This window comes from Nicotiana tabacum, chromosome 5 (genome assembly GCF_000715075.1).
Source record: "Nicotiana tabacum cultivar K326 chromosome 5, ASM71507v2, whole genome shotgun sequence".
NCBI classification, from domain to species: domain Eukaryota; kingdom Viridiplantae; phylum Streptophyta; class Magnoliopsida; order Solanales; family Solanaceae; genus Nicotiana; species Nicotiana tabacum.
This window is the reverse complement of record NC_134084.1, coordinates 112,479,991-112,552,079: the sequence shown is the minus strand read 5'-3', so window position 1 is coordinate 112,552,079 and position 72,089 is coordinate 112,479,991. Positions and strand designations below refer to the sequence as shown.

General features: G+C 36.6%; 3 protein-coding genes across 3 annotated transcripts; 2 read left to right on the top strand and 1 right to left on the bottom strand.

Moving 5' to 3' along the window:
- Positions 1-17,938: 17,938 nt before the first annotated feature.
- Positions 17,939-22,154, top strand: LOC107773830 (14 kDa zinc-binding protein). The gene is given in 6 exon segments (XM_075253962.1): positions 17,939-17,992; positions 17,994-18,100; positions 18,207-18,264; positions 19,482-19,571; positions 21,636-21,756; positions 21,839-22,154. Coding segments are annotated over 6 exon segments (483 nt in total). The 5' UTR covers positions 17,939-17,953; the 3' UTR covers positions 21,907-22,154.
- Positions 22,155-28,413: 6,259 nt separating this feature from the next.
- Positions 28,414-30,633, top strand: LOC107805149 (metacaspase-9). Its single transcript, XM_016629143.2, has 2 exons — positions 28,414-28,831; positions 29,804-30,633. Exons 1-2 carry the CDS (start codon positions 28,495-28,497, stop codon positions 30,406-30,408), a joined length of 942 nt encoding a protein of 313 aa, XP_016484629.1. The 5' UTR covers positions 28,414-28,494; the 3' UTR covers positions 30,409-30,633.
- Positions 30,634-31,744: 1,111 nt separating this feature from the next.
- On the bottom strand, positions 31,745-32,750 carry LOC107805150 (uncharacterized). Its single transcript, XM_016629144.2, has 3 exons — positions 32,511-32,750; positions 32,277-32,417; positions 31,745-32,196 (listed from the first exon to the last, which is right to left on the bottom strand). The coding sequence occupies exons 1-3, from the start codon at positions 32,748-32,750 to the stop codon at positions 32,092-32,094; spliced, it is 486 nt and encodes a 161-aa protein (XP_016484630.1). The 3' UTR covers positions 31,745-32,091.
- Between the last annotated feature and the right edge of the window lie 39,339 nt (positions 32,751-72,089).

Genomic DNA, 72,089 nt, shown 5'->3' with positions numbered 1-72,089 from the left:
TAGGCCCGTCACGGGCTGGTTCCACCCGTTGAGCCCACGAAGCTTGGGACCGTGAGGCCCGGGACCGCCAGAGTTCTAAGTACACGTATGGTTCAAATAATGAAAACAAGGGAAAAGGTTTGAACATATACATAAAGAGAAGTAAATTTGTTTAAAACGTCTAAGAGTTATGGAAAGAGGGGTCCTAGGTGGGTTAGCCTATAGGATCACCCCACACAATGTCCGATAAAAACTCCTCAATGAGGGGCTACACGTGACATTAGTGCGTAGTTGTCATATCCTTACTACCCAATTCCCTCCCCTTGGTCATAAGCCTAAAGCGTTCTAATAGCCTTGAAGATGTTCTATGCATGCACCACCGTCCCTTCATTGTGGCCCTGGAGGTATTTTAGGACCTCCACTTTTGGACAGTTCTAGACCCGCCTAAGTTATTTAAAGGAGAAAAGTCTAAGTGCCAATCAAAACAGTTAGGACTGCATATAAAGAATGAACAAGTAATGTCTCACATTTTTACCTCCACGGGCAAAACAAACAAATGCACGTCTCGAACAATTGTTTCAGGTATTTAACAAAACTTAGAACATGATATCTAGGTGAGCAAGAAGTATACAGCATGAATTAGGACCAAGTGTCAAAGACCTATTAGCTTGCCTACTAATTTTAGACCTGTTAAATCTAAACAGTCTCAAATAACAAAGCACAGTTTTATAGCTGCAGAATTTGAATCGCCCTAGAGGCTTGCCTAAACGCATAAGAGTGACGTCCTAAAAGCATGGTATCTATGTTGATCAGGAATGCAGTAAAACAGTGAACAACTTTTTAAAAAATGGACAACTTGAGATCCTATAGACATGCTTTCTAGCGGCATTAATTTAAGGCAGTGTTTGAAAACTCATTTAAAGAAATGGACAGTTAACTAAACCAATTCAAACATGAATTAAACTGATTTGTTTAACTAAATTGATTTTTTAAGTTCTATAGGCATGGTTTCTATTAGATCTGATTTTAATCCCTATAGGCATGATCTCTAGTTATAAAGCTGACTCTTGAACTTATATGCATGATATCTAAGAAGATGAATGTGAATACATGTTGTAACAAAAACTGGACTTCAATTACTTATACTCTATAGGCATTATATCTAATTATAAGGCTGATTTGAACCATATAGGCATGATATCTAATTATAAGGCTAATTTTAACCCTATAGGCATGATATCCACATATATATAACTACCCACCCTTTTCACTAATCACCCCAATGTTGTTTACAAATAATTATTACAGACCAACTGAATAAATTACATAAACAAATAAAGAAAAGAAGAAGTTAACTATAGGGAGCCTGAAGCAGGCCCAAGTGACTTCCCAAGCCTCCAATAGCCTCAAATGCCAAAGTTCTATAGACAAATTCATGTCTAGGTATGTCAGAGTTCCCTAAGGACCTCAAGGATCTCGGGCAGTGCTCACACCTAGACCCTTTTCTCAAACAATAACTGATTTAGGTGCAGTGTGGAAAGGCCAGCTCTGACATGCCAGAGTTCAGAGAGATCTCAAGGCAGTACACATGTCAAAGGGGCAGAACCTAATATTCTAATAGTAATGTGAGAGTGCATAATGACTTTGAAAGAGTTTGGTAAATAGAGAAAGAAGGTCTTAGTAATAGAAAGAATTTTATGAAAAATCAGAACATAGTTAGAGTAGGAGTAGTTTGAGAAAATAGGAAGAGCATTTTTATAACAATCAGAAAGTAAGTCAGAGAACACACAGTTTCAGAACAGACCCCACACAAGGGAAAGAGGCAGGGGAACACCTAGAATGCCCCTTAGTGATGGCAATCAAATACACAGATTGTAGTTTCAAAGTTAAGTTGAGAACACATAGGTTTGAGACACAAATAGGATCTCATTAGTGAAATAGAACAAACTAGACTAGACAAACATTTCATGAAAACATTCAAAGTTTTAGAAATACTAATTATGTACAGAACATGCAGGATTTGGTCATGCTGGGTGAAATCATAAGCACACAATGCAGTTTGGGACATGCTAGTGAACCAATTATTTAAAGCAGGATTGTCATGTCAACAACATAATAGCTATAATCTTAAACATGCTTTGTGATACAGTAATCTAGGAATGTTGATTGCATATTAAGTACAATGGCACATAGAACTGGAAATCACAAATTGATGAACTACAACAACAAAGAGAACACATAGTTTGGAATGTGAATTGAATCAGAACATACCAATTAAGGGGAGTATACAGAATACAGAGTAGAGATGATGCTAGTAGCCAGCCTTGGCTTACAGCCGGCTAGACTAATAAGAATTGCAAGGAACATAAGATAGTAGAGAGCTTTTGAGAGTATAATAGTGTAGATGAACTAGTGTTCGTTGTTTAGAACTTAAAATAAGAGGGGGTTTATATAGTAATCAAAAGCTTAACAAATAAGGTAAGAGATCAATGAAGTAGCAAATCAGGGAAGTCACATGTAAATCAGCAGGTCCTTCCCTTAATCAAGGGACAACTAAACCAATGATAAAAGCATACGAAGTATTTAAGGAAAGAATCAAGTAAGGTTTAGGTATAGAGTAGGTAATTAGGGGTAAATGAACAAAAGTCTTAATTAAGGAAACAAATCAGTAAGAATCAGCAAAATACAAACAAGGCAAAGGAAAATTAATTAAGGCAATCAATTCAATCAAATCGAGTAGAGAGGTAAGAATCGAAAGTTTAAGGGAAAGTGTTCAAATCAAACAAAGAAATAAGGAGTTCAGAACAATCAAGGAGAAAGTCATGAAAGAGTCAGCATGTTTAACATATAAAATAAGGTAGAACATGAATAGTCAGGATTCCACATAACTTTAACAAAACAAATAGTTAGAACGACACTGATTCAAAGAGAATGTTACAGGTCTTAACATGAATAGTCAGGACGAAGGCAAGAACATAAAATCAGTGAAAGTTCAAACTAAGAAACTCAGTAGAAGCATACTAGGGCAAGAAAATCACGAGAAATCATAAGAACCCAAAGAAAGAACACAATCAGATGTACTAATACTCAAAAACCAAACGAAAAACCCCAAAAATTAGGGCTTTTGGTACAAACGGGCTAAGGTTGTAGTAGACTTACAAAATCAGTCAAAATATATGAGAAGCAGAAGATTAAACATAAATCATCAAACAATTTTTAAAAAGAAATTTCGGAAACCCTAGTTTTAGGAAAAGATGAAAATCACTTGAAAAGCATACGATTCTTGTAAAGAATCTTAAGGTTGTTGTAAAACTCAAATAAAACAAACCTAAATAACCTCAGATCTGTACATATCTAAGAGGTTTAGAAAAAGAAATTAGGGTTTCGAAGAGAACGGTACGAGCTAAAGAAACATACTGAGAAACCCATAGATTGTAGTCAATATAGGACGATCTTACTCGGAATTACACTGGAATAGCCTAAAATGGGGGAAGGAGGAACCATAGATACAAGTCACTAGCCCTGGTCCCTTGAGGGCCCTGGAGATGGCAAGAATAACGTGAGGCCATTGGAGGCCTGGGAAGTGGTGAGAAACCACCAGAGATAGCCATAGATGAGAGTCAGTGAGATTGGATTAGGGTTAGGTTGAGAGCATTTGAGAGCAGAGAGGGGTTTCAGAGCGGCGGGTAGTATAGAAATGATAGGGTTTGGGGGGTCTTTTGGGTTTATGTTAGGAATGGTTGTTTGTGGCTGTTTATCTCTATGATCAATGGCCGAGATTAAAGGGTTTTTGGGGCCGTATCAGGTTAGGCGGATAGGTACTAGGCCTGGGTAGTTTAAATGAAATGGGCTGGTAATTGGGTGAGGTTGGGGGCTGAAATTGAAATAAAATAGGCTAGATTTTAAATAGCTACTTTTAATCCTAATATAATTTATAAAACTAATAAATGATTTATAAAAAATACTTTCATGTACTAAAATGATTTAAAATAGTTTTTTAACATTTTAAAAATATAAAAGATCATTTTATGCATTAATAATATAATTATGCATTAGTAGGGCTATTATTGCAAAGATATGCAATTTAGCCTAAAATGTAAATGCAATTATAAAAAAATGTACTAAAAATATTTAAACAATATTTTGGTATAAATAAAGAATTTAGATGACTAAATCACCATAAAAATAATTTGAAGGATAATTATTGGAAATTTTATAAATAAAAGAGAAGAAATAAGTCAATTAGGGGCTTTTAAAAATTATAGAAAAATTATAAAAATGCTTATGCATTCTTATGACTGCATATGTGCTATTTTGAAAGTATATATATGTATTAAAAATATATAAGGTAAAATTGGGTTTCAACAATATGTTTATGTATCTGTCTCCTACTGTGCAAGTTATTCTATAATTTGGCTTTACATTTAAGTATCAGCTATAGCTAATTACTGATGAGATAACGGGATTCTGTATTCTTTCCTTGCAAGTTACTATTTCATTTTATTTTATATTTCTTTCTGCTTTACTACACATTGTATACAGGTTATATTGTATTTGCCCCGCCGTAGCCTCGTCACTACCTCATCGAGGTTAGGCTCGACACTAACCAGTACATGGGGTCGGTTGTACTGATGAGAGGTCGGTAATTTCATCTAGGAGACCCAAGGTAGTCCTGCTGGCGTCCGCACGCCCTGGCGTCCCCTCCTATATTCTACAATCCTGTTTTTCTTTTCTTTCGAAACAGATGTAATTTCTTTCAGACTAATGCTTGTAGATATTCATAGTATGTTCGTAGATTGTGACACTAGTTTTTGGGTAGTAACAGTTTCGGTATTGTTAATAGTAGATAGATAACTGGTTAATTATGTACTTCCGCATTTATTTCAGCTTGATTTAGCTTTGATAATTTTAATCCATGAAAGGTAAAGGAAAAAGGTGAATAAAACTCTAACGTTGGCTTGTCTAGCGAGTGCGATGTTAGGCGCCATCACAGTCCCAATGGTGGGAATTTCGGGTCGTGATAAGTTGGTATCAAAGCACTAGGTTGCCTAGGTCTCGCAATTCACTGACAAGCTTAGTAGAGTCTGAGGGATCGGTAGGGAGACATTTGTGCTTATCCCCCAGAGGCTACAGAGTTAGGAACAATTTCACTTCTATTATTCTCTGTCGTGCGATTTGACCTCTCAATGCTAATTGAACTCTCTACTCTTGTTCCTTCGTAGATGGCGAGAACACGTACCGCTTCATCAGCTGATCAGCAGCCCGAGCCCCTAGTGGCAGCTCTTACGAGGGGCAGAGGATGAGGTAGGGCTCAGCCTAGAGCTCGAGCAGCAACACCAGCGGCGGAGCCTCGGGTAGAGTTTGATGAGGAGGCTCCGGCCCAGACCGTTCCAGCAGGGCTAGCTCAGGTTCTAGAGGGTTTCATCGCTACCCCGATACTTTAGGATGCTTAGGTTCGTCTAGTGGGCCTTATGAAGAGTATTACTCAGGCTGGCACATTTCTTGTAGCACCAGTCATCTCTCGGGCTGGGGGAGGAGTACAGACTCCTGCTACTCACACTCCGGAGCAGATGGCTCCACAGTTTCAGACTCCAGCAGCTCAGCCAGTTGGGGTAGTTCCGCCGGGTGTTGCAACACAGACCGATGATGGATCAGCTATGTCTTCTGAGGCTTTGTGGAGACTGGATAGGTATACCAAGCTTTTCACCACTAAGTATGGCAGTACATCTATAGAGGATCTCCAAGACTATCTGGACAATTGTCACGAGGTATTACGAAACATGGGGATAGTGGAGACCAATTAGGGTTGACTTTGCTACATTTCGTCTATTAGGTTCCGCCAAGAAATGGTGGAGGGATTTTTGTTTGGCCAGACCAGCTTGGTCGCCAACTCTTACTTGGGACCAGTTCTCTCAGCTATTTCTGGAGAAGTATCTTCCTATCACTCAGAGAAAGGACTATCGGCGGCAGTTTGAGCGCCTTCAGCAGGGTTTTATGACTATCACTTAGTACGAGACTAAGTTTGTTGATTTGGCCCATCATGTTCTTCTTATACTTCCTATCAAGAGATAAAGGGCGAGGAGGTTTATTGAGGGACTCGCTCAGCCTATCAGATTACAGATGGCTAAGAAGACATGGAGTGAGATTTCTTTCCAGGATGCAGCCAATATAAACAGACGAGCTGAGATGGTTCTAGCTCAGGGGAGTGGTCAGGGGTCTCACAAGAGGCCTCGTCACTCCGGTGGATTTAGTGGGTCTTCATCTGGAGGCAGGGTACTTTTGGTAGAGGCCATCCTCCCAAGCCATTTCATTCAGCACTTCAGACATAATAGTGCTTCAGGGGGTCGTGGTCCTTATGTACCTCCTTAAGGGCAGCCAGCTTATAGTACACCACCAGCTCCTATTGTAGCACCTCCTCTTTAGAGTTATTATCACGGTCAGTCGACTCATCAGGGTAAGTCTCATTTTCCTCAGCCGCAATATCAGGATGGGTGTTTCGAGTGTGGTGAGTATGGGTATATCTGGAGGACCTGCCCAAGATTAGTGAGTGTTCAGCCATAGCAGCAGGGCTCCCGTTCCATGATCCAAGCACTTCCCGCTCAGCCAGCTAGAGGTAGGGGTCAGGGAGCCAGAGGTAGAGGTCAGCCCACTAGATGTAGAGGTCAGGCCAAGCCACTAGAGGTGGAGGCCAGCCAGAAGGAGGTCGTCTCAGGGATATGGTTCAGAGTGGTGGGGCCCAGCCCTGATGTTATGCTTTTCCAGCAAAGCCTAAGGCTAATTCCTCCGATGTTGTTATCATAGGTACTATTTCGGTTTACAGTAGAGATATTTCAGTTCTATTTGATCTGGGGTCTATATACTCTTATGTATCTTCTTATTTTGCTTCATATTTGGTTGTGCCTCGTGATTCTTTGAGTGTTCCCGTATATGTGTCCACACCGGCGGGGTATTCTATTGTTATATATCATTTCTATCACTCGTGTGTGGTTATATTTGGGGGTCTTAAGACTAGCGTAGATCTCCTACTTCTTGGTATGGTTGATTTCGATCATTTTGGGAATGGATTGGATGTCACCTTATCATGCTATATTGGACTATCACTCCAAGACAGTGACCTTAGCATCACTGGGGTTGCCTCGATTAGAGTGGAGAGGGACTCCTGGTCCTTCTATCAACGGGTTTATTTCTTATATGAAGGCTCGGCGTATGGTCGAGAAGGGGTATTTGGCTTATTTGGCTTATGTTCTTGATTCTAGTGCAGAGGTTCCTTCCATGGATTCTGTACCAGTTGTTCGGGAGTTCCCAGAGGTTTTTCCTATAGACCTATCGGGGATGCCACCCGACAGGGATATTAACTTTTGCATTGATTTGGCTCCGGGCACTCAGCCTATTTCTATTCTGCCATACCGCATGGCCCCACCAGATTTGAAAGAATTGAAAGAGCAGGTGCAAGATTTGCTTGATAAGGGCTTTATTAGACCTAGTGTCTCACCTTGGGGTGCGCCGACATTTTTTGTAAAGAAGAAGGATGGGTTAATGAGGATGTGTATAGATTATCGGTAGTTGAACAAAGTCATCATCAAGAACAAGTATCCATTGTTGAGGATTGATGACTTATTTGATCAGCTTCAGGGTGCCAAGGTGTTTTCAAAGATTGATTTGAGGTCTGGTTACCATCAGTTGAGGATTAGGGCATCTGATGTCCCTAAGATAGTTTTTCGGACTCGGTATGGGCATTATGAGTTTCTAGTGATGTCATTTGGGTTGACGAATGCCCCAACATCATTTATGGATTTTATGAACCGGGTGTTCAAGCCGTATCTGGATTCCTTCGTGATTGTTTTTATTGATGATATCTTGATCTACTCCCGCCGTCGAGAGGAGCATGAGCAGCATCTTCGGATCGTACTTCAGACCCTAAGGGATAGCCAGTTATATGCTAAGTTTTTGAAATGTGAGTTTTGGTTAAGTTTAGTTGCTTTCTTGGGTCACGTCGTATCAGCAGAAGGTATTTAGGTGGATCATAAGAAGATTGAGGCAGTCAAGGACTGGCCTAGACCTACATCAGCTACAAAGATCCAGAGTTTCTTTGGATTGGTGGGTTATAGGTTTGTAGAGGGTTTTTCATCTATAGCAGCCCCGATGACCAGGTTGACCTAGAAGGGTGCCCCGTTCAAATCGGACAAGTGTGAGGCGAGCTTTCAAAAGCTCTCAAGACAGTCTTGACTACGACGCCGGTGTTGGTGTTTCCCACAGGTTCAAAGCCTTATACAGTATATTGTGACGCATCTCGTATTGGACTTGGTGTGGTATTGATGCAGGGTGGCAAGGTAATTGCATATGCTTCACGGTAGTTGAAGATTTACAAGAAGAATTATCCAGTTCATGACTTGGAGCTAGCAGCCATTATTCACGCGTTGAAGATTTGGAGGCATTTATCTATATGTGTGTCGTGTGAGGTGTTCACGGATCATAAGAGTTTACAGTATTTGTTCAAGCAGAAGGAGCTCAATTTGAGGCAGAGAAGGTGGTTGGAACTATTGAAAGACTATACTATCACCATCTTGTATCATCTCGGGAAGGCCAATGTTGTGGCTGATGCTTTGAGTAGGAAGTCAGCTAGTATGGGTATCCTTGCATATATTCTAGTCGGTGAGAGACCGCTTGCATTATATGTTCAAGCTTTGGCTAATCCGTTCGTGAGGTTGGATGTTTCTGAGCCCAATCGTGTTTTAGCTTGCATAGTCACTTAGTCTTCCTTGTTTGAGTGTATCGAGGAGCGGCAGTATGATGACCCTCATTTACTTATCCTTAGGGACATAGTGCGGCACGGTGATGCCAAGCAGCTTACGGTTAGAGATGATGGAGTTTTGAGGATGCAGGGTTGTGTTTGTGTGCCTATTGTAGATGGGCTTCGTGAGTTGATTCTAGAGGAGGCCCACAATTCCTGATATTCTATTCATCCGGATGCCGCTAAGATGTATCAAGACTTGCGGCAGCATTATTGGTGAAGGAGGATAAAGAAGGATATTGTTGCATATGTAGCTCAGTGTATAAATTGTCAGCAAGTAAAGTACGAGCATCAGAGACCTTGTGGTTTGCTTCAGAAGATAGAGATTCCTAAGTGGAAGTGGGAGCATATCACTATGGATTTTATTGTTGGACTCCCACGGACTAAGAGGAAGTTCGATGCATTTAGGGTTATTGTGGATAGACTGACCAAGTAAGCGCATCTCATTCTTGTGGTAGTTTCCTATTTTTCGGAGTGGTTGGCAGAGATTTAAATCCGTAAGATCGTTCGTCATCATGGTGTGTCTGTGTCTATCATTTTTGATCGAGGTACGCAGTTTAACTCTCATTTCTGGAGGGCAGTACATCGTGAGTTCGGTACGCAAGCCGAGTTAAGCACAATATTTCATCCTCACATGGACAGACAGTCCGAGCGTACCATTCAGATCTTGGAGGATATGCTCCGCGCCTGTGTTATTTACTTTGGAGGTACTTGGGATTAGTTCTTGTCATTAGCGGACTTTGCCTACAACAATAGTTATCAGTCGAGCATCAAGATGGATCCCTATGAGGTTTTGTATAGTAGAAGGAGTCGATCGCCGGTTGGATGGTTTGAGCCGGGGGAGGCTCGGTTATTGGGTACAAATTTAGTGCAGGATGCCTTGGATAAGGTTAAGATCATTCAAGATAGACTTCGTACAGCACCGTCCAGGAAAAAGAGTTATGCCGACCGAAAGATTCGTGATGTGGCATTCATAGTCGGGAAAGAGTGTTGCTTCGAGTGTCGTCCATGAAGGGTGTGATGAGATTTAGGAAGAAGGGCAAGTTAAGCCCTAGGTTCATCGGGCCTTTTGAGATTCTTGATCGAGTGGGAGAGGTGGCTTACAAACTTGCGTTGCCACCAGGTTTATCAGCGGTGCATCCAGTATTTCATATGTCCATGCTTCAGAAGTATCACGGTGATCCATCCCACGTGTTAGATTTCAGTATTGTCCTGTTGGACAATGATTTGACCTACGAGGAGGAGCCGGTGGCTATTCTAGACCGATAGGTTTGTCAGTTGAGATCGAAGAGTTATCCTTTGGTTCGTGTGCAGTGGAGAGGTCAGCTTGTTGAGGTAGCTACCTAGGAGTCCAAGTCCAATATGCGGATCAGATATCCCCATCTTTTCGCCGGCTCAGGTACTTTTCTATGTCCGTTCGAGGACGAACGATTGTTTTAGAGGTGGAGAATGTGATGACCCAAAGGGTAATATTATGTATTAGAACTCGATTCCATGTTCCAAGGTCTTCGAAACCTCATTTTTGTTCTCCTCGATTTACGTGCATAGTCCGGGCGCGTTTTCGGAAAGATTTTATGTGGAAATTTGAGAAAACCTATAATTTTGCCTTTAAAAGATAATTTAGTTGACTTCAGTCAATATTTTGAGTAAACAGACCCGGACTCATATTTTGACAGTCCCGGTGGGTCCGTAGTAAAATATGAGACCTGGACGTATGCTCAGAATCGGATTCGGAGGTCCCTAGCCTGAGTAATGAATTTTTGATGAAAATTGTAAGATTGAAAATCTAATGATTTAAAGAAAATGATTAATGCTTGATCTCATTAGTATCGGGCCCATATTTTGATTCCGACGCCCAATACATGTTTAATATAATATTTAAGTCATGTCTATAAAATTTGGTGAAAAATAGAGTTTATTTGACGTGATTCGGGCATCCGGTTGTGAAAATAGGAATTTCAAAGTGTTCTCGAGAATTTCATGTGATTTGGTGCTAAATTCGTAGTTCTAGGTGTTATATTGGCAATTTGAACTCACGGGCAAGTTCGTATAATGTTTTAAGGCTTGTGTGCATGTTTGGTTTGGAGTCCCGAGGGTTCGGGTGAGTTTCGGATAGGCTACAGGGTGTTTTGGAACTTACAAAAATTTGCTGGTATAGTTGAACTTGTTGCAGGCCTCTGATCTCGCAAATGCGAGATCAGGTATCGCAATTGCGAACCCTGCAGGTTCCGCATTAGCGAGGCTTTCATCGCAATTGCGATTAGAAGCTGGGCCATATAGTCTTCGCAATTGCGAAGTAAAGCTGGGAGGGGCAGTAATCGCAAATGCGATCATTTTGTTGTATTTGCGGTAGTTCATGTTTGTAATTGCGAACATTTCTTTGCAATTGCGAAGGCAGCAGAGGTGTGATGGTTCTCGCATTTGTGATGGTACCTTCACATTTGCGAGTTTCGCAAGCGCGAAGGCAGCAGAGGTATGAGGGTTCTCGCATTTGCGATGGTACCTTCACATTTGTGAGCTTCGCAATTGCGAAGCTCAGGTCGCAAATGCGACATCTGCAGCTGTGTAAAGGGACTTAGACGAGATTTTTGATTCATTTCCCAAATTTTCAAAACCTAAACCTCAAGAGGCGATTTTCCAAAGGCCATTTCTTCCCCAAATCATAGGTAAATAGTTCTTAACTCATTTCTTTCAATCTTTCACTTCTTATAACAAGATTTCAACCTAGAATCTAGGATTTTCATGGTAGAATTGGGAATTTTTGGGTAGAAACTGATTTCGAAATTTGGGGATTTAGACTTCAAATTGAGGTCGGATTCCAAAACCAATTGTATATTCGGGCTCGGGGTGAATGGGTAATCGGGTCCGAATATCGGGTTTTGGTCCGAATATCGGGTTTTGACCAAGTGGACCCGGGGTCGATTTTTGACTTTTTGGGGAAAATGTTGAGAAATTTATGATTATGCATTGGAATTGATTTCTTTAGCGATAATTGATGTTATTAAGTTAATTATGACTAGATACGAGAGGTTTGGAGGTAGAAACTAGAGGAAAAGCGGTAATTAAGCGTTGATTTGGCCGTTGGATCGAAGTAAGTGTTGTGTCTAATTTTGACTTGAGGGATTAGGAATCCCCGACTTAATTGCTATGTGAAAATCCATGTGTGTGGTGTATAGGTGAGGTGACGAGTACCTATGCACCGCCAAATTATCTGTTTAGCCTGTTTCTTTCCCCGTCCTTGATATATAGTCTTCATATCTTAAATTGCTACATGCTTATTGATGTCTCCATGTTTAATTGCTTCTTGCTAGACGTTGTTTCCTTTATTGAAGATATTAACTATTCCGTAGTTTCATTGTATTTCATTATTGGTTTAAGCTGGTTTATCGATGTTTTATGGTATAATTTGGTTGGTCTCGCTGTGTAGAATTAATTGAGTGAAGTTTCATAATTGTATAAGCTTTTGTTTGCTTTGGTTTGAGGCTTAAATATTATGGAGGCTTTGAGTTAAATTGTGAAATTCCTGTTCTTATTTTGTGATTGGTACTGATATGGTGGGATCGGATTGCGTGTTGCAATAGGAGGAATAAGGGTGATATATTGAGGAGGAATAAAGGTGAAATGTTATTGTCTGGTGGGATCGGGTTGCACGGCGCAATAGGAGTAATGAGGGTGGTATGTTGAGGAAAAATAAGGGTGAATTACTATTGTACGGTGGGATCGGGTTGCACGCTGCAACATGAGGAATAAGGGCGGATTGATAAGGAGTAATAAGGGTGAATATCCATATTAATACTGATTATATGGTGGGATCCGGATGCGCGCTGCATCAACTTATGTGTTTATGTATCTGTTTCCTACTGTGCAAGTTATTCTGTAATTTGGCTTTACATTTAAGGATTGGTTATAACTGATTACTGATAAGATACCGAGATTCGGTATTCTTTCCTTGCAAGTTACTATTTCATTTTGTTCTATATTTCTTTCTACTTTACTACACATTGTATACGGGTTATATTGTATCTGCCCCGCCGTAGCCTCGTCACTACCTCGTCAAGGTTAGGCTCGGCACTTACCATTACATGGGGTCGGTTGTACTGATACTGCATTTTCTGTGCAGATTTTGAAGCTAGTTGTGGCTGATCGAGAGGTCGGTTGCAGGAATTTCATCTAGGAGACCCAACCTAGTCATGTTGGAGTCTGCACGCCCTGACATCCCCTCCTATGTTCTACATTCATGTTTTTCTTTTCATTCGAAACAGATATAATTTCCTTCTGACTAATGCTTGTAGATATTCATAGTATGTTCCTGGATTGTGACACCAGTTTCTAGGTAGTAACAGTTTTGGTATTGTTAATAGTATGTAGATAACTAGTTAATTATGTACTTTCGCATTTATTTCAGCTTGATTTAGCTTTGATAATTTTAATCCATGAAAGGTAAAGGAAAAAGGTGAATAAAACACTAACGTTGGCTTGGCTAGCGAGTGCGATATTAGGTGTCATCACGGTCCCGACGGTGGGAATTCCGGGTCGTGACAGAGGAATTGGTGATCAATGGATGATAATGACAAACTGTGTTGGTGTTAGTGCATTTTAATATTAAAATTATAATATTAGTGTGCATTATTTCTTGTGAGATAGTGATTATAAATTGGCAAGAAAGTGATCATTATTTTGGTGTAACTCTTGAAACTATTAATGTCATGATCTACCACTTATTACTTACTAAAGCTTATATTTTGTAACCACCAACTCATGTTCTACAATTTTATTGTCCCACTACTTTGATATTTATTCTATAGAAGAAATTCTACACCTATAAATAATGATGTTTCTTCCTTGTATTGTAGATAAAAAGTATGGTAGTGAGTATGAGAAAAGTGTTATGGTGTACATGAAAAAGGTGTGGTTGGTATTGTGAAAAAGAGAGTTAAGAGAAGGAGAAAATCTAAGTCTCCAACTTATTTTCTAAAAAAAAATAATATTATTTTTGTTGAAGGAAAGTATTCATTTTGGTGGAGCTTTGGACTCAACAACTTGTCCAGAGTTTTTTCGAATCATACGACGTTGCCGGACTGTTGTACCTTGGAGGGGACAAGTCAAGAGTATTACTGCTGGACTGGTGAAGATGCTACCGCAGTCGGCTTGAATCTCCTTAAACAGAGCGAGATATTAGCGCCTCAGCCTCAATAATATTTATTTACAAGTAATTACCGTTGAAAAACAATATGAAGAAAAATAAATAATTACTTGTAATTTCACCAAAATAGATATCTCCTTTATGCAGTTGAAAAAATAGCGGATATCAAGATAGAAGTTCATTCTCTTTAGGAGATTAAAAGTAAAAAAATATATTATATGGTTAACTCAAGCGAAGCAAAGGTAAAAAAAATTACCTTATATTTTTATGAGTATGCGATTATATTATTTAAAATTTCAATTTTCATATTCTAGAAATAGTGGGGGTAAATAATGATAAAAACTTCTTGCATGAAAATTTTGAATATTCATGCATGAGTGAAAATTGATTAAATAAAAAACTTAATATGATGAGTGCATCTAACATAAGTCTTGGAATAATTCACATGTAATTATTTGCCGCTATATTGATGATTAATTAATATTTAGCTTTAACAAGAATGTTATTGGAGAAATTAAAAGAATGCTTAGTAGCCATTTTGATATGAAAGATTAGGGTGAGGCAAATTTCAGTCTTGGAATGAAAATTACTAAAATATGTGATGGAATTTTCCTTGACCAGTCACATTATGTTAGAAAATTTTGAAAAAAATAATTTTATTGATTGCAAGCATGTTGTAACTCCTTTTGATTCAAGTGTTATTTCCTGTACAAAGTGATAATGATGTGATAAATCAAAAGGAATATGCTAGCTTAATTGGAAGCTTGAGAATATGTGACTGATTACACTTGATTTGCGATTGCATACACAGTATAAGTACTTAGCAAGTTTACAAGCAAGTCAGGTAATGAACTCTGGCATGCCATAGCAAGAGTTATGAGGTATTACTTGGTACAAAAATCTATGGCTTATTTTATAAAAAAATATTCTGCTATACTCGAAGGCTTTTCTGATGTAGATTGGAACACTTTATCTGGTGATTCATGTTCTACTACAGGTTATATTTTTACTTTGGGAGGTGGTGCTATTTGTTGGAAATCAAAAAAGCAAATAATAATTGCTAACTCTACCATGAAGGCTGAGCTAATTGCGTTAGCTTCAACTAGTGAGGAAGTGAATTGGTTGAGAGATTTATTATTTCAAATTCCTTATTTTGAAACACCAATTCTTCATATTTTAATTTATTGTGATAGCACCGCTGCTATTGATAGAGTACAAAACCGTTATTACAACGGTAAATCCATACCTATAAGGAGAAAACGCAGTACTGTGAGATCATATTTGACAAGTGGTACCATTAATGTTGATTATGTTAGATCTTGTGATAATCTTACAGATCCAATGACTAAGGCCTTAGCAAGAGAAAGGGTCTGGAGTACATCGAGGGGGATGAGATTGAAACCCATAAACTCATAAGTCATATGTGAGGAAACCCAACCTGGGACTAGAGATCTTATAACCAGGTTCAATGGGAAGAACGAATCATATGATGACTTGGTTTGAAATGCACTATTTTTATTATGTTCCATCCCTATGATGTAAGTGCATTTATCCTGTAATAATTTGCGAGGTTGAGTTTTATTAACTCTTAATGAAAATTTGTAGCTCGTATGAGTGGGGTGCTAGAGTTACAGGAGCGCCCTGACAGATTTCACTTATATGAGTGTGGAAGTAGGCCGCTTCCTATGAGAATTGGGCTTGTTCTCAAAAACACTCATGAAAATCGGGATAACACAAGGCCATAATGTGCTGCTAATAAAGCTCATGTCAACACTTTGATTATTATGTGCAAGCAATGATACTTTATTTCCCTAAAGCAGTCATACTTTAAGTTTGAAACCACTACTGACTCTGGAGTAGAGATTGTTGTTTTACTAAGTGGAGGTTCAATGCAGAGCACACCTTCATTATGCATAATAGTCTCCCTTCAACTGGTAAATTCTCTTATTTTAATATTAAAATGAGTGGGGGAATGTTGGTGCTAGTATATTTTAATATTAAAATTATAATATTAAAGTGCATTATTTCTTGTGAGATAGTGGTTATAAATTGACGAAAGTGGTCATTATTTTGGTGTAACTCTTGAAACCACTAATGCCATGATCTACCACTTATTACCCACTAAAGCTTATATTTTATAACCACTAACCCATGTTCTATAATTTTATTATCCCACTACTTTGATATTTATTCTATAGAAGAAATTCTACACCTATAAATAGTGATGTTTCTTACTTGTGTTGTAAATGAAAAATATGATAGTGAGTATGAGAAAAGTGCTATGGTGTACATGAAAAAGGTGTGGTTGGTGTTGTGAAAAAAAGAGTTAATAAGAGAAGGAGAAAATCTAAGTCTTCAACTTATTCTCTACAAAAGAGAATATTATTTTTGTTGAAGGAAGGTGTTCATTTTGGTGGAGCTTTGGACTCAACAACTTGTCCAGAGTTTGTTCGATTCATACGACGTTGTCGGGTTGTTGTATCTTGGAGGGGACAAGTCAAGAGTATTACTGCTGGACCGGTGAAGATGTTACCGCAGTGAACTTGAATCTCTTTAGAGAGACCGAGATATTTGCATCTCAGCCTGAATAATATTTATTTATTTTTCAACTGTAATTACTTATAATTTCACCAACAAACTGTTTTCACGTTCATGTTCATCATTAGACTTAATTAGATTTTGTTGTGTATCTTAAAGTTATGTCGAGTTTATAATTTTTGTCAGGCAAAAAAGAAAACGAAAGTTTAGCAGCTAAATGTTAAGGCGAACTGGTGTTGTTGTAGCAATTCTTTGTACGTCAGTACGTATTGATGTGTACTATCTTTGTTTTCCTACCCGTGCATTTCTTTGTTGCTAACTTCTCATTATTCTGATTGATATTTTTATTGTTATAGTTCAATTCCATTTAGTTTAAAGTCTCGGTCTTGGAGAAATGCAGCAAAATATAAGTGAAGAAATATTAATGGAGTTTGTGAAAAAGAGAAAGGGAAATGGAAATGGCAGTGCAAAAGAAGGATTAAAAAAGTCGTATGTGTATACGGTCGAAATCGGGTATGTCCGATTTTTTTCGATTCGAGAGGTCGCCTTAAGCCCGAATTCAGGATAGATTGAGTTCGAGCTCGATGGACCAAGCTTGAGCTCGATGATAGAGTACAAGGCTCGAAGAATTAAGTGTTCGGGGAATGTCGGAGCCTAATATGACTGGCCTCAAGATAATGCCGTTATGGATTTGTAATAGAATGAGCAAGATTCCTGCCACGTCTCCAAGATCATGACGTAAATCCCAGAATAATTTTTACGAATACGTACTGGGTGGTTAGACAGCTGTCCCAATAAGATTCTTTACTGTAAATAGAAATGTACCTTATTTAATTTAGGGTTCCGCTATTATATAAAGGGGACCCCAATCATTTGTAAACATCATCGATCATTGGCAAAGAATATACTCTCTTACTTTCTTGCTCGTTATTCATCATAATTGTCCTTTAGTTTTATTATTCTCGCTTTATTGTTTTTAATCCATCTCGAGGTCACTTTGGCTCGAGGTCGAGACTAGCCTACATTCTGGTTTGGTTTTACTTATTCCTTTCATTTATATTTTAGATTTCTTGGTTATTAATTAGTATTGAACTAAATCACATATCTTTAAAATCACAAATCAAATTTAATTGTTACTCGTATTTTCGAGGTAAACAATATGTACTAACATAGATAATAAATCTCCTGATTTCAATGATGCTAGTTTAGTTGATACACAAGTACATTAAAGTAACATATTTTTATTTGGCCTTCTACTCAAAAATAATTACAATCGCTAGTTAAATATATAAAAAATATATAGTAATTATGTAACTTTTATGTAAATTATACGTTAATATGTAAAAAATTATATATATTTGGTGGTTATTATTATGGGAAAGGAAACGTAATTGTAAAAATGAAAACTTGGTATACCTAATCACAATTACGAGAAAACGATAGTGCTGATGTGTTTGACTAATAAAGTTGATATACCCACAAACAAAAAGAAGCTTTACGATATGAGTGAAGAAAACCCCAATAGGAGCCGACTCCAAAATCCAAATATTGACTGCACACTTTACTGCTCACCAGAAGAAGAAGCCTGCTGCCATGGCTTCCGAGAAAGAAGCTGCTCTTCTCGCCGTTCCTTCAGATTCTCCTACCATGTATTCATCTCTCTCTCTATTTTCCTATTTTCTGTTTATTTGGATGGTTAATTAGCTTTTGTGTAAAATAGTTGAGTTTATTTTAATTGATTTTTGTTTTTTTCAGATTTGACAAGATCATTAACAAGGAAATCCCAGCAAACATTGTCTACGAGGATGACAAGGTATATACTGCCACTTGGCTCAGTTTTGTGTGTGTGTGTGTCTGTGCCTCTATGTTTAGCTGTTATTTAGGTATTTGGTGGAATAGTGAAGTATACGCAAGTTAGAGCTGATGCCGCTTGTTATTAGGGAAAAAAGATAATTTTGAAAATATTATGATAGGTATAAAAGTAAGTGAATGGTGATACTACAAGAAGCAACATCGGGTATACGGATGTGTTTTGGTGGGATTTTTGAGTATTAAAGGTTGTTAGCAATGTGTAAGGTGTAGATTGAAGTAAGTGATATGGTGGAAGAGGTGTGATATTTGTAAAAGAAAACGACTGCCGTCAACAAGTGACACAAGTGAATTTCCTCCTTCTGGTAGAAATTATTTTCATTACATACTAGCATTTATCCCAATTTGAAGTGACCAAACACTGGAAATCATTTTCCTTTGTGCCAAAACACATCCATAGTTGAATGCTATATCCTGCTCCAATTATTCGTTTTCCTGAGTTTTTTTATCCTTCCTGTTCTTTGTTGAGTGGAGAAGAAAGGTTAATTGCAGCTCCACTTCCACTAATAAGAGGAGCGGTTGCTAACAGGGAAAATGTAACCTCTTGGACATTCTTGTTTGTCTTGTGCGAGGAAGATACTCTGAGAATATGATTGAGACAGTGTGATATAGTAAAAATATTTCCTGATATAAACTTCTGCAAATCAGCAAATGCATGCAGATGGTCTTGGAATATGTCTAGGGAGTTCGTAAATTCTAGATTCTGAGGAGTGGGTATAGTTTTCCTTAATACCATGAAAGTAGGCCACTTCACTTACACCTGGAGAGATTTTATAAGATGGGCACTAAAATTGTGTTTTTCTAATCCAAATGTCCATGAGATGTGAAGTGTATTTCATTTCTGGGTGATTGTTTTAACTCATCTTTTATATTACATGCGGAACTGAAATGTGCTATTGCTTTTTTAAGCAGCGTCCAACCTTTCTTTGGATGTTGGAAAAGATCGTGTACTTTGCTGCTGACCTCCTGTTATTTTAATAAAAGTTTAAGTTACTTGATGAAGAGTGTTTTGCTTTTTCTACTGCCCTGGCAGTACTCTATCCACCGTATATGGTATGAGTGTTTTGATTTTGTACATCACTATGTGTATTCCTTTAAGCTTTCATGCGGCCTTTTTTGATGTATTGTATTTTATATTTAAGTCAATAATTTTCATGTCAGGTTTTAGCTTTCAGAGACACAAATCCCCAAGCCCCGGTGCACATTTTGCTTATTCCCAAGGTCAGGGATGGCTTGACAGGACTTTCCAAGGTATCTTTCTACTATTGAATGAGTATGAATAAGCTTTCTGTAGGGAGCTCATAGTGTTGAAAAGTTGCACACAAGAAGCACAATAGTACCCTGCATTTGTGCCTCAGAGTATATGAGGTGCAATGCTTGAAGTGAAGTAAAAAATGGTGACACTTTGAGGCGAGCTTCGTTAGTTTATTGGTTTAGAGATTAATGGTGTAGTTTGGTTTATGTGACTGCACTTAACATAATGATCTTTACTATATCTGATCAAATAAAGTTGTAAAAATGGAAAAGAAGAATAAGAATTAGAAACTAGTTTTAGCACATTGCTTCTTGCAGACTCGCAAAATTCCTTGTAGCTACTCTTTTGGGAGAGAATGATCTCCTTGCTTGTTTCTTTCTGTGTTCTTTTTTCTTTCATTAAGTTGTTTCTCTCTATGTTCATCAATTCATTCATTCTTGCTTGTTTCTTGTTCTCTTCCTATCCTTCTTTCTTTCTTTCTTGCTTTCGCACTAAAAAATTTAATTCCACATCCGAGATGCTTATTTTATCATGTGATCTCTGTCACCCTTTTGCTTACCAGTTTGGGGTTTTGTCCCTGAATCATTAGATGGAATTTGGGAAGTTTCTTTTTGTCTAATTAATAGGCACTATATTTTGTATGTTGCTCATAGTTGCTTCACTGAATTTATTGCTTTGAAGGCTAAATATTTACTCTTTTCATGTAGTTATATGATGATCCTTGTTATATCTCATCGAACAAATTATTGGAAACGAGAAAAAGGAGATACAAGATTTAGAAATTATCTTTAGCACTGAGCTGGTTAAGACTCTCAGCATTCCCTGGAGCTGCTATTCGGTGGCTGAGGGGGTTATCTTTGTCCTTTATTTCTTCTTTCTTTTATCTCTTCAGTTTTTGTTTATTTAACGGGAAAAGAGAATATTTCTTTTTATAATGCTTGTCACAAAACTCGAGCATTCATAGAAGCTGTCTATCCGTCTTTTGCTCTCTTTGTCCTTTCTTTCTCTCTAACCTGTATGGGCAGTATGCAGCTAATTCCACACCCAATCAAGTAAGACAGTAAGAGTAACGAATAAAAGGAAAGAGCAGAAGTAAAATTAGATAATATGATATTAAATTACATAAGTTAAGGCAGACAAAATTATTTGATTTAATTAATCATGAGAAACTTACTTTGACTTTAAAAAAAAATCTAATATTGAAGAAGCAAGAGAAGATGCAGGGTCCGCACCACTCGTCTCATGTGGGTCCTACTGATAGAGAGGCTTATGGTACTTTTTTTGAAGTTGGAAGTGATTCAGCACATTTGAGATATTGCCTCTTGTTTCTCGTTTCTTTTTGGTTCACCAATTTATAGAAGATTGAATGTATTGTGTAGAGAACTATATTTTTGTGTAGGCTCTTTACCCTTTAGTATACTTCTTGTGTACGGGAATTTTCCCACAATATCAAATTACTTTATCTTATCAAAAACTAAAAACAATCAAATAGTTCCTTTATCTTTCCCTGGAACTGTATGCTTATTTGCTTAGTTTTTTGGGATGTTTTGAGCCTTAATCAATATATGGAGCTTATATCCTTGTACTTCATTATAGTTTTTATTTTCCACTCTAGCGTGATCTTATTGATCATTGAATTAATTAGTACCTTAGCACCCTGATAATGAGAGTAAAATGGGACCTCAATATGATAAAAATGAGGGGGGAAATTGTATTTGAATTCCAAAGTTGTGTCGACTTGGTCATGTTATGAGCTTGAAGATGTTGGACCAGGAAACTGTAAAACTTTATAGTCGTTTTACATTTGGTTTACCTGAATTAGCAAATGTCTTGGGTACATAGGAGAACGTCTTTAGTCCTTACGCTTCATAGTTGGACCTCTTGAAAGATTTGATTAGTATGGCTCTATGCTGCTTTGTAATATGCAAAAGCCTCTTTCTTTTAATCAATCTAGTTTTGCTTCCATATCTAAAATATTGTCCTCAATTCTTCACAAACGGTTGGTTGGTCCCTGTTTGGTATATTCTCTTTCTTGTTTCATCACCTGTTTTTTTTTTCAGGCTGAAGAAAAGCACTGTGAAATTCTTGGTCAACTTCTTTACACCGCAAAGCTTGTTGCTAAACAGGAAGGTCTGCTCGAGAATGGGTTCAGACTTGTGATCAATGATGGGCCTAGCGGATGTCTGTATCTTGCTTCCTGCTCTCCTTGTTTCCAGTTAGAGTTGCATTTAAGTGTATATTAACATGAAGATTGTTTTGTCAGGCCAATCTGTTTATCATCTTCACCTTCACCTTCTCGGGGGACGACAGATGAACTGGCCACCCGGCTAAAGGAAGCCGAGATGAATTCCAGATCTCATGGAGTATCCATACTTCATCCGATCATCTATGTGTAGCATTTACTGAAAACACTATCATCTATGTGTAGCGAGCGTTTGAAGAACCAAGCTCGTCCTATGCTCCTATGAAGACAAATAGGACTCATTCTGACTATTATGTTGATCATCAATAAGAGAGATTTCTCGGAAACTCTTACATAATTCCTAATAATTTATGTGGTTCAGATGGTGTGAGATAAATATTGTGTAAAAAGCTCATCACGTTGGAGTGAGACACTAGCGGAATGCACAAAAATGAGATAGAGGGAAAATTACGTTTCTTTAAGCTGGGCTTCACTAGGTAAATTAGAAAGCTAAGCATGGGCTTTTCAAAGTATAGCGTATTCTCCATTTGATCTGCTTATGGCCATCTAAGGACCAGATACTGGTATGATGGTTACTACAGAGTACAGACCGTACCTTGTTAGTGGAGTCAAATAACCACTTGGATATTTATTTTTTCTCCGTACCCTAAGTTTTAGTCGGCAGAGTTATTCAGTGCTTGTGCTAGTAGGAGGTGGTAGATATCTGGTTAATTAGTTGAGGTGTGCGTAAGTTAGTTTGTACAACAACAAAGGAATACCCTTGCGTTTCGTTCTTCTTTGGCTCGTTGTTCATTGGACAAAACATATGCTCTTATAAGATTGCTAAAACTACAGGAAATTGAGAGCTTACCATTAGTTAGCTGGAACTTTTCCACACACTAGTTTATTACTGAGAATAATGTTTTGTAAACAATCCTTCATTCTACCTTTTACTCTCCTTTAACATAATCAAATAAAATAAATGATGACTACTATAAAATAAAAACAAAAAGGAAAATAAGATTTTATAAAACTGCCCACGTTAGTGCAACCAAAAAAAAAGTGTTAACTTGAATATGAAATTAAAAACGCATTACCTTCGTAACTTCCTAATTGAAGCCTTGAATAACTTTCCTGAGTCTCCTCTGTGTTTCATTGCTCTGAAGCAACACATTTCCTAATCAAGACTTAGAAGCCAAAAACTAAATGAAATATTAAAAGTGAAAATAGGATATAGCGTGGAGATTTATCTAATTATATCTCAGTTTTTAAATAAAAACAATTAATCCTCATAAGCTGTCTATTCGTTGAGTTTGTGTCGCGTATTTATCATATGATGTACACATCAAGTAATTGATAGAGGTTTTAATATATGAAGATGCTGGTTAGGAAACTGCTTGAGCGATCTCTGAGAATTTCTTGTTGATGTAGATGTTACGTGAAAGAAAACGTGCAGTTTCATGTCCCCATCAATACGTAACAAAGTTGGCAAACCTTCATTTGCTACAAACTAGGACCATTCCAAATATTCAATTTATTCTCTATACCATAAGCTATGTCCCAAGAGGTTGAAACTCGATTATGTCACCTTCTCCCAATTGATCACCATATAATTTTTCATTATCTTATCATAATAAATAACTTTTGTTTTGTGTCAATTAATAGTGTTACGTTACTCAAAGGCAGCCTAGTCAATAGCAAAAGTCTGTTTTTTCATTAAGGGAAATCAAAATGTAAGAAGTAAATACACGAAAAAGTCAAGAGGATTCAGTACATAGTATATACGCGCAAAGAAATATTCTTTACCTATCTAAACAGTATAATTTTCTGGCAAAGGGGTGTCAATTGGCACCATCTAGAGCTATGTGGCTCCGCCACTGAGCCTAGCGAATTAAAATCTTGCTATCCGTGGAGTATCTGGAGCTATGTGGCTCCGCCACTGAGCCTAGCGAATTAAAATCTTGCTATCCGTGGAGTCAGAGTAAAAGCCGGACCATAACGACGACTAACGAGTCAATTATATGCAACCTTGACTTACATTTTTCCACGAGTTTGTTTGTACAGCTTAAACTCATGACATTCTTATCACAGGGTTGCCTTTACCTAGGGCTGTATTTTGTCCCGGGCCCGGGCCTTAGTGGGCCTAACGGGCCGGGCCTCGCGGTCCCGGGCTTCGTGGTCCCGGGCTCTGGCGGTCCCGGGCCTGGCGGTCCCGGTCTTCGTGGGCCTAATGGGTGGAACCGGCCCGTGACGGGCCTAAGCCCACATGGTCCTGTGCTTAACGGGCCGGGCTCGTGGGCTTCGCGGGCCTAGCGGGTTTTTTTTTTTTTTTTAAAGACAATTTCTTGTAGTATCATGGCTATATTAATATGTAGTATATATGTATATCTAATTATTAAAGTGCTTGACGAAAAAGAAAATAACAAAACAATAGTAAAACACTAAATTGTCATGCATAAATATCACTTCTTGATATTATATTGTATCTTATGTATATATATTCTCTTATATATTTTCTTTTAGTATATATATTGTATCTTATGTATATATTGTAGCTTATAAATATATTTTCTTGTAGTATATATATTGTATATTATGTATATATTGTAGCATAATATATTTTCTTGTAGTATATTATATTGTATCTTATGTATATATATTCTCTTATATATTTTCTTGTAGTATATATATTGTATATTATGTATATATTGTAGCATAATATATTTTCTTGTAGTATATATATTGTATCTTATGTATATATATTCTCTTATATATTTTCTTGTAGTATATATATTGTATATTATGTATATATTGTAGCTTATAAATATATTTTCTTGTAGTATATATATTGTATATTATGTATATATTGTAGCATAATATATTTGCTTGTAGTATATTATATTGTATCTTATGTATATATATTCTCTTATATATTTGCTTGTAGTATATTATATTGTATCTTATGTATATATATTCTCTTATATATTTTCTTGTAGTATATATATTGTATCTTATGTATATATTGTAGCTTATAAATATATTTTCTTGTAGTATATATATTGTATATTATGTATATATTGTAGCATAATATATTTTCTTGTAGTATATTATATTGTATCTTATGTATATATATTCTCTTATATATTTTCTTGTAGTATATATATTGTATATTATGTATATATTGTAGCATAATATATTTTCTTGTAGTATATTATATTGTATCTTATGTATATATATTCTCTTATATATTTTCTTGTAGTATATATATTGTATCTTATGTATATATTGTATCTTATAAATATATTTTCTTGTAGTATATATATTGTATATTATGTATATATTGTAGCATATAAATAATTCTAAGTATAGACAAAGAAATATTGCGAAAAGAAGCTCATGGGTAGAAGCAATAAATTTTATTACCAAAAAATGACATATCTTTCTTAGTCATCCTTCCCCCAATGGAATGAGCACAACAAGGTACTAATACCACCATTAGAAGGAAAAAAACTAAGGAAGATGTGCCAAAATACAAGTTACATATTATTCTATGTATTATCTCTAACAAATCTCATAAATCCTTCAAGGTTCGGAGGAGGTTGCGTTGGTGGTGGTGGAAAAGAAGCTTGTTCATCACCACTTCCGGGCGAAGCCGAATCCTCCGTAAGTTCCGCTATCATTTCTTCATAAGCTTCATCTATCGCCGGTTGTGCTTCTGCAATTCCAAAGTTTCTTCTTTCCGAGCGGATCCAATCTCTAAACAATACTGATTTTTCCAAGCTATCCCTCATAGACGCTCTATGATCACCTATTTGCAGTCTTGCTTGACTGAAAGCGCTCTCTGATGCAACAGTTGAAGCTTGAATTGATAAAATATCCCGAGCCATCCTTGCAAGAACAGGAAAATGTTTTTCCCTTGCCTTCCACCATTCCAAAAGATCAAAAGAGCCGTCTGGATTCTCCTTTTCAAGTCCCTGAGACAAATAAACTTGAAGCTCATTTAGATGTGAAGTTTCATCATAATTTTCACCTTGAGACCCCTGAACTCCGTCCAAGATTTAAGAGCTTTTAAGCCCGCAACTCTTTTAGAGGATTGTGAGCTAGACGAAGTAGGGGTTGGAATAGTTGGCCTAGCATGCTCTAAGGCAAGTTGATAAGCATTATAAACTGTTTGAGCGTTAATCTTAATTGAAGCTTTTGCATCTGCAAGTGTCGCAATTTCCTCATTTGAAAGATCTAAAGCCTTATAAATATTTGAATACCAAAAATGAGGACCTCCCAATTTCATTGTAGGATTTAGCATTGCAGCAAGACCATAAATAGGAGGGATAGGAAAAAAATATTTTTTAAACTTTTGTTTCATTTCATTTATAGCAAGTTCATAAATATCCCCACCCTCACTAAATTCAACAAACAAATCAGATAGTGCTGCAATATAAACTAAACAGTTTGAAATAGTAGGATAATATTGCCCAGAAAATGCATTTGTTGCAATTTGAAAATGTTCTAAAAAATCTAAAAGAATTTTAACATTAGTCCAATCTTGAGTGGTAAGCATTTCATCATCATCTTCACCACCTACCCGAGAATTAAACGTTGCATTAATTGGGTTTCTATATTCATATGCTACTACTAAACTTTCGTACATACAATTCCATCTAGTCGGGCAAGGTTTAGGAACCTTTCTTTCTCTAAGGCCATATTCATCACATTTTTTAAAATACTCTCTAAGTCTACTTCTACGGTTTGAATAAAAAAGCCAATTAAGAGCCATTCTAACCTTTTCAATTTCTATGTTTAATATTCGCATACCATCACCGACAATTAAATGATAAATATGACAAATACATCTAACATGGAAAATATTAGTAAATGCAGGATTTAGTGTTGTTGTAAGCATGCCTATAGCACTGGTGTTACTAGAAGCATTATCCATTGAAATTGCCATTATTTTATCGCTAAAGCAAAAATATCTACAAATATCTGCAACAGTGTTAGCTATAAATTTACCTGTGTGACGCGAATTAATTATTCTATATGCAATTATGCGTTTTTGCATTATCCATTCTTCATCTATCCAATGACTTGTAACAGTTAGGTAATCACAATCATTACCACTTCTACCAATATCAGTAGTAATAGAAATCCGATTAGGTATATGAGTAAATAAATAACGCAAATATTGTTCATATTCATGTTTGAATTTATAAATATCACTCTTAACTGTTGCGCGAGGCCAACCTTTATAAGTAGGATTAAACACTCTTCTAATATAATGAACCCAATTGAATTCCAAACTAATGATGTTTCTAAGCGTTTAGCAGGTTCTCTATTAAAAGTAGGAGTTTCTACAGGTGGGTCGACCGGTGCATCACTTGGGTTATTAAGAGGACTAGTAGGTGTATCATCTAAATCCGGTGCTTGAGTTTCATCATCATCCTCATTTTCCTCATTATTTTCTAAGATGGTTTCATTAGGATAAAGAGCATTCATAATTTCATCATCTAATCTATCACCTGGTGCAACATTATGATAAAATTCACTATCGGTAAATTGAAAACAAGGGTGATCACTATCAAGAATTACGGAAGGAGGAGGACGTCTAGGTTGGCGACTACTTTCAACTTGCTTATCTTTTCTAGGTCGGGGAGCCGGGGGAAGGGTAGTTGGTTGGCCACTACTTTCACCGGTTTTATCTTTTCCTTTACCAAACATTTTTTTCAAAGTAAATGCCATATTAATTATAATTATGCAAACTAAACCACACAAAAATATATTATAAAAACGTAAGAGTTGAAACGAGTTTACCGGATTGCCGAACAACTTCTTGAAAATTGAAAATCGTTGAACACTTGAAAACTTCAATTCAACAACTTCACAATTTTTCACGAAATTTCAACAATAAATTAAGTAATTGTAGTAGAGAGATTGAGAGAGATTGAGAGATATTGAGAGATATTGATGAATTGGTGAATAAAAATGAAAGAATGAGGGGGTATTTATAGTTGAGAAATGGGGAAAAGTGTAATTATATAAAGTTTGGGGTTAAAATAAAGTTTGGGGGCCAAATGGCCATTTTTTTAACTTAAAAAACGGTCATATTTTCAGCCCAAACGGCTAGATTTTAAATATGGCCGTTTGATTTTTTTTTTTTTTTTTTTTTTTTTAAAATAGCCGTTGGGCCCGCCAGGCCCGCCAGGACCGGCCCAGGCCCGCCTGCCGGTCCCGGGCCAAACGGTCCCGGGCTCGTGGGCTCAACCATGGAGACCAGCCCGTGACGGGCTCAGAGGCCCACCAAGACCGGCCCACCCAGGACCGGCCCACCAGGCCCACCAGGCCCGTTAGGACCGCGGGCCCGGTCCGGTCCGGTTCAGGCCCGGCCCACCGAGCAGCATTACCTTTACCATTTGCGCTAACGGTAGTTTTATACTCAATAATAAAATATTATTTTCGATGAGAGCGGAGAAATCTTCCTACAAAACTTTAATTTAAGAGGGAGGAAAAAAACCAATCGCGTGAACAAAATGTCATTGCCACCTCTAATTTCTTAAAGTACAAACTCAGAAATGGCAAACACATAAGCAATTAATGACTTCAAGAAATGAAACTTTCAAGCAATAATAATGAAACTTCCAGTATAAATTTGCACTTGAACCAACCCACAAAAGACCACTTCAACATTGAGAAATCTACAAACTGAGAGAGTTCTTGTATTCATTAATTACTTGTCAAAAAAAATGGAGAAAGTTGGTAAAAAACTGGCAGTTCTAGTTGGCTGCAACTATGAAAACACACATTACAGGTTACATGGATGCCATAATGATGTTATAGCCATGAGAGATGTGCTCGTGAATCGATTCGGGTTCGATTCACAGCGCATTGAACTGTTAATGGATAAACCAGGAAGGCCAGTGATGCCTACTGGAGTTAATATCAAGAAAGCACTTAACAAGATGGTTGATCAAGCTGAAACAGGAGATGTTTTGTACTTCCATTTTAGTGGCCATGGAACATTGATTGGAAAGAAGAAACAAGACGAAGCCATCATTCCACTTGACTTCAATTATATCACTAGTAAGTTTCTTGATCTTGTCTAATCTATAAACTTGATGAAGAAAGTAGAATTACTTCTTCGGCAAAGGGTCAAATATACCCCTGTACTATGAGAATATGTTTAAATATACCCTTCGTTATACTTTTGGTTCAAATACACCGTAATACTATTAATTCAAATATAATCCTCTTCTATTAAGTTTGTTTAAGGTGGACATCCAATTATACATGGCACTGATATTTTTCATGGTAGCAGCAATGGTGGCAATAGTGTTGGAAGGAAGGTAATTTTAGTGGTGGAAAAATAATAGAAGGGAGGGATAAAATGGGTTAGGGGTGCTGAGGTGGCAAGCCATGTGGCATCCACCTCATCAAATGTCAGTGCTACATCGGATTGGATGTCTACTTTGGACAAACTTAACGGAAAAGGGGTATATCTGAACTAAAAGTATAACGATAGAGGTATATTTGGACTCAAAGTATAATAAGGGCCACATTTAAACCTTTTCTGATAGTACAGAGGTATATTTGGCCCTTTTCCGTAATTTCTTTCCCCCAGAGAAGGCAATGGTGAAGAGGCGGAGGTAAAAGATAACATTATCTATATTAAGATAACTTGTTACAATATATTACAATAATAATGTAATCTCTTGCACCCAAGGGTGTGGCCTAGTGGTCAATGAAGTGGGTGAGAACCACGAGGTCTCAGGTTCAAATCCCAGCGGAGGCACACTAGGTGATTTCTTCCCATCTATCCAAGCCTTGGTGGATAGAGTTACCTGGTACCTGTTGCTGGTCCTATTGCTGGTGGGAGGTGACAGGTATCCCGTGGAATTAGTCGAGATGCGCGCAAGCTGGCCCGGACACAACAGTTATCAATAAATAAATAATAATAATAATAATAATAATGTCATCTCTTTACCTTGACAGTGTATGTATAGACATTTCATGATTTTACATTCTTGGTAACCTTTAAAAACGTGTATTTGGCAGATATAGACATTCGAAAAATAGTGAATCGCGTACCAGAAGGAGCAACCATCACTATCGTTTCAGATTCTTGCCATAGCGGAGGCCTAATTGACAAAGAGAAAGAGCAAATTGGACCATCCCATAAGCCGATAAACCAAGTAGAGGGAAAAACCATTCAATCATCACAATCTTGCAAGCCTAAATTCATTCCTCATGAAACTGTCTTGGAACATCTCACATCCTTAACAAACATAAATACCTCAGATATTGGAACACATATGTTACAACTCTTCGGAAATGAAGCTAGTCTTCTATTTTGTTTGCCCCAAATGGAGTTGGATTTGTTGAAGCCTCTTAAACAAGATGAGGGCATTTTATTAAGTGGTTGTCAAGCTAATGAGGAATGTCAAGATGTAGGAGGAAGTGAAAATGAAAACCAAGCTTATGGGGCATTTAGCCATGCAGTTATAGCTGTGTTGAAGAAACATTCTGGACCTCTTAGTAACAAAGAGCTGGTCTTAATGTCAAGGGATGTTCTGAAAAATGATGAACATATTGAGACTCAACATCCTTGTCTATATTGCAGCGATGAGAATGCTGAAGCAGTTTTCTTGAGCCAAGGCTAAAACTACTTCTAATGCTATATTTGGAATGAAATGATGACAATTAATGAAATAAATGATCAATAAATTAATAGAACTTCCTTTCATCTCTCAAGCAAATACTACTTCACTAAGGTGTTGTAGTTTATCATGATTCAAAGGAGCTATTGTGGTGGTTCCTCAATCAGAAATTTATGTTAATACCTTTCGATTGAATATTCTTACTTAACCAATGTAGAACATTATTTCTCATCATCCTTTAAGAGTAACTCAACAATTTTGGTTTCAAACGTGGACTTTTAGCTATATAGATTGAAGTGTAGGGATAAAACAAGTAGTCTAATGCACTTAAAAATGTTGCAAATATAAGAGATGCTCAGAGCACTTGAAATTCTTAAAGACGAAAAGTCATAGAATGATAAAATGACTTGAGAAAAGAAAACGAAGAATTAACAAAGAATTATATGAAAAACAAACTAGAAGAAATAGACACGAGGCAACAAACAATTTTACCCAAGTTTGGCTCCACAAGCATGAATTAAAGCTGCAGAGAAAAAGGCAAATAGCTCAAATGACATTCTCCAAAAGGTAACTGGTAACCAAAGACCTACAGAACTTAGAGAATTTAGTAAGAGTAATTGTTATATCAAAAAGAACTACAGCTAAATTCTGTGAATAACGGATCATAGGAAGTGTGAAAGTTTCTTGACATTTAGAGGGTGTTTGGGTAACCTTATAAGCTGGTCAAACAAGCTTATAAGCTTTTTATTAAGCTTATCTAAGAATTTGGTAAATATTAGAAGTGCTTATAAGCCAAAATAAGTCATAAGTCATAAGTTGGTCCGCTCCAATTTATGACCTTTTAGCTTAACACACTTTTGTTTTCACCAACAATTGTATTATTTTATCCCTAATATTTTTATTTAATCCCGAAAATTCCTTTTTAAAAACAAAACCCCCAACCTTCCCTGTGATTTCACTTCCTAACCAGTTCTTCAAAACCTAGAACTTTCATCACCTCTTCAATGTCAATAACAATATTCTGCAGATTCTCCTTGTCATTATTTGGGGTGAGAAAGTTATTCCTTTACTTAGTTAAATGCTTTTGCATACTGTATAAAACCAAGGAGATAACAAATTGGATGTCAATTCTGATCTGATTGCTCATATATTTATTATCGTTGTAGGAGTATGTTTTAACTTAATTAGCAGCAAACAATGGGGCAGGTGTGACACATCGCATACACCCTAGATAATATTAGGGATATCAATCCCAATCCCTGATAAAGCAAAATGAAACTAAAAAAAAACAAGTGGGAAATATTCAAAACATGCTGCATATATAAAGCTTTCAAAAGGGTGATCAACACATATATGTACTTACCATAAGCATGAGGCTTATATAAGCAATATATAACAAGATGGCAGATGCAGAGTACAAAGTTTACCTTTATTACTTTTTGTTTAATGTGTTATTTACATATATTTTATTTGTATTTTTTTACACCTCTCCCCAGAAACTCCCCACTTTACTCCATTGGTGACTCGAACATAGAACCTCAAGGTTGGAGACAGAGGGTGCTTACTACTTGAGCAACCCTCTCTTGTCAAAGTTTACCTTTATATTACTTAATGAATTTGTTAAGCCTACAAATTCCACATTTCTGGTTCCATTAATTCCGTCCCACACCAATGCTTGAAATATCTTTACCGCATCATCAGTATCCCTGGCTTGAAAAGTGAAATAAAACCACGTCCCAGCAGCAAATGATGGTTTACCTTCACAATTTCCACCAACTCATAATTTTTAGCCTAAAATGAAGACACGCAACAAACTCAATTACAATCAATATTAGCTTTGATATGATCAAAAGAGTAAAGCAAACACTTACATTCTGAGAATTGAAAATTCCAATTGCCAAGTTGCACAGCTCAGTGTATATCTGTTTTTCTTTTGGATTCTTCAGGTAACTCCGTAGTTGCGCAATTGGAGCCATAAAAGAAGCACCTGGGTGGACGGAGATATCAAAACCCTAACACACAAACAATTATGAAGTAACATCAACGACAAGTAGAAGGCGGCGATAATAACAAACAAAGCACACAATAATAGCATAAGTACCAACCTCGCTCTCATTCCACTCCCGATAATACTGGTTCCAGACCTTGCGATCCGCATTGGGACCGTCCACAATGTCAAAATCAGAATCGTCGGAGTCGTAGATTATAGCGCCGTCGCTTTCGTCGGAATCATTTGAATCATCAACTTCTTCTTCATCCATACACTCCTCTTCCTCTACCAGTTCTCGTTCCCTCCCGCGAGAAGGAAATTCGCAAGATTTACAAGGGATCTCCCGCTCCGCCATTGCAGCCGAATTGATTTTGCCTCAGCCGGAGAATCCTTTTCACGATTTAAATCCATCTATTTCAAAAAAAAAAATTAAATAAATAAATAAATAAATAAAAAGGGTTCCAACATACATCTGTTTGGCTGGCCTTCTTATTAATTAGATATAAGAGTCTATTTTTTAGTGATTTATATTCCACTAAACATTAATATGACTCAACTGAAATATAATAGCCACACCTATAAAATATATTTGGCAAAATAGCCGGAGTACAAGTTTCACACTCAAACAGTTGTACTCGATCAAAATAAATGTTTTGAAACCCTCTGATAAAAGATAAAAAAAGGAAAAAGAAATATACTAAATAAAAAAAAAAGTATAAAGAGAAACAATATAAAAATAAAAGCAATGGGGTTTTGATATTATCGTCTATCCGGGTGCTTCTTTTAATTCCACAATTGTGCCAATTCGGAGTTACCTTACTGACTCAGAGCGAAAACAGGAATACACTAATATGTGCAACCTGGCAATTGGGAATTTTCTATACACAGAATGTGAGTGTCTGCCTTATTTATTTTGGTTTAAGGTGATTATTATATCAAGCTAATATTGAATTGATTTCTTTTGGCTTTCTTCGTTTTTAGGACAAAAAGTATGAGTTTGTGGAGATTGTGAAGGTAAACGACTAAACGCATCATATGCAGGTGGGATGTGGCTTTATTTCACCTTTCAAGCCAGGAATACTGATGATACAATAAAGATGTTTCAAGCATTGGTGTGGGACGAAATTGGTGGAACCCCGAGTGTAGAATTTTGCAGGCTTAAGAAATCGTTAATTGATAAAGGTTAACTTTGTACTCTGCATCTTTTATCTTGTTATATACATTGCTTTATATAAGCATCATGCTTATGGTAAGTAGATATATGTGTTGATTAGTCATCCCGTTTAAAGCTCTGCATATGCACTAAGTTTTGAACGTTTCTGCCACTTCTTTTTGTTTCTTTTTTTTTTTGGTTACATTTTGCTTTATCAGGGTGTATGCCTGATATGATATAGGGTGTAACCAATTTGTTCACGCCTACCCTATTGTTGTCTTAGAAAATGATACTTTGATATAGCTGCTAAAATTACACATGGGCAGAAAGAAGAATATCAATATTAATTTAAAGTTCGGAATTGTACAGTCTTTTACCTTTTCCTTTTAAACATAAACCATATAACATACTAGCGTCAAGTGCCAATCCTTTTTCTAATGTTTCTTTGTAACTGGAATATAGTTTAAGTAACTCGAGCCTGTTTAGGGTAGAGCTCTCAACTTAAATCATATGGAATAACTTTCTGTCTTAATTTAAAGAATTTATTCATCACAAATTTGAGTGATGAATGACAACTCCGAACCATGTTTATAGCTGAACCCTTGATAATTATTCTTCGAATGTTGAAGTACAAATGTTTCAAAGCATGACTTCTATATTTGCAGGTAACTCGGTGGAAAGTTAATAGAAACATAGCCTACCTGTTTAGTAGTACTTCATAGGCGTGAGCTACATTATGATTCTTTATCAATTCCTCTTTTAGGCGCATTTAAGAGATTATACAAACCAAAGGAGCAACCAAAAGTTGAAGTAGCAAACCTCTTCTTAATGAATCCTTCACAAGATTCTGAGAACATCAGGAACATAGAACAAGGGCATATTAGGCATACATAAGGCAGCACAATCTAATTAGCAGATTGTTCCTCCCTCCCTCATCCCTCCCACTTCTACCACATAATAGAAGGATTATCTGAGGTCATTAAGCTCAATCATCCCTAACGAATCATGACGGGCTAATTTCAAAATCTACTCTTCAGTTCAGAAACTTTTGAAATTAGAATTTTCTGTCTCTCAAGTTTCCACTGCCAGCTCTCTCCTCACCATCCATTAGTGTTACTAAATTGTAACGGAACATTCTTCACAGGTTGTCAAATGCATTACGTTGAGAGGAGCTAGGAATTGCCAATGTTCAGTAATCCACTAATGAAGAAACTATCAACCTGTCGCCTTTGCTAGGATATGTTGCGAAGTTCGAAATATCCAAATGTTCTTACTAGAGAGACAAATATATTTCATCTTTGTTTCCATACAGCTGCTAATTTTACTAAGAGTTTGCTGATGCCTTTGGCTATTGTCTCCTGCTTGAGGAGGGTTTGAAACTCTTGTAGGTTATAACTGGACCCAAAACAATTGGGAGGTCTAGCAGAAGACTTCTTTGATGAGTTACCACATAAGTATAAACATCCTAGTTTGGATGCACATGTCTCTTGATGTGTTTGGTTCGAAATCAGGAGATTTTAACCATCAACCCTACTTTCTATTTGATTTTTGCTCGGTGGTTTGTTTGTTTTGGGTCAATATTGTGAAGGCCCAAAGGCATTCTGACCTGTTTGGTCTATTGCAGAGTCTTTAGTTTTAACACTTGGCTAGCTTTTGATCTATGAATTTGAGATTTTTTATATTTAGGTCTAGGTGCATGTGGACTGTCGATGCACTTGTGGTTATGTGGCTTTGGCAAGTTCCCACAATCTGAGCTGCATATAAAATATCTTACTCCATCTTCATTGCAACTTGTATCTTGTGCCAAAATAATGCATACATTTTCCTGTTCATGGTTTTCAACCTTGTGAGGGTTGGAATTGCGTTATAATTTTCTATATGGACAAGTGATAATGAGAAAAATGATGCATTTAATATATGAGCCAACTTTGCTTTACCTTCCTGTGTTATCTTGGCTATTTCTTTTTGGCAGGTGATGGAGGACCTCCTCACTCCAGTGTTGATGTGGAAGCTGCACAGTAACCTGATTTCATCCATCTGTTTGGGCTCATTTCAATCTTCTGTGTTCATAGCTATTATTAAGAATGTTAACATGTGTTCTACTGTTTTTAGCAAGAGCTCGATATGGAATCTTATGGTGTTATGCTTCTAGTTAGAAGTTTGGTATTGGTGACATATGTTTTACTTTTACTAAGAAAATCAGAGAGAATGTTGTGTATCCTTCTTGGTTATGTATGACTCTGATGATTCTGATTTTGACCTTCTGAACGGTACCAAGGTGGACCCCAAGGCTGAGACCAGTATTACAGGGAGTTGGATGTAGCTACTTATACTATTTTTGTGTGCTTTACTTTGTTATTCATTAACATTACTTTTAATTGTTTGGTGTTGGGTTGTGCAATAGGGTTCCAATATCTCTGTCTATCCAGGTGCTTCTTTTAGTTCCTCAATTGTGCCAATACGGAGTTACCAAACTGATCAAAAGAAACAACAGAAATATACTGAGCTGTGCAACTTGGCAATTGTAATTTTTAATTCACAGAATGTAAGTTTTTGCCTTATTCTTTTTGGTTTAATGTGATTATGATATCAAGCTAATATTGATTGTAAATGATTTTGGTTGTCTTCCTTTTAAGCTAAAAAGTGTGAGTCCGCGGATATTGTGAAGGTAAGCACATCATTTGCTGCTGGGGCGTGGTATTATTTCACCTTGCAAGCCAAGGATATTGATATTGACACTGACGCTTGTGATGCAATAAAGACCTTTCAAGCATCGGTTAGGAACAGAATTGATGGAACCAGCAGGGTGGAGTTTTGCAGGCTTAAGAAATCTTTAAATAATGAAGGTAACTTTTACTCTGCATCTTCTATTTTTTTAATACACATTGCTTACATAAACAACATGCTTATGGTAAGTGGATATAGAGTATAGACTATAATGTGTTGATGAGTCACCAAATATAAAATATCTGTATATGCAGTAAGTTTAAGTTTTGAGTGTGTCTGCCACTTTTTTGCTTTGGTTTCATTTTTCTTTATCAGGGATTGCATTTGATAATGCCTAATATGATCTTGGGTGTACGTAATGTGTTAACGCTTGGCCCATTGTTGTGTTGGAAAATTACCCTTGTGGATTTTAACAATTTCTTGTATCAATCTTCTGCCCTCTTATAAAACTCTCGCCCTTGTGGGTTTTCTCTTGGGTGGGGTTGGGAGGTGTTGGTGAGGTAAGCCTCTCAGTTGTACACAAAAGCCAATTTATACCGCTAATGATGTAAAAGATCTGTCACTAGGACTGCATGCACGAGCTACCCCATCCATTAGCACACAACGAGAAACCACACCTAAATATTGCTGTATTATGACCTATAAAACCCTATTATTTGCTTCCAAGCAGCATTGCATCGTCCCACTATAACCCATTCTACCAAAAAGGAGAAAACAGGAGAAGAGAGAAAGACCAGGAAAACCATACTTCTCTGTATAATTAATGTTAAGACTAAAACCTGATGTGATTTGACTGAGAAAATCCATTATTAGCTCCAAGACGTTTGTCAACTGTCTCCTCTAAGAGATCCTATTTTTTAAATTTTGGATCAGAAGGGATCATCTATTGTTAGCTCCCTATCCTTGATGATGGGGCATAACCGGGGAAACTCATCTTTCGGAATTGATTTCGTGCACCATACATCTAGTTTCTAGCCATAAATGAATACAATTGTCATTTCCAACCTTGAGTCCATTATATTTCATTGACTCATTCTATAAGATTCCTCCTTGTAAACTTTTCCAGTATGAGTTTGTAACTTCTTAAAAGAATCAGCCAGACATTTCTTCTTCTTGTCCTTTCGTTTTTCCCTTAAAAATTCATGTCATCCCAACTTACCAATCAAGTACGTCGCATCCATGCCACCGAGGAGTGGTGGGCTGGTTGAATCCCTTCACCCTTAATCAAAGGTTTCGAGTTTGAGTTCTCAGATTGGAGAACTTTTAAGTAAGAAACGGTTTACCCTCTTAGTGAGCCTATTCGGTGTAGATTTGGATTTGTCGGACCAGTGAACTTTGGTTACTTGTAGATGGTTAAATTGAAGAAAAAAAAAGTAAGTAGAATCCATGAGGCTCAAAAATTCGAATCCTATGTTTTTAAAAAGGTTTTCACCTTTCCCTCTTCATTATGGATGTAAATTGTAACAGTAATGGAAATGAAGGTTTACAATTAATAACCTTGATTCTTGAGGGAATCCGTTAACTGTAATTTATACTACAAAATTTTATTTTAAGCAAAAACATGTTTGCTGGTATTTGACTTATGATTTTAACTCAAGGCAGCTCTGGTAATGAGAGTCTCTCTCGTATGCCATTTCCTTGATCTGCACAGTCATGTTTTGAACAACCTCGAGTAGGGGTAAGGTCTGCATAAACACTACCTCCTTAGACCACATGTGTGGGATTTTACTGGGTGGTTGTTGTTGCACTGTCATGTTTTGATTGGTAATCCTGTCTTTTTAGGTTCTTGTAGAAATGGTTTGAGGTCAGAAGCAAGCCGAGCAACTTAATCACATTAAGGACAAAGAAAACAGTTGCTCATTTACATTATAACTTCACATTGCTTACATCTAGTCTGTTATACAGGCAGTGATGGAGGCAGAAATATCACTAAAAGGATTAGAAAATATGCTAAAGCGTGACACCTACGCATCAAGCCCGCAATCAAATAACATTTTTTGAATTTCATTTACCAGTACAATAGAAGCTTCCCTTGTGCAAAAGGGATTCAAAAGTTTTGACATACATAACAAAAGTTCTTGACCCAAATACTAATTTCTTAGCGAAGGGGTGGAACCCCTTCCGCCGAAATAGCTCTGCCCCTAATGCAGGCAGTGTTTTAGGTGTAGCGCTTATTATATAATCCATAGAGGAAATAACGATTATCTCATCCGTTTGTCAAATGGAGCCTAAAGACTTGGTATATCAAGTTATATAATATAACCTTCACAATTTCAGTGGCAATTGGATTTTAGACAGAAGAAATAAACTTATAAAATCGAAGAACCAATCTTGCAGAATCTAGGAGTTTATGCATTCTTTAACAGGCAAAACTATTGTGTTTTAGTATCTCTATGAAATTGAATTCTTGAAACCTTTGTGAAATAATATGCTCATCATTTGGATTTCAACTATTGACCGTAATAGCATTTAAGATAGAAAAGACAGACGAAGTAAGCAAAGATATGTTATGCCATTTCTTTCTTCTCTCCTGAAGCTTGAAGCTTGTAACTTAAAAAAGGGTCAGTAACTCATGCTGTATCCCTAATAGGCGCCTTCGCAACCTTCACTAGTGGCACATAGAGAGGGAAAATGAAGGGTAGCCCTTTCCTCCCACTCGTGGGATTTCACTGAGTATGTTGTTGTAATATATACCACTGAACATAAGTAGCCCTTAATGTTTGGGAAAAGTGAATGCCTTTGGTCGAAGGAGAGAGAACCTACAACTAACGTCACCTAATTTTTAAATGTTAAATCTATTCTTAACAAGAAAACAAAACAAAATCAAGGATTAGAAAAAGAGAGAGACGACTCTTCTTCTCCATACAATTTGAAAGATAACATTGATATTCTCCAAGCTTTTCTTGTTGCTTTGACACTACAATCAATCTTCTAAAGTTCCCGTGTTTTCTAGCTTTTGCTCTCTTTTTCTCTATTTTGTTTCCTTTCAGCAATGTGAATCTGAATTCTCTCAACTTGGAAAATTCCTCAGATTTTGTGTGTTCTCACTTCTCATTCACTCCAAGTTAATAGATAAGGGGTAAATGTAGGAAAGACAAAAGGAGCAATAGAATTTCTCTTTTAATTGTTTTATATTTGACAAGCTTGTTTATTGGATTTTGTGGTTCTCTGCATGAAGTTGGACAGAAGTTGGAGCATTAGGCTTGGAAACTTTCAGAAATGCAAGGAGAAGGTTGCATACTGTGCACCCTCCATAGCGGCTGAGCCATGTTATAGCAAGGGGTGTCAGTTGACACCACTTCGTGGAAAAAATATATTGTGTAGATAGGTTTAATTTTTTTTATATGCATATATACTATATGTTGACTCCCCTTGATTTTTCTTTTGTATGTTTACATTTATATATTTTGACACCTCTTAATGAAAATTCTGGCTCCGCCACTAACCCATAGCCAGAGAACACTTCCTCTATGGATTAAGCCCATAGTAGAGGAAGCTTTAACTCAGGGAGGATAGAGTCATTTGAAGAGGAAAAGTGTTTTGCTAATGTTGTTCCATTAAAAAGCACAATTTTCTGTTAGTTTTAGGTCTTCTCTTCCTGCTTTGGACCAAAAGTATTCACTTTTTACAAACAGGTAAGATTATTTATATTCAATGGTATATAATGAGGACCAAAATGAATCTACACCCATCGATAAGGGACTATTTTGGTCATTACCTCAGCCTGTAACTCTAGAAATGTGTTTAAACTTCAACATGTTAATCCTTCTCATCTTAAATTTTTTTGGTAACAAATCAATATCATGCTCTGGAATGAGAGATATCAATATCACTTCATTATTTTCCCAAATAAACTGTAGAGTTTTCAAAGACAAAAAAATCATATCTCAATTGAACCTAGTAACTAAGATGAGCTATGAGTTCATTAGCAAGTTCAAAATTTACAAACTTCAAATCCTGGCATCGCATCGACATGAGCATGAGTACTTGGTGCAGATTCTACAAAATACACTACAATATGACAAAAAACTACACATGACCAGGGGCGGATCCACCCTTATGGGTGGGATGGTATGGCACCCGCTCGGTTGGTAATATTATCATATATTTATGTATAAAAAAAATTAAATTAGGTTAAATATATGATTTTGCCACCCCCATCCGCAAACTAGACAAAGGTGCCATGACTGGTAGACCTTTTTGAAAGCTTTTCTCGTGTGTAAAATTCAAGTTCGAATTTATCTTGAACCTTGTCTGACTTTCCTTTTTTGTTGTGCTTTTTATTCTTTTATCCTAGTCATTTTCCTTTTTGGCTACCTCCCAGTTTCCTATTTGTCGTTTATTATTTTTATTTTTTCCCTCTATTCTATTACTTTATCTGTGATATTTAGCAAGAACACTCAAAAAAGAGCCTCCAAAATTTAAAATTTCATAATATAAGCATTTCTCTTAATCTCAAATCTTTTAGTTTTCTTCTTTCAAAATCAAAAAACTTGGGTCTTGATATTTAGATTGAGATCAAAATTAATTTATAATTTATTATTTTATTATAACATGAAAATTTGTGTTATTCTATGATTGTTAAATACAATTTAAATCTCTTTAGTAATAAATTATGATGAATATTTCGCAAGCATTAGATTTATGATTTTAAGTTTTGAGATCTTATAGTTTATCTAATTTTGCATTTATTTATGGGGTATAATTTATCTAGTGAAGATATTTTTTTTTTTCCTTATTCTGATCGGTGGAGTTCCCTTATTAAAGATTTTATTTTAGTTGTGCAAATTTATTTTAGCATACAAAAAAAATATAGTTCCCTGATGAAAATATTGATTTTACTTGTATTATTAATAATAAAAGTGTGATTCCTTCTTTAAAATGTTAATTATATTTGCTTCTTAATGTCTGAGATGTAATTTTCATACGACAATAATAACATATATACCCAATAAAATTCCATAAGTAAGGTTTGGAAAATTTTTGTAATTTTTATATTTGCAAATAAAGTGCTTATTGAATTGTCCAAATAAACTAAAAAAAAATGAACCGGACAAGCGTTCCGAACAAACTATATATTAGTAGTTATTATAAGGTGTACATTAAAGGAAATTTTGGCACCCGCCACCTTTAAATCCTAGATCTGCCTCTGCACGTGCCCATACTGAATGCTTATACACATGTTGATCTCAGATGTTTCGTAATGGATAGCGAAGTGTTATACTCTTTTATGGATGGGACAAGTGCACTGAAGTATTTATTTCTCGTTTTCTTGAAAAAAATAGTATTATCCTCGAACTTCTGCAATTAGCAGTTAGCAGCTTAGCAAGACTCTAGCAGTCCTAAGAAGTAATTTAGTTCAATACTAGGCCACTTATATGTCTTTTCGACTTTGAATAGACGTTCTATCGGTAAACTTTGAAGGTAAATGGAGCATATCATTGTTTTGGTTTCATATAGAATTTTATATTACATTCCATATCTAAGTTTTTTATGAGTCATTGTATGTTTTATTTCATTGACGAAATATGGTTTTCCTTGAAAAGATTGTTGTTAGTTCAGATTAATGAAATGAAATAATTTATCGTGTATCACCAAGTTTTTTGTTACATTGATACATTTTAGTAGATTATATATAGGTTTGTCCCTTTTTTATTTACTTAAATCATGTGTTGAATGTTATTAGTATCTTAGTTAAGAACAATATAATTAATATCAAATGATATATAAGATGCCATATAAATGCCGAAAATTTTACTTATTAAAATGAACAAAAATGAAAAAGAAAAGAATTGGCCACAACAGTAGTTAGTTATCGTAGTCATTGATAACTCATTTAGTGTCAAGCTGAATTAATTCATAAGAGGGTACAGAATTGCTAGTTAAGATTGAAACAAAGAAACATATTTTAATTTAATTTGTTTTCTAAAATAGTACGTGGCTCATTTCTTTCTAGTAAAAACTAAAACATGGTAATTAATGGAAAATATCCCCAAAAAGAAAGTATTGGCTCACATTTCCATAAGATTTTCTTAGGAGAGTGAAAACATTATAAAGATGAATTCAATAATATCAAAACTTACTGTCTAATTCAACGTGGAAACTGATTTTTCTTTTCTGATACAAAAGTATAACATAGTTTATATATAAACCAGTTTGATAGTTTAGACATAAATTTGAATTTTTTGTTGAAGAAAATTTTTATTATAAAATCTCCGAAAGTTCTCTACAGTTCTCACAAATCTCCGCAAATTTTCTCACATAAAATAAGCTACTAAAACACGTATTTATAATAGTATGAAACATATTTCAACTAGGAACATGAAAACTTATTCATATATAATTCTGGTTACAAATCTTATTTAGACATGAATTAAATAAACTTGCAAATATCAAATTCTAAACAATTAAGGTTTCCTACTACAACTTTGAATTAGTTTTCCAATATTCTCTCGTAATTCAATGTTGTTGTATACGTCTGACTTTTTTTGTTATTGTTGTATTGGAGAATTTCTCTCGAACTTCCACTTTTATTGAAGCACATGTCTCTAACCCTCGTTGATGCACTTTGTCACCGCCATCCAATTTTGTTGAAGTACCTGTCTCCAACTTCGTTGATGCACTTTGTCATCAGTACTCAATTTTTTTGAAGCACCTGTCTTCAACTGACAGAAGAGCATCTTCCTCTTGTACCATATTTGCTTGCACTTCTTTAAGCTTGCAATCTTTTTGCTTATATTTGAGCCTTTAACATTTAAATCACTTGAGTTTACCTTTAAACCAATAATCCTTCTCAGCATGATTGTTTTTCTTATAGATGCTGCAGGGTGAAAATTTTAATATTTTGGTTTATTCACTTGGTATCTTCGCAACAAAAGCTTGTTCAGTTATTTTTTCATCTCTATTTGCCCTCCTTTACTCAACAGCTTGCAAAGCATTGACTAAATTATTAACCGAAATTTTTGAGACATTTTTAGAATCCTCAAGTTAAGAAATCTTAGATTCAAATTTCGCAGGAAAATTCACAAGAACTTTTTCAATAATTCTACTGTCTGGAAACTTTTTCACCAAATAGTCTACTTTTATTGGCAATTGTTGTGAGTCTATGGACATAATCTTTAATCCCTTCCAATTCTCTCATCTTTTAAATCTCAAATTCTCCTTTAAGATTTAAAACTTGCATCAATATTGATTGATCATTGCCCAAGTATTCATTTTGTAAAAAAATTCATATTTCCTTTGTTCACATGTCATAATTTTTGTATAATTGCTTCTGAAACAGAGGAATACAAAGAATTTATTGTTTTGAACTTTTTGGCCTTTTTCTCATTATAATTCTTGATTTACGCCAAAGTTGGACTGACCGGCAATGGTGACACTTTATTATCTTCTTCAACTGCTTTTCACAAATCAAAAGATTGTAAATAGACATTTATCTTCACAGCCAAAATTGATAGTTATCTCTTGTGAATATGGGAGGAGAAGCCAAAGGAAACATATTTGGTGCTATACCAGGTAAAATTGTCTTACGTCACTTGATGGTATAGATTGCTGGCTCTGATACCAATATGAAGGAAAATACTTTATTGTAAAATCTCTGAATGCTAGATTTATAGTCAAAATTATATAGGATTAAGTTTTCAGGTTCCTAGTTTAAATAGGTTTTATACTATTATAAATAGGGGTATTAGTAGCTTATTTTATATAAGAAAATTTGTAGAGATTTGTGAAAATTGTAGAGAGTTTTCAAAGATTTTATAATAAAATATTTTTCTTCATTTGTTTATCGATATGTCTCCATGCGAGAAATTTCAGAGCAAAGATAGACAACCATTTTTTAGGAAGCAAAAATATGGGACAAAATTTAGGGTTTTATGGATAAAAGATTAATGGAGGGAAGATATAGGGCAATCGAACTCTTCAGGGGTAAATTTGAATTTTTTCCCAATAAACTTCTAATTATCAAATAAAAGTAAGATTTTAATGATTTCTACTTTAATATTTAAATGTGCATTAATTAAGTAGTGAAAAGTTCGTACTAAAAAAAGCTTACCACCTTTTTTTGTGAAAGATTTTCTTAGTCGTGTCCACTATTTTCAAAACCACAACACGCCACTAAGCTAAGAAAACTTCCCAAAAGAGAGCGAAAACTTTAACTCTAGCAGGTAACCATGGTTTGAGAAGCTCACTATGCCCATCTATACTTCAGAGCCGACTCTAGAGAAAGCAACTAAAGCAATTGATTTGAACTTTTTAACATTTTTCTCATTGTAATTCTTGATTTACGCACAAATTGGACTGACCGACAATGGTGATGTTTCATCATCTTCTTCAACTACTTTCCACAAATCAGAAGATTGTAAATATGTCTTCATCATCACAACCATAATTGATAGTTATCTCCTGTGAACATGGAAGGAGAAGCCAAAGAAAACGTATTTGATGCTATATCAGGAAAAAATGTCTCACTTCACTTGGTGGTGGAGATTGCTGGCTCTGATACCAATATGAAGAAAAATATTTTATTATAAAATTTCTGAAAGCTAGAGTTGTCGGGGTATTAGTAGCTTATTTTATATAAGAAAATTTGTAGAGATTTGTGAGAACTGCAGAGAGCTGTCAAAGATTTTATAATAAAATACTTTTCTTCATTTGTTTATCGATATATCTCCCTGCGAGAAATTTCAGAGCCAAGGTAGATAATCATTTCTGAGAAGAAAAAATATGGGACAAAATTAAGGATTTTATGGATAAAAGATTAATAAATGGCAGATATAGGAAAAATCAAACTCTTCAGGGATGAATTTGAATTTTCCTCCCAATAATCTTCTAATTATCAAATAAAAGTAAGATTTTAATGATTTCTACCTTACTATTTAAACGTGAATTAATTAAGTAGTGAAAAGTTCGTACTACAAAAAGCTTACTGTCTTTCTTTGTGAAAGATTTTCTTAGCCGTGTCCATTATTTTCAAAACCAAAACACGCTACTAAGCTAAGAAAACTTCTCAAAAGAGAGCGAAAACTTTAACTCCAGCAGGTACCCATGGTTTCAGAAGCTCACTATGCCCATCTATACTTCAGTGCCGGCTCTAGAGGAAAGCTACTAAAGCAATTGCTTTGAACTTTTTGACCTTTTACTCATTGTAATTCTTGATTTACGCTGTAGTTGGTTTGGCCGGCAATGGTGATATCTCATCATCTTCTTCAACTGCTTTCCACAAATCAAAAGATTGTAAATAGGTCTTCATCGTCACAGCCATAATTGATAGTTATCTCCTGTGAACATGAGAGGAGAAGCCAAAGGAAACGTATTTGATGTTATATCAGGAAAAAATGTCTCACGTCACTTGGTGGTGGAGATTGCTGGCTCTGATACCAATATGAAGGAAAATATTTTATTATAAAATCTCTAAAAGCTAGATTTGTATTCAGAATTATATAGAAATAAGTTTTTAGGTTCCTAGTTGAAATATGTTTCGTACTATTATAAATAGGGTATTAGTAGCTTATTTCATATGAGAAAATTTGTAGAGATTTGTGAGAATTTTAGAGAGCTTTCAGAGATTTATAATAAAATATTTTCCTTCACACGAGAAATTTCAGGGCCAAGGTAGACAACCGTTTCAGAGAAGAAAAAATATAGGACAAAATTAAGGGTTTTATAGATAAAAGATCAATGGAGGGTAGATATAGGAAAATCGAACTCTTCAAGGGTAAATTTGAATTTTTTTTCCAATAGTCTTCTAATTATCAAATAAATGTAAGATTTTAGTGATTTTTACTTCAATATTTAAACCTGCATTAATTAAGTAGTGAAAAGTTCGTACTACAAAAAACTTACCATCTTTCTTTGTGAAAGATTTTCTTAGCTCTGTCCACTATTTTCAAAACCACAACACGTTACAAAGTTAAGAAAACTTCCCAAAAGAGAACGAAAACTTTAAATTCCAGCAGGTACCTATGGTTTCATAAGCTCACTATACGCATCTATACTTCAGTGTCGGCTCTAGGGGAAAACCATATTATTATATATTATAAAATTATTAGTAATAGATACTAGATTTATACTTCTTTTTTTAGAATGTGGTAGAGGTTATTCAAATAAATAACTCGAATGTTATAAATATGAAATATATGAAGTAAATAATTTGATGTCGACTACGACAATTGAAGAACTAATCTTGTGTATTTCGGTTAACCTTTTGTCACTTCAAAATAGACTTAAACTATTTTACATGTATGAAATGTGGTATAAAATTGTGATTGTTAGATTGTGAAAATTTCTAATAATATTATCTTAACCGTCATATATATTTTTTGTAAAAATATTATCTAAGCCTTAGTGATTAGAGTTACAAAAATATTTATAATGGTGAGAGCAGCAGATAAATGAATATTTGATCAAGATACGTACAAGATGACAAATATACCATCCTTACAAAAATAAAAAAGAAAAATTATATATTAAATTTTATTAAATAAATTTGAGGTATTTTATTGAGGTTTGGCTTTGGGCCACCAATATCGTTGTGCCGCCCCTATTATACTCAACTTAAAAACACATTCCTTTGTTCGCTAATGAAGTATATATTTTTTTCATTCATTTTTTGAAAAACGATACTATATAGCCGCTGTAAAAATAATAGTCGATAAAATATATAAAATTTGTACATTTTGTATATATATATATATAATTTTAAATACTTTTTCGGCTATCAGATATAAATAGTTTCTGGCGCGGATAAAATGATAATATCCCTTCATTTTTCTGCCAAGATATTATTTTTCAAAGGAAATAGTTTGCATTGATTTGAGAAAAAACAAATCCACTTTTGTTTTCTCTCTAGTTTGTTCAAAACTCACACCTTTTTGCTCTTACTATGTTTCCAAAGACTTAGGGCCTGTTTGGCCATTAATTTTTTTTACTTTTTTTTCAAAAAAAATTCACTTTTTTCGTAATTAGTGTTTGGCCAAGAAAATTTTAAATTTCACTTGAAGTTGAATTTCAAAAAATTTCAAAAATTTGAAAAACTCCAAAAATCGGTAATAGTATATACCCACATCCTTTGGTATCTTTTTTGTTTGTTATTGCAAAATGAGATGAGGAGGGTTATACATTGGGGCTGTAAATAGGGGTGGCCCCAGGGGGGGCCCTAAATTTTGGAGCCCCAACAATATTTTTATTATGAATTTTTAATTTTATTTTCACTTAGACAATATTGATGTTTATAAAATAAAAAAAAGGTACAAACTCCTTACAAAAGTAGAAAGAAAGATTATCTAGTTTTTAATAATAGAAATATTTTAGAACTTTGAATTAAGCTACTCAAATTTTAAATTGGTAAATAATATTTTTTATAGTAAGATTCAAGGTAATGCATTGTAAATACGTGGCCAACATCTTAATTAACTTGAATTTTTTTACCAATATAAATATTAATATTTCTTATTATGTTTTGTAAGATAACTACACTACATACAAAAAGAAAGAAAAAGAGAAACCAATACAAATATTGATACTATATTTTGTAAGATAACTACATTATAAACAAAACAAAAAGGGAAAATGCATAATTACCCCCCTAACCTATACCCAAAGTTCCAACTACACACTTTTTCTTTACGGGAATCCTAGTACCCTCCTAAACTATTTTTTACCTTAATATCTTGGACCTTTTGTGCTGAGCTGGACTGGAACGTGAACACACCTTCCCCAAGCGCGTAGTAAATTAAATAAAAAGGCTTTAGCCTATAAAAAATGGATACATGTCGTTCTCAAAGCTGATTTGGAAGACCCCTTCTTCTAAACATAAAACGTTCTTCTTCCCCATTATACCAACCATTTTCAAGACCTTTGAAGGTGGGTTTTGACTTCCAATTTTCTTTGGTTTGAAGAGGTAAGTTAATTTTTTGTGTAAATTCCTCCGTTTGACTCTTTTTTCTATTAAGGATTTTTTAATTTCTTCCCCAATTTCGGTCTATAAAATCTTAGGGTTAGGAATGGCAAACACCAAGTTGAATAAATTGTGCATGGACGAAGATGATCCAATGCTCAATGCTGAAGTGCGATGCAAACATGGTATTTTGCTGCAAATGCAAACTTCTTGGTCAGATCGGAATTCCGGAAGACGATTTTGGTCTTGTCCTCACTGTGAGGTATGTGTTCATGTTCTAAGCCTATCGATTAACTTGAAAATTAATGTTAATTGGGTCGTTATTGAATTCTTTAAATTTCAGGCCACAAATTGCAAGTTTTTCAAATGGAGAGACAACGAAATAGTTGATGAAAGATCAAAGTTTATTCTTCCAAGATTGGTAAACAAAATCAAAGAGTTAGAAGAAAATTACGACCGTCTTAAACTGCATTTGGATGAGCTTGAAGATTCAAAACATAATGCTAATTTGAAAGAGAAGAGTATGAAGGAAAAAAAATAGAAAGAACTTGTGTGGAAAAATCATTTGGTGTATTATGGTTTTGGTAGTTGTTGTGTTTGTTAGCAGCTTAATCCAAGTTGGCAACTTGAAGAAAAATTAAATAGAGTTGCCATAGTAACTAGTTGTTGTAGTAATATAAGATCATTTTAGTTATTGTCGTAATATAAGATCATTTTGGTATTGATGTCAGATAGGGTAAGTTAGATGTGGTTTGGTTGTGTACTTCATATTGGTATTATAATGAAACATCATTTTGGTATTGTATTAAAATGAAACATCATTTTGGTATTGTATTAGCAACACTGCCCACGACTTCAGAACATCCAAACCAATTGCATATGAAGAAAACTATTATAATTTCCAACAAATCACTTCAATAGTACATTTGAATACCAATAATATAATAACAAAACAAGCGTTTCCAACATAACACTTTGAGTACCATTTCTAGGAATAAAACATTAGTTTTTAACAAGTACAAGTATGCCAAGATCCAGGCATTAATAACAACAAAAGTTCCAGCAGCTTCATAACAACACATAAGGCCCTATCAACACTATAATTTCCATGGTTCTTGGGGCTGTGAACCAGGATTCCTTGACTTGTCACTAATTTCTTGAAGTCTTCTTGTTGTAATTGCTTGTTTTCCTTTCCACTTCAGTCTACTTATGGGTTTGAAACCAATATCACCAGTAACATCAGCTGATCCTTTTGTTCCTGGCAGAGTAATCACAAATAATATTATTCTGAGTCATGAGCTTGTGAAAGGATATGGGAGAAAAAGGGTATCACCTAGATGTATGATGAAATTGGATATGCAAAAATCCTATGATTCAATAGAATGGGCTTTTACGGAGCATATATTACATGCATTAGCATTCCTAGAGCAGTTTATAAGATGGATCATGAACTGTATGGAAATTGTCACATATACAATCATGATTAATGGTGCACTAACTAAGCCATTTGAGACTGTCACGACCCGGATTTCCCACCATCGGGTGTCGTGATGGCGCCTACTATCAGAGCTAGGCAAGCCAAATATTTAAAACACCTATCCTGCTTTCTTTCAAATAATATAATAAACGAGACAAAATTTAAGCGGAAGACTTTAAATCTAAAGCAACTGAAAACCAAAAGTGCGAAAGTTTAAAACACATCACTACCCAAGGTCTGGTGTCATTAGCTCACGGACTACTACAGAATACTACAAACAATGTCTGAAAGGAAATACATCATGTTTGTCTGATACAAGATGAACAAACGAAAAACATGGAAAGGGACTTCGGCCTACGAACGCCAGCTAGGCTACCTTGAGAGTACCTGTACTGAAGATAGCTCCCATAAGTCCTACTACTGTGGTCCGTAAGCTGCTCCCTGATCTGTGCACAAAAATGCACAGAGTGTAGCATCAGCACAACCGACCCCATGTGCTGGTAAGTGCGTGGCCTAACCCCGACGAAGTAGTGATGAGGCTAGACAGGACCTACCATAATTAACCTGTACAGATATATATACAAGTGCAAGAAAACAATGACAAGATAATACAAAGTAAAGCTAGAAGAGGACATGCTATCGGGGAGTAACAGATAAAAATAAAATATCAGAAATAAACAGAAGAAACTCCGGTTCCCATGATATATATATATATATATATATATATATATATATATATATATATATATATATATATATATATATAGTGGACGGCGTGCCACACGATCCCATAATATCATATATAAGTGGACGGCGTGCCACACGATCCCAATTTTCATATACCACGTGGTAGGCGTACCACTCGTTCCCATTTCATCTTTATCACAGTGCGCAATATGTCACCGGCAACGGAGGCCAATAACCAATAATCACTCTAATTTGTGGTAGGCGTACCACTCGATCCCATTTCGTAAAATCATACGTGGACGGCGTGCCACACGATCCCATAATATCATATATAAGTGGACGGCGTGCCACACGATCCCATAATATCGTATATAAGTGGATGTCGTGCCACACGATCCCATAATATCATATATAAGTGGACGACGTGCCACACGATCCCATAATATCATATATAAGTGGATGGCGTGCCACACGATCCCATAATATCATATATAAGTGGACGGCGTGCCACACGATTCCATAATATCATATATAAGTGGACGGCGTGCCACACGATCCCATAATATCATCTATAAGTGGACGGCGTGCCACACGATTCCATAATATAATTCGAAACATCTGATTTTGTAAGGAGAGTCCCATTAGGGGAAATCAACAACATATCACTCTAATCCGGTAAGGGTACAACTAACAACCCAAAATATTCCGACAAGGGAGAGTATATATATCGGTCTACACATCCCGGCAAGGGAGTAATCACAACACATTCTCTTTTTAAATCCCTTCTTCCTCAACTAACACATTCATGTTCGAGGTAACGCTCAAAAAGTACACCAATCACAATTTTACCTCAACCGTTCACATTATATGAAACTCATCAAATAAACAAGGAGATTGTGTCACGTTATTCTAATTAAAAGCAATTAAGACTCACGGTCATGCTAGACTCCGGTGCATAGATAACCGTCACCATGCCTATACACCGTACTCCACATTAGCAAGTAGCAAATAACATCCTAATCCTATTCCCTCAAGCCAAAGTTAGAACAAACACTTACCTCGAATGCTCCAAACTCAACTCACGCTTCTAGTATAGCTTTACCTCTTGATTCCACCACCAATCCGCTCGAATCTAGTCATAAGTTACTTAATCACATTAATAATTACTAAATGAATCACTCTCCATGCATGAAAATAAATTTTACAAGGTTTTTCCCAAAATGGTCAAAAACACCCTCGGACCCACGTGGTCGAAACTCGAGGTTCGGACCAAAACCCGGTTACCCATTCTCCCACGAATCCAAATATATGATTTGTTTTAAAATCGGACCTCAAATTGAGGTCCAACTTCTCAATTTGTAGAAAACCTAGGTTCTACCCAAAACACCCAATTTTCCCCATGAAAATCTTTGATTTGAATTTAAAATCATGTTAAAAGATGTCAAGGAATAAAGAAATTAAGTTAGAAATCACTTACCAATCGTTTTGGAGAAGAAAAGTTGTTTGGAAAATCGCCTCTTAGGTTTTGGGTTTTTGAAAAGTGGAAAAATGACTGAAAATCCCGAATTTATATATTTTTGCTGGGGGTTGGCGTGGACCGTGCAGAAATGCACCGCGGCCGCGTGGCTGCCAGCGCGGACCGCGCGGAAATGTACTGCGGCCGTGCCGAGGGAGGGAAGAAGTGGGCTCTCTGAACCCACCCAGCGCGGGCCGCACTGATTTGGTGCGCGGCCGCGCTGGTCGACCTGGCTACCGACCCTCTGAACCCCCACCACGTGGATCGCAGAGAAAAGCACCGCGGCCGCGTGGCTGCCAGCGCGGACCGCGCGGAAACGGCCGCGGCCGCGCTGGGCCTGCAAACCTGAACCTGCATTTTTTTAAGTCTAAGACCTCTCGGGCCCCTCTCAAAACTCACCCGAGCCCTCGGGGCTCCAAACCAAACATTCATATGATCTCGAAAACACCTTACGGACTTACTCGTGTGATCAAATCGCCAAAACGACATCATATACATAGGATCATGCCTCGAAACACATGATTTTCTTTCAACTTTAATAAAACTCAAATTCTCCATTTTAAGTCCGAAACACGTCATATGATGTCCGTTTTTAGCCAAACTTTACAGATAGTGCTTAAAACATATTTAAGACTCGTACCGGGTGTCGAAACCAAAATACGAGCCCGATACCATAGTTTTCTGATCAATTTTCTTCTTCCTTTTCCTTAATTAATTTCAGAGAACAATTTCACACAAAAATTCATTTCTCGGGCTTGGGACCTCTGAATTTGATTCCGGGCACACGCTCAAGCCCCATATTTTTCTACGGACTCTCCGGGGCCATCGAATCACAGGTTCGGGTCCGTTTACCCAAAATATTGACCGAAGTCAATATTATGCATATTAATATCAAAATTCATCAAAGTTTTCACATAATTCGCATATTTCAACATAAAAGCTTCCGACTACGCGCTCGGACTGTGCACGCAAATCGAGGCAACTAACAACGATGTTTTTAAGGCCTCGTAAGCGCGGAACAAGGAAGAACTGCGGTGATGACCCTTTGGGTCGTCACAAAGACTAGGAAAGGATTAAGACAAGGGGACCCCCTCTCACCATTTCTATTTGTGCTTGCAATGGAATACTTGACAAGGAAACTAAAGAAATTGGCTGAGATCCCAAATTTCAACTTCCACCCCAAGTGTGCTAAGATGCAAATCTTGCAACTTGGTTTTGCTGACGATCTTTTATTGTTTTGCATGGGAGATATTGGATTAGTTAAAATACTGTTTCAATGCTTTATGGAGTTCTCAAAAGCCTCTGGATTGATCATTAATAAAAATAAAAGCTCAATTTTCTCTGGAGGAGTCACAAATGAAGAGCAAGAGGAGATCCTAGAATTTCTAGGAATTCCGAGAGGCGTACTACCAGTTAGATACCTTGGTGCACCACTGAGCTCCAAAAGAATATCCATAGCTCAGTGTCAACCACTTATTGATAAAATAGTGGGAAGAATTACTTCATGGACTGCAAAATTCTTGTCCTATGCAGGAAGGATTCAACTCATAAAAAGTATTTTGTTCTCCATTCAAACCTACTGGGCTCAAATATTTGTCCTACCAAAAAAGATCACAAAACTAATTGAGTCAATATGTATAAGCTTCCTATGGACTGGAGAAGGTACATTTTAAAAAAAAACACTATTAGTATGGGAGAAAATATGTCTTCCCAAGTCAGCAGGTGGATTCAATGTCATAAATATAACAATCTAGAACAAAGCTGCTATATGTAAGCAATTTTGGAACTTATGTAAAAAGAAGAAGAAGTTGTGGATACAGTGGGTACATAGTTATTATATTAGAGGAAGGAACATCTAGAAAATTCAGTTAAAATAAGCTTCATGGATGGTAGACAAGATCATGAAGGCATATAAGACTATGATGGAAGCATGATTCAGCCAGGATGATATCACAAATATGAACATTTGTTCTGTCAAACATATTTATCACAGTCTGCGAGGTACATTTGAGAAAGTAAGTTGGAGGAAAGTAGTATGTCACAATAGTGGATGCCCCAGATGGAACTTTGTACTAACTATGACAGCACATGGAATACTATATACAAATGATAGATTGCAAAGATGGGGAGTATCAGTTGATCAAGATTGTATCCTGTGCAACATTGAAAAGGAAACCACACAACACTTATTCTTTGAATGTCCATATGCAAATGTATTGTGGAGTAAACTGTTAGAATAGCAAGGCATTTACAGATCAGTACAAGGATGGGATGAGGACCTAAAGTGGGCAGAGAAATGGGACAAGAGAAGAAATGCAGCAACTGAATTATACAAGATGGTGTTGGCAGCTACAATATATTATGTGTGGCAGGAAAGAAATGGTCGAATCTTTAAAAATAAGACAAAAGGATAGGAGACAGTTTGTAAGCGGATAATCCAAGAGATACACTGTCGTAGCAATAGAAAACTAGAGAAAATTCTGCATAGCTTAAATTGGTATCCAGTGTAATAGATGTAGATATTAAAAAGGTGGTATAGGGAGAAATTAGTATGATATGCAACTATGTAAGGGTTTGATTTACTTGTAAATATTTTCCCTGGTAAATGAAAGATTTAATTACCAAAAAAAATATCAGCTGATCTTGTTATCTTTGCTGATGATCTAGTGGACACTGTTCTGCTACTTGGCAGCCCAGGCTATACAAAAATAGTTTAATTAGTTTAAGGACATTAAGATAATAACAGAACTGATTGCATCGTCACTTACATTAATAGCTGTGAAGCCATTCTCAGCCTGAAACACACCCATTCCCATCAGTCTTGGCCTTTTTATATGGTGTTGAGCTTCCAATATCCCCTTTCCCTTCCTCTAGTAGCAGTAGATGAACTTGGTGCAGCAGAAGAAATAGGTGCAGTAGATACAATATCAGTTGCATTTGGAGCTGAACATGAAAACCAACTCTCAAGTGAATGAAGTGTTGCTCCCCTTCCTCTTCCCCTACCTCTAGCAGTAGCAGAAGTAGTAGCTGTTGTATCAGGAGCTATAGAACTAGGAGCAGAACAGGTAAACCAACTATCAAGTGAAGAAGTTGATGGAAATTCAGCACCAACAGATGCAGTTGGTGCAGTATCAGGTGCTTTAGCAGCAGATACATTAGTTGTTTTCCTTAGTCTACCTCTTCCTCTTTTTGCAGTAGGCTCACCTTCATTAGTAGTTGATTTCTAAAAAAAAACTTGTTAGATAATGAACTAAATTTAAAAGAAATTGATACAAAATACAACATTACCTTTGGTTTGCCTCTTCCCTTTCCTGAAACTGTTGGTTTTGCAGCATCTGTTGATGAACTAGCGCCAAGTGTATCACTCTTTGGACACCCTCTTTTGTTGTGACCCCTCTCATGACAGAGTCTACATGTCATTACTAGACTAGTTTTAGGAAATTTACCAGACTTTTTAGTTTCATTTGCCTCTTTCCTTCTAACCTTTTTGGTATGCCATGCATGCTTTTGACAACTGGTGGTGCAACAGAAGGGTTGGCAGATTCAGGCCACATTGGCATATTACTCAGTGGTTGAATAAAATTAGAATAAGTTAACAAGTATGTCTCTTTGTTGTAGCAGCTATCAATGAAGTCAGTTGGTTCAACATTGTCATAATACATTGCACATATAGCATGTGGACATGGTATCCCCTTTAGCATCCAAGATCTGCAACTACAAACCTTCTTTCTAAGGCACACAATATGTTGTTTACCATCATCCATTACTTCATATCCTGTTTGTCCATTAAACTCAATAGTACATGTCATTGATTTTTCAATATTGTCCTCCAATATCTTTAAGGCCATTGGAGAGATGTTGCTGCTCTATGTGTTTGCAAATGCCCTTAACTTGACTATTCTTGTCATCATCTTGATTCTAATCTCTTCAAGCATTCTAATAACAGTCTTGTGCCTTGCTGCCAAGATCCAGACATTAAAACTCTCTGACATGTTATTATCCATTGTATCACACTTGACTTCATAGTTAAAATACACCTTGCACCAATACTCTTTGTCATAATATAGTAGATCATCCACTATATTCTTACCAAGCATTGACAGTGTTTTTAGATTTTTTTTAAATTCAGCTTCATAAGTGCTTTTGCCAGAATAAGTTCCTCCTTTGGAGCCCTCTCTATTTCTTTGACCAATTAGCTAAGATGTGCCTAGCACACATCCTTTGTTCACAAGCTGGAAATAATTCCTTAATTGCTGAATCCAATCCCTGTAAATTGCAGATACATGAAACATAAAAAATGAAACATAAGTCAGTTTTAAAGAAGGAAAGTGAAGCTAATGAAATACAAAATTGCTTATGACATGAAATATACCTTTTACAGTCAGTGATCATAGTGAAGCCTGTGCCATCACCCAATCCCAAGTCTTCTTTCAACAAAATTAAGAACCATGACCATGTACTTTTCTTCTCATATTCTACACAGCCCAAGCAAGTGGAAGCATTTGGTTATTACCATCCTTAGCCACAGGAACTAGTAGTTTCCCCCTACTTACACCTTTCAGTAAATAACCATCCAAGCCTATGCATTTTCTACACCACAAGAATGCATTTTTTAGTGCCTCAAAATAGATGTAAAAACTTACAAACACTGGCCTACCAAGTTCATCCGGTTCACCAAGCTTCACAACACAAGTGCTCCCAGGGTTAGTCCTTAACAACTTATCCCTGTAATCAAGAATTCTACCAAACTCTACTTTATAATCACCCATTATTTGTTGCAGTACTTTAGCTCTTACTCTCCTGGCTGTGGTCTTACCAACATGAACTTTGAATTTCTTCCTAATTAATTCTTGCAACTTGAAGACTCTTATGTTTGGTTATTCAGTTATTCTATCTTTGAAGACCTTGGCCAAGAATTTAGAATTGCACAAATAATTTCTGGAGGCCCTCTCACACTTGTGAACTAGATTGTAAGTCCTTATAACAAAATTATTACTTACACTATCCAAGCTTGTAAACAAAAGCCAATTGCAGTTATCCTTGGTGCACCCCACCTTGACTCTAGTTAGCTCATTTACATACTTTTCAATCAGAACTCTTTTTTGTAGTGCATACCTAGTTACTGCATCTCTAAAGTCATCAACACTCTCAAAGATCATACCCAACTGCCATACAATCTTTTTATATGTTTTATCAAACTTTACACTCTTTGTAGATTTGGATCTCCTTTTTGTTAGCTTTACCTTCTTGTCTTCCTCATCTTCATCCCAACATTCATCTTCATCAGTTTTAAAGTTACAAGCATCAGAACTTGGATAATATGGCTCATCACCACCTAGCCCGCCCTCTACACTTTTGTTTTTACCTATTCAGTCTCATCAAAATCAATATCTGGCCCAACATCATCACATGGTACATCTTTAGTATCAACAACAGCTTTCTCCTTTCTTTTTCTCCTTTGAAATGACCTACTTTCCTTCCTAATCTCTATGTACTCCTCATGTACATCACTGTCATAATCATCCCCCAAAGAAGTCACTTTCATCAGAATCAACACTATCTTCAGTTGATTCATCAGATCCATCTTCACTTGAGTAATCTTCAGTTGGAGAAGATTCTGGATCTGAAAGTGCAACTGTTGTAAATGCTGGATCAACAATTGGATCAACAGAAGCAGCTGTATTTGGAGGAGAAGTATGTGGAGGAGCAGAAGTGTTTGGAGTAGGAGCAACATTAATTGAAGGAGCAACAACAGTGTTTGAAGGAGCAGTAGTGTTTGGAGGAGCATCAAAACCATTAAAAGCAACCCCTTTATTAAAAGCAGAACAAGATTCCTACTCAGGCATGTGAACATATACTTCCAAAACAGCCCCATGTTGTAAAGACTTACCAATTGCTAAAAGAGCCCTGACATTTTTAATATCTCCTAAAATGCCACATTTAGGTGGCCGAATACTAAATTTACAACTTGAGCTGTACCCTAATTCTTTAATATAATCCTTCAACTCAAAATAGGATAGGGTATCCGCATCAACATCCAAATATTCACTCATTACCCTACCAACATATTTTGGTTCCCCATTTTCAAACTCTAACACCCCACCATGATATAGTTTTAAAGTGATTAAAACAAACCCACTCATACCTATATGCAAACAAAGCAACAAAAAAAATCGATAAAACAAAATTCAGCAACATTCGACAAACTGTAGATACTAGTATTAGAAAAGTACTTATTTGCTAAAAACCAAAAGTTTTCACTTAACCCATGCACAATCGAATCTATGAGGTTAGCATGCAGACAAGAAACCTCAAATTTAATCTGCCAATCACAAAATCGCAATGGCTAAAAACATTAAAAAACCTTAAAACTAACACAAAAGTAATTAAATGCAGTAAAGAACTAACCTTTGCTCTTGGATTGTGACGAATAAAAAGCTTAGCCTTCCAATCCGACCTTCAATCGATACACGAAAAACCCTAGAACATTATTCTTGTTTAACCTTCGAATCTGACCTCCCATTCCTTGAATCGAACCATTAAAATGGGGCTTTATACTTGTTTTCGATCTATTAGTATCCAATTACAAGAGAACAAAGAATTTTTTTTATGTCTTGATGATTTGGTTGAAGGATCGAAGAGTGCAGTGAAGAATGGGGGAAATTTTTGGGTCTCAGATAGTCTCTTGTGTTATGTTTTAATGAAGAGATAAAAAAGATAAAAAGGGGAATGGAATGGGGGCCCATCAGTTTATGATGCGCCTGTCTACACCGCATGTATTTTAACCGGAGTTCCAGTCCAGCTCAGCACAAAAGGTCCAAGATGTTAAGGTAAAAAATAGTTTGGGGGTACTAAGATTCCCGTGAAGAAAAAGTGTGTAGTTGGAACTTTGAGTATAGGTTAGGGGGTAATTATGCATTTATGTGGCTTGAGACCACCATTTCTATTGAGACATCACTGGTTGTAAAGATGAATTATTGTTAAGTCTTTCTTTTTTCTTTCATTTCCTCTTTTTCTATTGTCGTATGTGATGCCTGATGAACATAGCTTTTGAACTCTAACTACTTTCTACGTACTTGATGATATTTATTTTACCTAGAAGTAGATTTATTTTCATTAGCAAGGTTGTGCTTCTGTTGATAGCATTTGAATCTTCCACTCTGTTATAGTTCATGTCTCCATTCACTGGACACAAATAAGCTTGGCTACACAAAAATAGTAATCTTTTTGTATGTATTTGAAGACTATATGGTTGACGTAAATTCTTCATTCTTACTATGATCCATAATTAGTTGTGACCCATACTGTGAATGAGGTGCTTATTTAAAATCTGATACAATATGTGTTCTCTGTTTCTGATTAGATCCTGTACAGAGGCAACTTCTTCTGAAATGAAAAGAAAGTACCTAACCAAGGATGATAATGATGACAGGGAAGCAAGAAAGGTACTTAAGACTGTTGGAGAATCAGACATCCCAGTAGAAAATGAGACATAACTTGAGAGGAGTGATGCCAGAGAAATTCTGTCAAAGACAAAGAGTAATCATTTGTCGCAAACAAGGTTGTATCCGTATTTAAAATTTTGAATGTTTGTGAGGTAGCTTGAGTTATTTGAAGGTAAATGGAAGGGTCCTTTTCATCGAGCATTTAGCTTCTTATGGTCTGGTTTTAAAGGGAGCTGCTATAAGTACATTGAAATGGCATGTTTGACGACAGGAAGTTTGTTCTAGAATGGGGGAAACTGCAAGTTTCTTGTGGATAATTCTGTCAGAATTAATTTGAAAATACAACTAAGAAATATAGCTTGTGGTTTCATTGGTTAGGTTCTACTTTTTTCGGGTTTGATTTTTCAGTATTTTAGTTTTGTCTTTTCCTCTTTTAATTGATATTATCTTCAATCCCTACTTGCCTATCAGAACAAGCAGTGTATATAGTAAAACTTGAACAGATTGTATGAAAGTACCGAATAGATTTCAGTAGATTCTTTTACTACAAGAATTTCTCTGAGGGAGAAAAGGTTATTTAGATCCTTGTGTGGATGGAAAGACACCCCTTATTTTTTCAGAAGTTTTGGCACCTTATATCTAATGATGTATGTTCAGCGGTTAAGAGCTTCTTTGAGACATGATAACTTCTTCCTGTTTGGAATCAGACTTTAACTACTCTGGTTCCAAATATAAAAACACCGACTGCTATACATCATTTTAGGCTGATAAGCTTATGCTCCGCTTTGTATAAGACGACAACAACAACAACAAGAAATCCAGTGTAATCTCATAAGTGTGATCTGAGGAGGCTAGTGTGTACACAGACCTTACCCCTAACTTATGAAGATAGAGAATATGTTTCCGATAGACCCTCGACTTAAGAAACAGTGAAACTAAAGCAACAAACAATTGCAACAAGGTAACAGGGTAATGGAAACGAATAACACATATACTAATAAGGGACATGGAATAAGAAAACCGCTTTGTATAAGATCATTGCCAAAATTCTTTTCACTTACATTAAACTTTTGATGCCTTTGATTATCTCTCCAAACCAGTCAGCTTTTGTTGTGAAGCGGCAAATAGTAGATAATGTTGCCTTGGCTCATGAATTTATGGGAGTATTAAAGAATAAAAGACATGAAAGGAAAAATTGATGGCTATAATATAACTCTTGTATTCATAAGATAAGACTTAATATGGTGTTTTATATATAAATATATATTGGATTTTTTGGCAAAGTGTATGCTTAAGATGGGCTTTTCTGAGAAATTTGTGTTATGTTATGTGTCACTTCTGCCACATTTTCTTTTAACCTTAATAGAGAGATTGTAGGATCCGTGCGACCATCTAGATGATTGAGACAAATTGATACACTTCACCTTTCCTGTTCCTGATTTGTGCTGAAGGACTATCAGCGTTGCTCACGTCAGCTGAGGAACATGAGCAATTGAAAGGAATTAGGCTAGGAAGTGTTTTTCATCTTTTCTTTGTTGATGATTCTTTTACATTTTGCAAAGCTGACTTGTGTAGTATTTCCAAAACTAATATGATCCTGAATACTTATGCACAAGGATAATTTTACTGATGATCATTCAGCTATTTTTTAATTTTACTAAAGTTACTTAATTATTTTTTGTCACTTAAAAGTAATTAAACTTTATCATTGTCACTTAAAAGTCATTTTGGCTCAAATCCCTACAAATAAATTCAAAAATTCAAAAATGTCACATAAGCTTAAATGGACCATACCCACTTTAGATTATTTCCCCCTTAATGTGATTTGACCCATAACCTAAATGAGTTCGACAAAAAAATTAAATTCCACATTAATTTAAAATAATTATCCTATACTACAAAATTCTCGCCTTTTTTATTATATAATGCCCATTTATAAATATTCTATATAAAAAATTCTTCTCTTGTTTGTATGCCACATCCGAGTCATTTTACAACTCTACTAAAGTTAAAATACTATTGTATCCAACTCACATAACATATTTATAATTTTCTAGTGAAGTTAAAACAATGTTGTATCTAGGGGTGTACATAGGTCGGGTTGGTTCGGATTTTACAATTACCAAACCAAACCAATTGTGTCGAGTTATTAAATCTAAAGACCAAACCAAATCAATAATACTCGGACTTTTCAATCTCGGTTTTTCTCGGATTTTTTTTTCCGGTAAAATCTTCGTAGAACAAAATATATAACTTGTGCTCAAAATATTTCTTTAATCCTAGTAAGATACAACTATATAAAGTATTTTTCAAGAAAATAATACAAAATATGAGATGTGCCATGCTTATCCTAAAATATTCAACAATAAAGATAATAAAATTATGTAATATAAATATTGCTAATTAAAAATCCATAATAAAAATAAATATAATCTAAAAGTACTAAGTCATGCTAAAATAAGTAGACTAATAAGGGAGTATTAATTACATGGCTAAACGCTAAAGAAAAAATAAAAATAGGTTATGCATTTTTATTTAAATTATTGCAAAACAAAAAATAGATATTCAATACATTCCAGTTCGTAGTATTGAATTGAATGTCTTTTTTTAGCATTAGTATTGATTTGATTTTGGTTTGGGCTTTTGTTAGCATTATTTAATTTACTAATATTAATGGCTATAAAACTTATTGGAACATTCAAAAGTTCTAAGTCCAACCTTGAAATAATACCTTAAAAGATAAAATTATGAATTTTCTTAAAAAATATTTATAAATTACATCACAACACGCATGGCCACAGGATCGAGGATTGCCACCAACTCCGGGAAGAGGTAGCTCGACTATTTAACAAAGGTCATCTCCAGGAATTCCTTAGCGACCGAGCCAAAAATCAGTTCTGAGAAAGAGAGGCGACCAAGAAGAACGAAACAAACGAGCCACAACATGTCATCCACATGATCTTGGGAGGCGTCGATGCCCCGCAGGAACCCATAATGAGAAGGACAAAAATATCCATCACTAGAGAAAAGTGAACCCGGGGATATATTCCCGAGGACGCCCTTACATTCAACGAAGAGGACACTGAGACCTTGTCTCAACCTCACAATGACGCACTGGTAATCTCTTTCCTTGTGAATTCTTTTCAAATAAAACGTGTACTCGTGGATCCAGGTAGCTCGGCTAATATTATCAGGTCGAGGGTGATAGAGCAGCTCAGACTGCTTGACCAAATAGTGCCCGCCACTCGAGTCCTCAACGGATTCAACATGGCAAGCGAAACAACAAAAGGAGAAATCACACTCCCGGTCACCGTGGCCGGCACGACCCAAAACGCCAAATTCCATGTCATCGAAGGAGACATGAGGTATAACGCCTTGTTCGGATGGACGTGGATACACTGCATGAGAGCAGTACCATCCACTCTCCACCAAACGATGAAATTCCCAACAAAGGATGGAATTAAAACCGTCTACGGGGAATAAATGCGACGAGGGAAATGTTTGCGGTGCACGACGTGGCACCGGTACCCATACCTCTGCTCGCAAAGGAGCCAAAGGGTAATTAAGCCACGCCCCCGATTAAGCCCAATTAAACAAAATGAAGGACCGTACCGCATCCTCATCTCGAATGATTAGAACATATCGATCCTCAAAACATCGCCGGCGCGTCTCCCACTAAGGTATAACCATCTCCCTTTTCATTTCATATTTCAGACTAACTATTATGCAGGCGCCCGATCAAAGCAGTCGGAGCATTAGTCCAGCTCGAAGACCTTAAGGTTTCAATGCATCCGTTGCACTCTTTTCCTTCGATAGAGTTTTTATCCCAAAAAGGGTTTTACCGGCAAGGTTTTTAACGAGGCAACATCTGCATGCTACCTAAGGGAGACCCAACAAATGTACAAGGATTATTTTGCAATCAACCTCGAACACTGGGGGCACTCTCCCCGGAGGCCATCAGCTCGGAAAAACCAAAAAACGCCAGATGGGGTCCCTATAGGAAAATAATGTACCAGGCCAAACGGTCGAATGAACTGTGTCCGTAAAGCCGGGCCCCCGACCGCGAATACATGTAGACTTGTATCAAATAATTGAAGAATTATCTTTTGTCAAAGCGTCTCGTGCTCTAGAAGAAGCTTGGCGCCTCTGCAAAAATGATTTCTCCGTCGAAAACATACCCAAGACTCGGGGACCGGCGTCAACAATTCTATGCCCGATTGACCTCCGGGTCGGGACTCCAAAATCACAAGCCCTCAGGTAAGGCAACAATCGCAAAACATCTTCAAGGCCAAAGGTGCCTCGACACTCAGGGACTGGCGCCGATATCTCCAAGAACGTACGACCTCAGGGTCAGGATCTCCAAAACCGTAAGCCCCCGACGAGGCAATACAAAGTTTGCGAATAATGGCTCCCGAGTCAGGAAACACTCGACGACTCGGGGACTGCCGTCAAGCGCCACCTCCATCGGCTTATCAAAACCCGAGGCCCTAAGACCCCAAGCGGGAAGACTCAGTCTCGTAAAACCTACATGAGGCAACAACTATATCTGTAAGACCTCAACGACATGAAAAAACTGTAAGACTTCAACGACATGAAAAAACTGTAAGACCTCAACGACATGAAAAACTTGTAAGACCTCACGACATGAAAAACCTGTAAGACCTCAACGGTATGAAAAACCTGTAAGACCTCAACGACATGAAAAATTTGTAAGACCTTACTAAAGGCATAAACCCGATCTCAAAATTTCGGCTATATATCGAACTTGTAAGACCCCTAAAAAGGCATACCCTCGATATAAATGCCGAAACTACTTCACTCGGGACTCAAAGGCTCCGGCCAAACACAAGTGACACCGGTCACATGGCTGTACCAGCCAAACTAACGCGACTTGGGGACACTCGACCGTCGCTACAAGGCGTAAGAGCCATTGTCGCCAGCCCACACAGGCCTTCAAATTACTCTGAATTTACTTCGGAAAGAACCGGTTAAACTGGCTACCCTCGACATAGGCAAATGAGTTTCGACCATGTCAGCTCCGAATCACATGCTTCGAGCTACTCAGCCTCCGAGCCAAACCTCCCGAGGTGCTCGAATATCGCCGCAAGTTACTCGAAATTGAGGTTCTTCCCGAACCGACAATGAGTCAAGCAAAAATAACTTCAAAAGCCCTTAACGAGAGGAAAATAAAGCCTACATAAAAGGTCGCATCGAACAAGCGTGTAAGAGCCATAGTTGCCAGCCTAATGAGCCTCAGGCCCATACACACAAAAGATCGCATCGACCAAGGGCGTAAGAGCCACTGTCACCAGCCTAAAATCTGAAAACTTGAGGGTCAAAATGAGCTCGAGTCGTAACCCGATCCGGAGACTGGACCTAAAATAGTTAACTATAAATGTCTAAGGGCAAAGCGTAAGAGCCATTGTCGCCAGCTTACATTAAAAGGTTGCTTTGACCCAAAGCATAAGAGCCATTGTCGCCAGCTTACATTAAAAGGTCGCTTCGACCGAAGCGTAAGAGCCATTATCGCCAGCCCACGTGCACTAAAAGGTCGCATCGACCAAAAGCATAAGAGCCACCGTCGCCAACCTAAAATTCGGCCATTCGAAGGTCAAATAAGCTCGAGTCGATGCCGACTCGGGGACTGAGACCAAAACAAGCGGCCTACGTATGCCTAAGAGCGACAGTATGTAAGAGCCTACGAGCTAGTCCAATGAGTCCCGGGGCCACATCACTAATCTGAGGATTCCTACCAACGCAAAACCCAGCTCGTCTAGTCAAAATCAAGACAGAAAAAGATACGAAAGGAGTAAAGCTGCAAGGTTTTCTTTCATATACATGCAAGGAATGCAGCCTCCGGCTACAAGAATGCTTTGAAAATGCTACATATAGATGACAAAATCTATGCCCCCTAGGGGTTATGGCCTGCCGGCCTCATCCTCGCTTTCCTCGGTATCGAGCAAAAGTAACCGAGTGCCGCGCTCATCCGCCCTTGCTAGCGCCAGTTCTTCCGGGAAGGTGAAACCTCTACTACAGATCTCTTCGAGGGTCTTCCTTCGGGACTTGCAACGAGCATATTCTTCAATCCTCCCTTCGCGGTCGAGGATCCTTCTCAGCTCGGCTTGAGCATCAGCAACATCCTTTGAGTAGATCTCCATCTCCTAGTCAGCCTTAGTCCGGCTCATTGAGGCTTCTGCACGGTGTCATACATCCTTTTTACCACCCGAGGGGGATACATAAGGGAGTTTTTCCAATTAAAGTGACATTATTTGAAATGAGATTATTTTATTTATTTTTCAGAGTTGCCACTTGGAATAGTTTATGGTGTCCCAAGTCACTGGTTTATTTTTTTAATCCCAAATCGAGGAAAGTTTCGACTTTTTTTTAAAGTTTGTGAATCAGAAATTCTAGATAAGGAATTCTATTAACCCGAGAGAAGGTGTTAGGCATTCCCAAATTCGGTGGTTCTAGCATAATCGCTTAGCAATTTATACTTGGCTTAAGTTGTCTAATTACTTATTTTAGAACCTATGTGCATTTACCTTTTACCGAATTTAATTGCTTGATTATTCGTAATTAAAGAATTGAGTCACTCGTACGTGTACTCATTTCGTTTGGCGCATCAAAGATCATGTCACGCGTACATGTCCACAATTAATCACACTTTATTAATTATTAAGAAAGTTTGGACGAAGTTGCGCGAACGCATACCTCGATTTATTTTTAGAACAAAATTCATAATTATGTTACGCGAACGTATACATAATCACGATAATAAATTTAAAACGTGTCTAAAGTGTACTAATCATATTCATAACTCTTCCTAAACTTTGAGATTATTGCGATGCCAAATTTATGAACAAGATATTAATGGGGCAAATAGGCTAGCTAACGTGATCTATTACTTGACCAGATTCCTTATGGTCCAAAACCCACCTTATGGCCCATTCTTATTCCTTGCCAAAAACGAAACAACTCCAATTTTTCCATCAACCAAATTAAAAGTATTTATTCAAGAACCAAGACTACATACATCACAATCTAAATAAAAAAACTAATTAAGACAATTTAAATGAAAACTAAGACATGCTACTCAAACAACGTAGAATCACAAATCAACCAACACGCACACCAAGCTATCATAACACAATGAAATGAAAATAAAAATTGAGAAATGGACCTTAATTGATGAACAAACTGAAAATTTCAAATCAATCGGGCTAAACAAAGCAACAATCCTTGGACCAGAACATCAAAATTATAAATCGGAACTTCGGATTGACACCGGAATATTCAAAAACCCAAATCAATCCCAATCAAATGATAAATTAAAACCTTCGGTCAAATCAGATCCTTGAAAAATGATAAAGCTACAACGAAGAAGAGGATGAAGGGAATCTTGAACTCAACAAACGGACGAAATCGACGACGGAGAAACTCGAACCAATTCCATTCTGTCTTTCCTTATTTTCAAATGGACGAACCAAATGCCTAACTTTTTTATCAATTGCCAAAACAGGAACCTTGAATCAAGTTCAAGCTTTTCCCCTTTTGTATTTTTTTTGTTACAATTGGTTTGGATTTTTCTCTTTTTAGTCTAGGAATCCTTTTTAGCTAGCTCTTAGCTATTTGGGAATGGGGATGCCCGCCGTTTATTTTTTTTGGGGTCTAGGTCCTTTTGAATTTAGGAGTTAAGTGTTATTTTATAGGGGTAGGAATTAGGTTAGGTCAAATGGAGAATGGGTATGGGCTCAATATTTTGGGCAATCCGAAATTGGGCCTTTTCAATTAAGACCAAACAAAATTAGCCCCAAATTTCATACTCTTTCTTCTAAAGCAAGACCAAAAATATTACACCATTTACTAATTAATCCTACTTAAATAAAATAACTATTAAAATAAGACTAGCAGTTAAAACAAACCTATTTTTTTTTGGTATTTTTCAAATATCATACTAAAAGATAAAAATGGAATTAGATTAAAATTATTGCAAAAATATTAAAAATAATATTCCTAAAATCAAACTGGAACTATTTATTGTATTTTTGGATTTTATGTAAAGTAGATAAATTAAAGTAACTAGATAAAAATGTTAATTAGCTAAATAAAAGAAAATATTTCTGTGATTAAATAAAGTAAAAAAGTCAAAACTATTTAAAATAGAGATATTAAACTAAACTAAATATTTACGCTAAAAATGTGTAAAATCTCGGGGACGGTAAAAAATTACATGTCTACAGCTGCCCTCTTTGACTGGAAACACGAAGAGTTTTTAGACAAAGAACGACGAGACAGATTTTTTGACCCGACCCTTTTTTGAGCTACCTACATATCCTTGGCTATAAAGGAATCATGCCACATGTAGTTAAGAAGTGAATGGGGTGATGGAGTGTACCGAGGTGGAGAGCCGAGTGAGGTTCCGTTCCATCGAGGTTCCGGTCCGCAGTCCCATTATTACATCAAAAATCAAAATTGAAAAGACTAACTAAGCCTATCAGCTATGAGTTACAAAATTCCTATCTATGAGTCTTCTGAAGCTTGATCTTGAGTCTTGACAGGTTTTTCCTGCAGACTTTGATCTGAATCTTGATGCTCGTTAGCTGCGAACGCTGGTTCATTTTTCTTCAGTTCGGATCAAGGCGGGACATGCAAAGCTTGTGACTTCAATCATATCTTGAGCAGTCCGCATCTTTTCTCCGCTTCTGCACTTAGAGTTCACATTTTTTCTTGTTCTTCTTTTCTTTTATTCTGGATTGAGACTTCTTCTTTTGGTCGTCTCGAATCCTGTGTCTCGAGGTATAACCTACTCAAACAGCAAAACAAACAAACAAACAAAATTTTTCTGCCTCAGTTTTTACTAGGAAGATTTCGTGAGTTATTGTAACAAAATCTAAACTATTTCTTTCTTGAAAACAATAAATCGGGATTGTGTATCCGTGAGAAATAGAGATTAAAGAGTGGAGACCCTATATCTAAAATGAAATCAAATGAGGATCGGAGGCTCCAAGTTGGGAAGATTACCAGGTTATGTTGGAAAAATGACCGTGTTATGCCGGAAAAGGTTCTCGGGTTATGCTGGAGAGGTCATCGGGTTATGCCGGAAAAAGGTCCTCGGGTTATACCGGGGAGGTCCACAGGTTATGCTGGAAAAGTCATCGGGTTATGCTGGAAAAAGGTCCTCGAGTTATGCTAGGGAGGTCTTATGCCGGGAAAGTCATTGGGTTATGCCAAAAAAAGGTCCTCAGGTTATGCTGGGGAGGTCCAAGGGTTATGCCAGGAAAGTCATCGGGTTATGCCAGAAAAAGGTCCTCGGGTTATGCCGGGGAGGTCCATGGGTTATGCCAGGAAAGTCATCGGGTTATGCCGGAAAAAGGTCCCCGGGTTATGCCGGAGAGGTCCACGAGTTATGCCGAGAAAGTCATCGGGTTATGCCGGAAAAAGGTCCTCGAGTTATGCCGGAAAAGGTTTTCGGGTTATGCCAGAAAAAGTCCCCGGATTATGCCGGGGATCAACTAGGGAGTGTAACCCTATACTGGAAAAGACTACCAGGTTATGCTGGCAGTGACTAGGGAATGGGACCATATATTGGAAAAACGTAGCAAGAGATCGGGGACCCCAGACTACCATGATTTTGAATTTTCTTCTTCTTTCTTTTCATTTCAATTTTTTTTTAAGAAAATGAGTAAAAATACAGGAAAGAATTTGGAGGAGACTTCCCTTTTGGATTGATTATTGCTGCAAAGCTTAGCCCTTGCGCAGTTTCTTTTGGTTGCACCTGCTTCTTGCAAGGTTGCTTTGGATTGCACTTGTTTCCTGTTTTACAAACAAAGAACAATTGTTAGTTTGAAACGGTGGTTGGTTTTGTGGCCTTGAGCGTTTCAGTCACTTGATCTCGGCCCGACTTCTTTGATAAAGATTTCAACTGCAACTGCTTGTTCCTTGAGGACCGATTTCATTTCTGACCCTGGAGAACCTCTAGCTTTTCCAGACTTTGCCATGACGGTTGGTCATGTGGAACTCAACCTTCTCGACTTTATTTTGCCTTTGTAGGCCTTTCACTTCTGACTGCTTGTTTTTCTTCTTCTTCTTTTTTTCTTTTTTCTTTTCAATTCTTAACTTCGGAGCATTGGGAAATATTTTGGCTCCTTAAACTTGCTGCAACGGCTAGTCGTGTGGGACTTAACATTTTCCAACTTTATTTCGCCTTCGTAGGCCTTTTATTTCTTGCTTCTTTCTTCCAACTTTAGCTTCAGAGCATTTGGGACCCCTTGACTTTTCAAATCTTTGCCGAGACGGTTAGCCACATGGGACTTAACCTTTTCAACTTTATTTTTGCCTTTGTGGGCATTTGAATTTGATTTCCTTTCTTTTTAGGAGTTTTTTTATTTCAAAGCATCAGCCATCATTGCCAGTCGAAGTTGACTCGATGCACCTGCTGAGGCTGGGTATCTTCTTGAATATTGGCTCGTATCAAACAAAAGCCCAGTAAATCAATCTTGCCATCCTTTCTTTGCCTCAGTTTTGGAACAAAGTTAGACGGAAAGAGATTCAAAAAAAAACAAACAATGTAATGGAGAATGAATTTAAAACAAGAAGTGTCCCTTTCGGGGAAAGGAAAGAAGGACTTATCTGGAGTACATGCAGACTTCAATGAACATGACATGCCTTTTGGACTGGATGCTTGATCTGTGTAAACTGTCTGACTCTCAAAAATTCATCACAACTTTTGCCTCAAAAATAGAGAAACCTTGCCAGGACTCTGTCGATGCCGATGGCTGTGAGGATGCTCTTTTCGATCAGAGGCGCTCTTTGCCGGTTTTCACGAGTTGACCTCTCTCATTTCTCTTCTCACCATCTCCTTATAGTGCTCTTTGTGAGTTTTCACTAACAAGATTCTCTCATTTTTAATTTCTCTGCTTACCATCGCCTTATAGTGCCCGTGTGGGTTTTCACCAATAAGTCTCTCTCATTTTGTTACATTGGATCCAAGTAGTTGCATTCTCCAATCCTTGGACATTCTCACCGATTGATAGGAAGGACTTGAAAGGATTCGGTAAAAATAATTTGGACAGAATTACAACTTTGGAACCATTTAGGCGGGATCATCGCTGAACCATTATAACATCTGCCCCAGTTTCACTTTTGGGGGAATTCAGATTTATATTTTGGTGTGACTGAACCCCAAAGAGAGGCTGCATACGTATCCTTTCGGAATCAAGTCGAATGTAGTTCATGGAACTTTGTTTTTGATTTTCTTTTGTTTTCCTATTTTGTTTTGTTTTCCCTTTCTTTTTCCTCTTTTTCCGTTTTTTATTTCATTTTCTTGTCTTTTCTTCCCTTTTTTTGTATTTTTCTTTTTCTTCTCTTTTCATTTTTTTTTTCATTTTTCATTCATCATTTTTTCAATAATAACTTCCAAGTTCCAAAGAGGGTAATCAAATAATTGAAGCCGGCTCAAAGGGTTTGCAATTGGTTGAATATTTAGATAGTGAGAAAGAAAGTCTTCTTCATCCCAATCGGAGAACATTAATGCTATATAGATGGTCCAACATAGTACCTTTTGACTGCATTTGGATTGACAATTGTTTCAGGGATATTTCCTTCGATGTGTCCCAAGTACAATACACTTTTTTGGCAGTACTCTTATTGCAATGTGTGGACCTTTCCAATCTTGGAACCAATTTTCCTTCAGCTGTTCCAACTCTTTGTTTTATTTTCTCAAACTTATCTTCTTTGCATTTTGACTCTTGATTAATTATTTCGAAGTCTGACAGTGTTTTAGGATCTGGGCATGAAGTCCGCAAGCATGCCATGTTATTGAAATCTGCATTTAACAGAACTAAAAAGAGAATAAGAAAAGTGAAATTAAGAAAAGAGACATTCCTGGACAATGAAATATTAATTTCATTTGATTTTTGATTTTTTTCCAATTTTTGAAGATAGAAGGGTTTACATCGGAAAGTAAGACAATAAAGTAAAACATCCGGATCACACCCTAAGATAATCCGGACGCAAAAAGGATAGCAAGACTGGCTACCGAGACTCCCGTCTGATGGAGAACTTTTAGGCTTGGCGACCGTTTTTGGCTTTTCTTCTATCTCGGCAATGGCTGCAATGGCCTTCAATGCCGGATCAAATTTCTCATCTTCAAAAATCATTCCGACTATTGGCCCCCTGTTGTGGGAAGGCAACAAATTGTTCATCACATCAAGAGTTTCTTCATCCTGAAAAACAATTCTTTCGGCTTCAATCAAATCTTCAACTGCCTTTTGAGGGTCCAACAGTCCTCTGTACTATATCTACTTCCCCAGAGTGGTATTCACATCTAGCATCACCTCAGTGCGAGCGGGACTCGAGGTTCGGCCGGTTCGGGGCACTGGCTGCAATAGATCTAGCTTGATTAGCTTTTGGAACAAGCTTGAATACGATTCACCAATAGGGGTGAACTGATTTTTTCTAAAAGACTTTCTTGGGCGAGGATTGTACTGGGGAACATTTGGTTGGAGATTTAGATGTGCATTTATGGGAGGTGGAGCTCGGTTTTGTGTATGATGTTGTGGACGTATGTAAGGTTGCGCGTTTATCCCCGCATAAGGAGGTGGTGCCACGACATAAGCAACATCTTGAAGGGGATAATAATGTTGAGGGACCTCAGGAAGCATATATGATTGGCTGAATGACATGCGGGCCCCCTCGAGCTGGAAGCCATCATGGCTCCTTCTTCTCTCTCGTTTCCATTTATCAAACCCTCTGAACTATTTTGAACATCTAGTGATATGGCTTTAAAATTAGC

What these genes read in the sequence shown, in the direction of transcription:
- LOC107805149 (XM_016629143.2), top strand. Translation starts at nt 28,495, where the DNA reads ATGGAGAAAGTTGGTAAAAAACTGGCAGTTCTAGTTGGCTGCAACTAT. An exon ending in TGACTTCAATTATATCACTA is followed by an intron (nt 28,832 to 29,803) that starts GTAAGTTTCTTG and finishes TGTATTTGGCAG; the next exon opens with ATATAGACATTCGAAAAATA.
- LOC107805150 (XM_016629144.2), bottom strand. Translation starts at nt 32,750, where the DNA reads ATGGCGGAGCGGGAGATCCCTTGTAAATCTTGCGAATTTCCTTCTCGC. An exon ending in GGGAGTGGAATGAGAGCGAG is followed by an intron (nt 32,418 to 32,510) that starts GTTGGTACTTAT and finishes TTTGTGTGTTAG; the next exon opens with GGTTTTGATATCTCCGTCCA. An exon ending in GAATTTTCAATTCTCAGAAT is followed by an intron (nt 32,197 to 32,276) that starts GTAAGTGTTTGC and finishes TCTTCATTTTAG; the next exon opens with GCTAAAAATTATGAGTTGGT.